The sequence below is a fragment of the Ursus americanus genome, chromosome 2, assembly GCF_024610735.1.
Source record: "Ursus americanus isolate L20-20 chromosome 2, mUrsAme1.1.p, whole genome shotgun sequence".
Lineage (NCBI taxonomy): Eukaryota > Metazoa > Chordata > Mammalia > Carnivora > Ursidae > Ursus > Ursus americanus.
In genome coordinates, this window is record NC_142128.1 from 88,728,018 (window position 1) to 88,798,759 (window position 70,742).

The following is a 70,742-nucleotide window of genomic DNA, read 5'->3' on the forward strand; positions in this document are numbered from 1 at the left end:
AACATTTGGGAGTTTCTGCGTAAATCCTCCCACCATGGTGGATTCCAGATTACCAGTGGTTTAACTACTGGCTCACACCGTTCATGAATGTTCTTAAATCAGCTCTTGGAAGCCCAGGACAAAGTAACTCCAGCATACCACCGTAATCCTGACTGAGGTTCCAGTTAGCTTTGTGGTCTTGGATAAATCACTTCCCTTCTCAGGATTTTAGTTTTATCATCAACAAGATGAAGTCACTAAAATAATCTCAAGGTCCCTTCCGGAGTTCACATTCCAGTAATGTAGCTAGCTGGTGTTCAGTGCAGGACTAGCATCATGTCATAAGCCAAAAGAGTTACATCAGATTTTCAGGAATATTATTGTGATATACTGGAACATATAATTTGATACCTGGGTCTGTGTCATAATCAGCCCTCTTCTGATTACAGCTGCTAATGTGTGTGTCCTTCTCTAGGACTTCTTCTCAGGAGGATTAAAAATGGCAGTACAGCCAATGGCTTACCAGTGGGGGTAAGAAACCATTACTGCGGTCTGAGAATTCTACACCCAGCTGCCGGGCCCTAGGAGTCAGCTGAGGGTCTGAGACAAAATCTTATAGTTGACGTACGTTACCTTCTCTGACCGTGAGACCCACCCAAGCTGGTCTTCCCTGGGCTAGTCGCAACATGAGAGGTTAACTTGCTCCTGCTTTTTGAAGTCAAGGACTGCGTCTTTCATAGTTATGTGTCTCAAGTCCTGGCACATAATAGGCCCTCGGTAAGTGTTTGCTGAAAGAAAGAATAAGTGATTTGGGCCTTTTTAGAGCGAATTCTGAATTCTATTTATTTCCCCCCCCCCGGCTTTATTGAGTTATAATTGAACTATAACATTATGCAAGCTTAAGGTGTCTAACACGATGATTTGCTGAATTTTAAAGCAGTGATTCAAAAGTGGGCATAAGCTTCTCTATGTTTGCCTGAAGAAATGTGTTTTTTAAATGCAAACAATGATTTTCTTTTTGTAATAGAAAACTTCTCAGTGCCTGCAGTTCAATATCAGGCATTAAATTTGCCTTCCATCTGCTGCCACAACCAGAACCCAGCAGAGAAAAACATGAATGAGAAAACCCCAAACCAGACAAACCAGGTGCCTGCTACGGACCAGTGAGGGCTCTGTCTGCCCCACCAGTGCAATGAGCTCACCTTTTTTGAAAGGAAAAGGATCCTACTTATTTATAGAGCATACGTATTTCTATATCATGTGCCACTTTCCAACATCTAATCCTCATGACTCTCAGAGGCTAAGTATTGTTATTCCTCTTTTATTTTATGTTTTTAAAAGATCGTATTTATTTATTTGAGAGAGAGAGAGGGAGAGAAAGCGATCATGGGGAGCAGGGGCAGGGGGAGAGGGAGAAGCAGACTGTCAGCTGAGCAGGGAGCCTGATATTGAAGCTCGATCCCAGAACCCTGAGACCAAGACCTGAGCCAAGGCAAACATTTAACTGACACCAGGCGCCCCTCTTATTGGTCTTTGAGAGGAGGAAACTGAGACTCAGAGGCTGTGCGTTAGAGCCAGCAGTGGCAGAGCCCTGAGCCCACACCCCGGAGGTGTTACGCTTCTCCCCAGGGCCAGGCTGCCTCGGGCTTTCTGCATTTCCTCTCTCTGCTGTCTCTATTCTTTGTTTGCTCTGGGATTTGGATGCAAGCGACAGGGGCTCAGCCCATGACCAGGCAAATAGAAGCACCAGCCTCCCTCGGGTTCTGAGCAAATGCGCGCCGTGAGGCCTGTCCCCGACTGAGGTAGTGGGGCTGGACTTCGCCCCAGTGAATCAGCTCCATGGAGGGTGTGCCGTTGCAACAGGCACCTGACGGGCTGGAGAGCTGAAGGCCAGGTGAGAGCTGGTAGATGTGGCAGCTGGACTTTGACATTCCCCAAGAGGAGAGAGACACGCTTGGGCCTGGAGAGTGCTGAAGGAAGCGGCGCTGGAGGAAGGGGGGAAGCCACGGAGCAGGTGTGTGGGGACGCTGGCTCCCTTGCTCTCTTTCTCTCTGCGGTGCTGTCCTGTCGGATTAGGAAAGGCAGTTCCGCCCTTGCTGGGGCCACCGAGGGTCACTTACGTGAATGCGAAAATGTGGCCTGTCCTTCTAGATGTGATACCTCCAGTTTGAGAATCTTGGGTGCTTTTCCTTTGGGGTCCTTCATGATAGCCTGAGGTCTAACCTATGGGAGCCGATATGTCAGCAACCGAATGATGTGATTTCAGCCAAGAGATCGGATATCGTGCCTTTGCGACCGAAGAAGGGCAGTCTAGTGAAAATATCTGGGGACAGGGCAAAAGAGGCTTTCTTCTTGTTGAGCTTACTTGTGTCCAAATGGTATTAGGTTCCATGGGCCTTCAGGAAAGACCCATGTGCCCTTTCACTGTGTTGGGGCATTTGGCTTTTGCTGGGATTTTCTGGGAAAGGCTTGCATTGCGCCTGGCTGTTTTCAAGGGAGGGGGCTGACACAGGAAGGAAGGTGTGAGTTTTTCTGAGCTGTAACCATTCTTGAGGTGGAAGGCACTTCTGTGCCTTGCTCTTCTCGTATGTTCTGCTTACAGCTCTTGGCTCATAGCTGTGGACCCTGGCTCCATGGTATTCAAGCACAGTGATATCTCGATTTCAACATATACCCTTTGACCTTTTGTTCTCATACAATTTTTTATGTGAGGCTGGGAGTTTCAGGAGTGGGAGCAAGTTAACTGTATTTGATTAGAATCTTTCAACCTAAAACAGTTCCCAAGAGAGAAAAAACATGGGGTCTGACTGAGCTAATATATCCTCCTGACGTAAGAGAATCCCCGTCACCAGTAAGGGCTGATGTGCTTTCCTTTTGGAGGCTGTGGAGGCAGGTGCCCCTCTGTGATACAGGGTAGAGGAACTTGGAAGACCATATGTCTTCAGAGCTATTTCTCATGTTGAAAAATAAGTGGGGAAAATTTAATTTGATGCCGGGAGACTTCCAGATTTAAAAATTTCCAGCCAGGAAGATTACGGAGACATGGCTGCCTAGTTGGTCACGAGAGCAATCCCAAACTTGAGTCCCTTGGAGGAAGGGTGGCCGTGGCCGCATTATAGAGCCTCCTTCTTCTAAGAGGTTAAGGATTCAGAAAAGATGTCTCTTGAGGCCAATGTAAGCTTCTTTTTGTTTAGGAAATGTCTCCATCCATTCATACTGCCCTAATCTGATCTCTGATGACATCAACTACTGTTAAAATGAACAACTACCATATACCAGGCAGTGTGTTGGGCACTTTCCAGAAGTTATCAGTGACTCTGACAGTAACCTTGCAAAGCTAGTCCTTATGGTCCCCATTCTATTTCTCAAGGAAATTGAGGCTTGAAAAAATTAACTAGCTACTAAGTGGCAGACTTAGGATTTAAACTCTGGCTTAGCTCTTAGCCCACCTATTTCTCTGATAGCAGAGGGCCTCCACAGTAACTGTTGAAGGAATAATTGCTGGTGGGATAAATGAACACACACGTATTTAATTGGGATACTTTGATAGTGTTTTGGAGCTTTATCTCTGCCTGTTCTCTGCCTCCCTTGCCTCCCACATCTATTGTTGCTCCAAATACGCTTTTTAATTTTTAATGCAACATCAACATAATTGTCTAGCCTGTTATTTATTTCATGTATCCGCTTGACAATTTCCCCCCCGGATATCTCTATATCAGTGTCTATGTGTTTTGTTTTAGATAAAAGATTTTGAGGACCGTAGGTGCTTTTTTTCACAAAACCTCATCAACCATCATGTTTGGAAAGAAGCCTAAAATGGTGATTTTTTTTGTCATCTGCAGGAAGAGAAAATACACAACTGACTAAAAACACGAGAGAAATTCTGAGGGTCGGGGATGGAATTTTGGGCTCCCCAGTGGCCACCTCAGCCACGGGGGAGGCCCACGGCACCAGCAAAGGGTCCAGACCGAGGGCTTCGGAGAGATGGGATTCATCGGCCCGTTCCTCACTCTTGGCACAATGGAGAGAGGTACCATCACTGGCAAGAAACCCATGGGAGCCCCCCGTCACAGCAGGACCCCAGGACAGACCACCAGCAGCCCCGTTATGCGTCCAGGCCTGGGGAAAGGCATCAGCCCGTGCCCGGGGTTGGCTATTATGAAGGTGGTTATCCCAGCCAGTTGTATTCAAGGTATGGTTCTAGAGCTTGGAATTCACCCAGCTCCTAAGTGCTTCTGATTGGATTGTTCCTTTCCTTCTTCCTTTTCTTTCTATTCCTGCTCTTTTTCTTCTATTTCCTTCTCTACCCTATTACACTGACTTCGCTAAACACTTTCCTCTCCCAAACTGAAGTTAGGTGACTGAGAATAGTATTTCCCTCCTCTTTGTCCCCTGTGGGTCTTCTTAAAGAGACCATGACTGTTGGGGGGGCAGAGGGTAGAAAGAATGGTGGATTCAAGACAGCAGATGAGCCCCTCTTACTCTGGGACTGCAAAAGGTAATATTTGTAGATTATGGAAAAGTTTGTCCTAGAAATTCCTATGTTGTGAGTGTTGACACCACCAGCACCAAGGGACCCAGTGTCTAGAACAGAACTTAGGGTGTGATAGACACACAGAACTAATATGTTTTGGATCAATACATGCGAACACTTTAGAAAATGAAATTAACCTCAGAGAAAGGTCTCAGCCTCCAAGTTCAGAATGAAGAGGGCTCAGTGAGATAATTCTAGGAGAATCTGGAATTCCTATTCCCGAATTCTAATTGATAGCAGAGGATTTAGTATTTTATGAAATTTGGAAGCCGTCTATGTTCCACTTTGGCTTTTCCAGGTGGGGTGATATTCACCTGCCTACAGATTTAGGGTTGAAATTATGACAGTTATTGTAAAGCATTTGTTCCTATGAAATACTAAAGAATTATTAATTGATAGAGACTAACAACATGACATTCCTTTCCACAATCTTTTTGTATTGTTGAATTCTCAAAGGAAGGGATGTTAAGGACAGAGACAATAAAGACAACCAAGATTTAAGAGAGTCCAACGTGACTTCTTCATCTCATTTCCCTCTGTACGTAATATGCATGGGAATTACAATGGCGTATTGGGTACCTACACGGTCATCTCAGGAAGGGTTATCTAAAATAATATCAGGGCAGAGCAGGGCGCCTGGGTGGCTCAGTCAGTTGAGCACCTGACTCTGGATTTGGTTCAGGTCATGATCTCGGTGTTGTGAGATCAAGTCCCGCATCGGGCTCTGTGCTCAGGGCAGAGTCTGCTTCTCCATCTCCCTCTGCTCTTCCCCCTGCTCACTCTCTTGCTGTCTCTCTCAAATAAATAAATAAATAAACAAATAAATAAATAAATAAATAAATAAATAAATAAAATCTTCAGAAAAATCAGGGCAGGGTTTTCTAAGATAACACCTTGTATTGTTGAATGTATTTGTGAAGTAGGAGGAATCACGGGGAAGGAGAATGGGACACTTGGCTATGGTTTTGCTATAAAAATCCCAGCCTTGTTCTGAAACAAAGGCCCTACTCCTGCTCTGACTCTGGATCTTCTGTTTATAGGATCTAGAATTAACTGTGGTTTTAAAGCAAGTTCTAGAGTGAGGTCACAGTTTTGTCCTGTGATGTTGTCAAGTCCTCCACTGGTTTCTCTCTTTACCACACTCGTCCTTGACCGGCTGGCCTTCTTTGCGGTATTTTAGGCCAGGCATGGAGGATCCGTACCGGAGCTATCATTCTTCAACCCTAAGGGAAGATTATGCTTATGGAAATTATTACTACCATGGACACCCGCAGCAGCTACAGGAAGAAAGAGGTATGGAATAATCTCCAAGGAGCCTTTCAGATAGCGCCGCTGATCGGGTAGACAGGACCTGCTCAGAGCCTCACCTTGGCCATCGCGCTCGGCCGAGGTAGAGCCCCTGTCCTCATCTACTTTCTTGGCCAGATGAGGCCACAGCAGGTCACAGCACAGACACTACTGCTAGACATCTTGAGGAGAAGAGACAGAAAGGAGTCACTTCTTTGTGCGTATTGGTGATAGTACTGAACCTACCATTATGTTACCAGGATTATGGATAGCTCGCACTTTGCCCACATTTCTTCTTCTACTCCTCCTTATAGCCAAGATTATACTCTCTGACCAAGTAACAGTGAAGTCAGTTCTTCCATAATTCCTCAGTTGCATATAACACCTAGTGCTCATTACATCACATGCCCTCCTTAATGCCCATCGCCCAATTGCCCCAGCCCCCACCCCCCCCCCTCTGAAACCCTCAGTTTGTTTCCCAGAGTCAAGAGTCTCTCATGGTTTGTCTCCCTCTCTGATTTCTTCCCATTCAGTTTTCCCTCTCTGTCCCTATGATCCTCTGCACTATTTCTTATGTTCCACATATAAGTGAAATCATATGATAATTGTCTTTCTTTGCTTGACTTATTTCACTTAGCATAATCTCCTCTAGTCCCGTCCATGTTGATGCAGATGGTGGGTAATCATCCCTTCTGACGGCTGAGTAATATTCCCTTGTATGTATGAACCGCATCTTCTTTATCCATTCATCTGTCAATGGACATCTTGGCTCCTTCCACAGTTTGGCTGTTGTGGACAATGCTGCTATGAACATTGGGGTGCAGGTGCCCCTTCATTTCACTACATCTGTATCTTTGGGGCACATACCCAGTACTGCAATTGCTGGGTCATAGGGTAGCTCTATTTTTAACTAGTGAAATCCGTTCTTAACAATGAAGTCATCCAGGGTGCGGCAGGGCTGTGATCAGTCTGACCATCATCGACCTTGAGGGTGGCAGATATGCACCAACAGGAATTTATACCCATCGCCAATAGTAAGGTTCTAGGGATGTGCTATCGGCAGCTTCTGACCTGCCAGCCAAGGGAAATCTGTCCTGAAAACACATACACACGACCCCGATGCTTATGCAGTTGTATTGAGCCATGCCAATTGGTTCAGGGAGGACTGAGAGGCGTCCTGTTGACCTCCATCTCGCGTCTCAGTTTTATCCAATTTGGCAAATGCATTTTCATACCTACGGTGCTCCAGTAACTCAGCCCCACAGCTCGCGGCTGTCTTCCTGAAATTTCAGGAGCAGGAAGTGACCTGTCTTCATTTTGTTTTCTCTGAGGGTGCAGTGCCAAGGCGAGAGAGCCCTTATATCTGGCAGGAAGATCACCGAGATCAGAAGTACCTCAGTGAGCAGCGTCACGACAACCAGAAGAGTCCGTAAGTGTGAAAGGAGAGGCCAGCTCCACGTGGTGCGGCCAAACTCAGACTATGTTAGGCAAGTGTCATGGCATCTGGGGCTTGTCTCTATCTCCAGAACCCTGTCTGCTTCTGTTCTGGCCACCGGGGCGTGGAGTAGCCCAGGGTGGCCCAGGCCACTTTTAATGGAGTCTTAACTTTGACAGGCGGCTCCCAAACGTGGGGTCCTCTGAGTCCTGGCAAGGTTACCTGAGGTCCATTCTACAGGAGGGCCTTCATTCTATGTTGGCCTCGGAGCAGAGGTGGCCTTGCCGAAGTTTTCATAATTGGGTCCTGGCTGAGGGACCCACTCCTGCGCCCCGAGAATGGGAGGTCCCCTGGGGTAAGGTGAGCAGAAAAGAGCCTTTTGCCCAGCACCTGCCCCCGTGCGCTTAGGCCTGGTGCCTTTGCCTTGTCTGACCAGCTGGCCAACCCAGCTGCTCTGATTTAAGTCCGTCAGGATGTCTGGCTGCAGGAAACAACCCTTCTCCATGGGGCCTAGGGTGACTTCTAGTGACCACACTGTGGAACCCAGGAGCTCCTGTTTCTCTCGTATTAATTGATCGGGGGAGCAAAGCGAGGTCAATGCTTTTCCCTGTGGCACTCATGCCAGCCTGACGCGGCCCACGCTTCGCAGCCCACCAGCCTCCGTGGAGAGCAGCCCAGTTTTGCTGGCTTACCCAGGACCCCCCTCACCTGCTGCTGTCATTTTGCTGCAGATCCAGGAGTCAGAACGCTTATAAAGACAGCGCTGCTTCGAACACTGGACAGGAGAGGCCTGGGGACCTAGTTCCGGACACTCTGCTACCCGGAGCCCAGAAGAATAAGGTAATCTAAAGTGACGTGGGGCCGTGGGCTGTGGCAGTCACAACCGACGCTGAAGCAGTGGCACGGCGGGGCTCTTGGGATGCGGGGTGTCCAGCGGCCAGCAGTCTGAGGGGTCCCAGTCTCCCCTCTCTGCAGAGCCTCCGCTCAGACCTCCACCTTTTCCTGCTTCCCTGTTCCAATCTTTCAGGTCTGGGGCTCCAATCTGGCCCTTTTGCATTTTTGTCAAAATGGCTGGATCAGGAAGTGTCACCCAAGTCACTCTGAGGTGCAGGGCAAGAGGAGAGGCTGTCACCAGTGCCCCAGGGGACGGGCAATTTGGTTTAGCCGGGAAGGGGGTTGTTGCTAGAATCTTTTAATTCAGGTCTGAAAAGCAGAGCTTGAAACCTCTCTTGACTCTCCCAACTCTCTCTTCTGAAATCTCACTGGGTACACCAGCGGGGCCACAAAATGGAGTTCTTAAATTTTTTAAAATAAACTTTCAATTTTAGAATAATTTTAGATTTATGGGAAAGTGGCAAAGATACTGCAGAGACAAGCTCTTGATTTCTGACAGTCTTATATTAATTTTGTTTCCATGATGCGATCTGTCTGCCCTTTTTTTTTTTTTTTGAAGATTTTATTTATTTATTTGAGACAGAGAGGGCAAGCAAGAGAGAGAGAGCACGAGCAGGGGGAGGGGCATTGTGACCTGAGCTGAAGGCAGATGCTTAACCAGGCTGAGCCACTCAGGTGCCCTGAGATCTGTCTGTTTTTTGAGAACACTTTCTTCTGTCTACCTAATGCTGAACGGGACAGGGCATACACTATGCAATCTATGCCCACAAGAACAGCAGCCACACACAAGAACAGCCCTTTACAGTGTGCAAAGGGCTTTCTCATGTATTGTATTATCTTCCTGGGATGTAAGTTCCATGGATTTCTCGTACACCTGTATCCCCAGGGAAGGCACAGTGCCTGGAGCATAGCAGGTGCTCATTCAATCGTTGGTGAATGAATGCATGAGGAAATACTCGAACTTTATAGGGCAGATATTATATTATAGATGAGGGAGTTGAGCTCAGACAGCCTAAGTCATTGTCTCAGGTCACAGCAGGTGTTGACAAAGCAGGGATTTGAAGATTTACTTATTTTATTTTTAAGCCATCTCTACACCCACTGTGAGGCTCAAACTCACAACCCCAAGATCGAAAGTCACATGCTCTACCAACCGAGCCAGCCAGGTGCCCCGACAAAGCTGGGATTTGAATTCAGGTCCCCTGGCCTCAGGGCCTACACCCTTTCCGATAGGCCATCGTTCATTTTTTCACAAACACCTGTCGATTAAATGAGCATTTCTTTTCCTTGCGATACATCCACATTCAATGTATTTATTTGAAAGTTTCGATTTTGTGGCTTTGAAGGAACACGTGGGAGGGCCATCTCTCTGAAAGTGCTTCTGATTCTTCCCATGTGTTTTCATTATCTGTAACTTGCAGCCGCCACTGGCCGCCGAGTCCAACCTTCTCCAGCAGCACGAGTCCGGTCTCAGCTCCAGCGCCTACGAGCTGAGCCAGTACATAGGCGATGCCTCCGAGATGTACGGGCCCAGGGCCCCCGCAGCTTGGAGTCCAGTTCCGGCCGGTGGGTACCGAAGTGATCTGAGGAATTGCTGAAGTCTGGTGAGGAGAGGGCTGGGTGGCCACCTCTTGGAAAGTCCCCGTTCCTCTGTCGTTCCAAGAGTGGATCACTGCCTGCCTCGTCTACCCCTGGCCCTCTCTGAGGTGGAGATGCCATCTTGGCTCCATTTCTCACCTTTTCTCTTGTCCTGGAGATGGCATCAGGGCTGAGTCTCGGAAGGGAACACTGCTTCTAGCCGTCAGGGTCAGGCTGGGAGAGGAGGCACCCAGAGATACTTTGATGTAGCAGGTGAAGAAAGTGGAGACCAGAGCCAGTTTGGTAAAGCAAAGGCAGGCCACGAAGCACAATTGTTCTGTTTGGATGGAGGAGACGGGTCATGAGTACTGGGGCCACGAGAGCCAGAGTCCCCAGCCTCTGGCCGTCTTGGGCAGTCTGGGCCTGGTGCTTTCCCATTTGGACCAAACCACCGAATCCCCACCTTATATTCTGACATATTCTGAGAGGCTTAATTCTGACTTGGAGCATACGCTTCTTCTAATTACACCACCTGCCCAGAGACTTATCTTGGCTCTGGTGGGATTTGGATAGAAACGTGTCTGCGGTGTTCTTCTGTGGCAAAGACAAGCAGTCGCAGGGATGCTAACGGGGGGCATCTGTGTCTGTTGGTCAGAGGATGTCTCGGCTGCTGGTCCCAAGGAGCCCATGAAGTTCTACATCCCTCATGTGCCTGTGAGTTTTGGGCCAGGAGGCCAGCTGGTGTGTGTGGGTCCCAGCTCTCCCAGGGATGGACAAACGGCTCTCGTGGAACTGCACAGCATGGAGGTAAACAAGATTCTGCGTCCCAGGAAGCTGGCACACTGCTTTCCATTTCCCTTTGCCTGAGCCCGGGCATCTCCGGGAATGGGGGGCTCGTAGGGGGACGGGGCCATGCACTCCATGGTTTGGGGCATGTCTTGGGAAGGAAAGGGTAGGGATCTTCTCTCAAAGAAGTGATGCTAGATTTATGTTTCTCCTGAAATGCCATTGGCTCCCTTTCAGCACCTGGAGAACTACTTTTGTCCTCGTGTGTCCTCCCCAAGACGCTGAGCCACATCCCAGGACCGCAGCCGTGGGTTCTGATATTGGGCTTGACTGACCAGGGCCTTGGGTGGACATGGTATTGCACGCCAAATCTGATTTTTCGTTCCAGGTTATTCTTAATTACTCCGAGGAACAAGAAGAGCTGAGGACTTTCTCAGGACCCCTGATCAGGTAGATTATCTTAAGAGCTGCCAAGGGAGGGCTTTTGAACCTACGAAATCTGCCTGCCCAGATCAGCATTTGGGGGATTTATTCTTGGCTTCGTTGAAACAAAATGTCTATCCCCCATGGAGCAGAATATTCTGTGCAACAAGATAGAGACAAATGTGGCCTGAGCCATTTTGACAAGCAATTTGATAGTTGAAGGGCAGAGAGAAAAATTAAGATTAAAAATCTGAAAACAATTTTGCAGGAGCTATATGGTAGGAGGTTTTAGCATTCTGAGTACTTAATCGGTACTGGTAGAAAAGTAGAGCACAGCCTGGGAAATCATAGACAAGTGGTTCAGAGTGGGAAAAAAATTCTTGCGTTTTTCTGGAGAGAGAAATAGCACGGTGAAAGTGGAGTTCCAGGACAGTGTGCAAGACTGCCCTCTGCAGGATTGAGCTAGAACTGCTTTTAAATTCCTAGTCCTGTTCTTTTTTTTTTTTTTTTTTCTTTTTCTTTTTTTTTTTTTTTAATTTTTATTTTTATTAATAATGATTTTTTATTATATTATGTTAGTCACCATACAGTACATCCCCGGTTTTCGATGTAAGGCTCGATGATTCATTAGTTGTGTATAACACCCAGTGCACCATGCAATATGTGCCCTCCTTACTACCCATCACCGGTCTATCCCATTCCCCCACCCCCCTCCCCTCTGTAGCCCTCAGTTCCTAGTCCTGTTCTGATAAATATTCAGGACCCTCTGCTGTGGAGTCCTGGCTGGAGTCAGAGGACCGGCGTCCTTGGCCCCTGCATCCTACTAAGGAGAGGTCCCATGGCGGACAGGTCAGTCAGTCCTCTCTGAGTTTTAGTTTGCTGTTAAGGAAATGACGTAACACCACTGTGTCTGCTTTAAGTGTAGGGAAGCACTGTGTATGTCATCACTACTGTATAAACTTATTCTTATCCTGAAGCTTTTACCTCCAAGAAAAGCCCACAGTATTTTTTTTAAAATAATATATTTATTGTTTGAGAGAGAGAGAGAGAGCAAGAGAGAAAGCACAGCCGGGTTGGGGTGGGGAAAGAGGCAGAGAGAGAAGCAGTCTGTCCATTGAGCAGGTAGCCCTATGTGGGGATTGATCCCAGGACCCTGGGATCATGACATGAACTGAAGGCAGACGCTTAACCGACTGAGCCACCCAGGCGCCCCAAGCCCATAGTATTTTGACAGTTCCTTCAATAAGAGTATTGAATCTATTTCTTACACGCAGGTATACAGATGTGGGGTAGAGTGCCGAGCTGGGAGTGAGGACACTGGGGGGCCGGTTCCAATTTGATTGATTTTATTGAATGACCGCCACCAAACAATATTACCCATTTATTGATTACTTAGTATATGCTACAAAATTTCCTAATTCCTTTTATTTGGAGGTAGTTTTTTTTTTCTTCTCATTATCCCTATTTTAGGGGAGAAAAGCAGAGGTTCAGACGGTATAAGAACCTCGTATAAGCTGAGAAGTGGCAGGCTGGATTTAAACCCAGGGTAGTCTGACTCCAAAGCCTGTGCTCTTGCCTGCTATCCTGTGCAGTCCCTGGGCCTCAGTTTCTACATCTGTAAAATAGAAAGGGGATACAAGAGAATCTCTGTGGTCCCTTCCTGTTCTACAAAGAAACTACAGACTGGGTAGCCCAGCCCTGGGTTATTAGGCTTCTCTCTCAGCCTCCCCCCCCGCCCCGCTAGTATCCTCAGAATGCAGAAGGAGCCCACGTTCCTGTGCAGAGAAAGCGTCTGCTGCTCACTTTTCGCTCCCTGAAATCTCTCCGTAGGGAAGACGTACACAAGGTGGATATCATGACATTTTGCCAGCAGAAAGCAGCTCAGAGCCTAAAATCTGAGACGCAGAGGAGCAGAGACTCAGCTCTACTGTGGCAATTGTTGGTTCTCCTTTGTCGGCAGAACGGGGTAAAGTATTATCGTTCTGACGGGTGGGCAGGTGCAGCTGGATTGAAATTGAAGTCTTTCTGGGATAGAGAAGATTCGGCTTATGGCATGATTGTAAAAGATAATGTGAAAGAAGAACGAATGGCCCTCAGAGAAAAAATGGCTCAGATGGCAACCCCGTTTGCTAATGATAATCTTTTCCCTGCCCTTCTCTACTGGCCTGGGGTTATCTTACAGTCCTTGGGTTACTGTACCAACCACATAATACCCCTGTAAGAGGGTGCATATTTCTGGTTATCTCCATGGCTCCCGACAGGCAGAAAATACCTGAGAGTGTATGAGAGGGAAGCTGAAGTTTGAAATACAACAATCCAGGGAAGGACGGTCTTGTGTTTGCAAGTCCGCCTCCTCATGGAGAGGGCAGGTGCTCTGGTGCTGGGGCTATGGGCACAAGGACGAGAGGATTCTTCCTCAGGATGACCATCCTTGCCTTGCAGTCCATGGTGGGGTCCGACATCGCGGAGCTGCTGATGCAAGACTGCAGGAAACTGGAGAAGTACAAGAGGCAGCCGCCTGTGGCCAACCTCATCAACCTGACCAATGAGGACTGGCCGGTGCTGAGCTCAGGGACCCCGAACCTGCTCACTGGGGAGATTCCCCCCAGTGTGGAGACACCTGCACAGATCGTAGAGAAATTCACTAAACTGCTCTACTACGGAAGGAAGAAGGCAAGTGTGGCCCCTGCATGCTTGTTTTTAAAAAGTAACCCCGCCCCCGCCCCCAGTCATATGAATAATATATATTCATTTTAGAGTGCTTAAGATGTTCAGAAAGGTACAAAGAAAAGAAATCATATAGTCTTGCCATTTAAAGATATAATCTGTTGGAGTGCCTGGGTGGCTCAGTTGGTTAAACATCTGACTTCAGCTCAGGTCATGATCTCAGGGTCCTGGGATCGAGCCCCGCATTGGGCTCCACACTCAGCCAGGAGTCTGTTTGTCCCTCTGCGCCTCCTCCCAGTCGTGTTCTCTCTGTCTCTCAAATAAATAAATAAAATCTTAAAAAAAATAACATCTGTTAACATCTTGATATATTTACTTCTAGCATTTTTCGATGCATATATATTAAAAATTAAATTACATATACAATTATTTCTATTTTTTCACTTAAGATTATATGGTGTAATGTCCCAGGGCATTAAAATGTACCGTTTAAAAAATGGACAATGTTCCACTGTATGAATGTATAATATTTTATTTATCTAATTCACTGTTTTTGAATATATAGGCTATCTACAATGTGGCCACCCATTATAAATTACACAATTTGAACATCTTGTTATAAAAATCTTTGGTTCATCTTCTTATTTTTATAGGATAGATTCCTAGAATGGAACTATGGGTTAAAGTATATGCACTTTTTTTTTTCTTATTTTTATTTATTTATTTATTTTTAAAGATTTTATTTATTTATTTGACAGAGAGAGAGACAGCCAGCGAGAGAGGGAACACAAGCAGGGGGAGTGGGAGAGGAAGAAACAGGCTCCCATCAGAGCATGGAGCCCAATGGGCCGAAAGCAGACACTTAACGACTGAGCCACCCAGATGCCCCTGAAGTATTTGCACTTTTAAAACATTCTTCACATATACACTAAATTAGTTTCCAGAAAGTTTGTTTGCAAATGTTATCCCCACCAGCTCTAACACTTGCCTACTAATATTGAATATTTTAATTCGATAGATGAAGTGATATCTTATTTATTTTATTTTTATTATTTATTTATTTTAAAGATTTTATTTATTTATTTGACAGAGAGAGAGACAGCCAGCGAGAGAGGGGACACAAGTAGGGGGAGTGGGAGAGGAAGAAGCAGGCTTCCCGCTGAGCGGGGAGCCCGATGCAGGGCTTGATCCCAGGTCCCTGGGATCACACCCTGAACCAAAGGCAGATGCCTAACAACTGAGTCACCCAAGCACCCCAATATCTTGTTTATTTTTTGATATGCAAATTAGACAATTTTGATCTTTACATTATTTATTCAAAAACTTTAATTGAGGTGTATTTGACAAAATTGTAGGATATTTAAAGCGTACAATGTGATGAATTGATATACAGATATCACAAATTCATTGTGAAAGGATCCTCCCCATGGAGTTTAATAATAACATTCATCACCTCACATACTTACCTATTTTTTTATGCCTCGTTGATTTTGAAGTTGAACTCACATTTTACAGAAGTCTGTTTGTTTCTTAAAGATTTATTTATTTATTTATTTATTTATTTATTTATTTATTTATTTATCAGAGAGAGAAAGAGAGAGAGGGGGAGAGGCAGCACGAATAGGGGGAGCAGCAGGCAGAGGCAGAAGCAGGTTCCCTGCTGAGCAGGGAGCGTAGTGCTGGACTCGACTCCAGGACCCTGGGATCATGACCTGAGCCAAAGATTGACGCTTAAATGACTGAGCCGCCCAGGCGCCCCTCACATTTTACAAAAGTCTTAAAGGAAATGTAAATATTGGTATATAATCATATATCAGTATGGTTCAAAACTCAAAAGATAAAGGGGATATAGTGGGGAAAATGATGCCCCCACCCTTTCGGTCACTGAATTGCTGTCTCTGAAATATCCAGAGATATTTTCTGCATATATAATTATTTTCTCCTTTTTATATAGCTTACTATTTACCGTTTCTTTTCTTTTCTTTCTTTCTTTCTTTCTTTCTTTCTTTTTTTTTTTTTTTTAAAGATTTTATTTATTTATTTGACAGTGAGAGACAACCAGCGAGAGAGGGAACACAAACAGGGGGAGTGGGAGAGGAAGAAGCAGGCTCATAGCAGAGGAGCCTGATGTGGGGCTCGATCCCAGAACACCAGGATCACGCCCTGAGCCGAAGGCAGACGCTTAACCGCTGTGCCACCCAGGCGCCCCTCTTTCTTTCTTTCTTTCTTTCTTTCTTTCTTTCTTTCTTTCTTTCTTTCTTTCTTTCTTTCTTTCTTTCTTTCTTTCTTCCTTCCTTCCTTCCTTCCTTCTTCCTTCCTTCCTTCCTTCCTTCCTTCCTTCCTTCCTTCCTTCCTTCCTTCCTTCCTTCCTTTCTTTCTTTCTTTCTTTCTTTCTTTCTTTCTTTCTTTCTTTCTTTCTTTCTTTCTTTCTTTCTAGATTTTAAAGTAATCTCTACACCCAATGTGGGGCTTGAACTCACGGCCCCAAGATCAAGAGTTGCGTGCTCTACAGCCAGGCACCCTCTCTATACCATTTCTTCACCTTTTCTTCATTTAACAAAATACCTTAGAAAACACTCTATATTGGGATTGACAATTGTTTTCTGTAAAAGGACAGACAGTAAATATATATATGTATATCCACATACATAAAATGGTATTGAGTTAAGTAATCTCTACACCCAGTGTGGGGCTCAAACTCACCACTCTGAGATTAAAAGTCAAATGCTCTTCAAACTGAGCCAGCCAGGCGCCCCAGACAGTAATGTATGAGGTTTTGCAGGCCAGTTGCAACTGCTCAATTCTGCTGTTGTCAAGTAAAAGCAGCCACAGACATATGTAAATGAGTGGGTATGGCTGTGTTTTATTTATGGACATAGAAATTGGAATTATATATAAATTTCATGTGTAATGAAGTATTATTCTTTTTAAAATTTTTCTCCCAATCATTTAAAAATGTGAAAAGTTATCCTTAGTTTGTGGGCTGTACTGAAATAGACAGTGGGCTGAATTTGGCCTTCCTGCTCCTTATAACATATAAATACCTTCTTCATTATTTTTTATGGCTGCACAGATTTGTAAAGATAAATTATAATGAACTAAACCCTGATAGATTGACATGTAGATGATTTATAGTCTTTTGCTATTACGAATAACGCTGTAGTGACAGCCAAAGTCATTTGCCATGTGAGAGAATATACTATGATTTCTAGAATAGTTCCTGGAAACAGAAGTGTTGAGTCAAAGGGTATATGGCTTGAAATTTTGAGAAGTAGCAACAAATTGCCGTTTCAGAGGTGCACCAAGTACTCTACCAGCAATACGTGAGAGTGATCATTTCTCCACTCTCATGAACTCAGTGCGTTTCCAAGCTTTTGATATGTACCAACCTGGGAGGTGAAAAAAAAAAGTAATTTAGTATAGTTTTCATTTCCTTTATTATAAGTGAAGTCTAATATCTTTTAATCTGTGAATTTTTTGTCATGGATTTTCTACATTTTTCTGGTGGATTTTTTATCTCTATTTATTGATTTGTAGTAGCTCTTTACTTTTTTGAACTTTCTGTGCAAAATTACTTTTTTGGGGTGATATTTTGAAAGACTTTCCTATTTCAAAATTGTTAGATAATCAAGTTCAAGTACTTTTGTGACTTCTCCTTTACATTTGAATTTTTAATCTCTGATTATTTGTATATGATGTTATATTTTATTTATTTTTAAAGGATTTTATTTATTTATTTGAGAGAGAGTGCACAAGCGGGGGAAGGGGCAGAGGGAGAGGGACAAGCATACTCCCCGGTGAGTGGAGAGCCCAATGCAGGGCTTGATCCCAGGACCCTGAGATCATGGTTTGAGTTGAAGTCAGGTGCTTAACCTACTGAGCCACCCAGGAGCCCCAGTGATGTTATATTTTAAATGAGTGCAAGGCATGATACTTAGTGAAAACCAGTGGGATCATACGCTAGCCATCCCCTGTTCACTATATAGTAGAGACCTGCAATTTCACCAGTTATTTATTTATTCACTAAATGTTTATTAAGCAACCACTACTTCTAAGCCATTGAACCCAGTGGGGGATACAGAGATAAATCAGTAATAATCTCTTTCCTTAAGAAAGATTAAGTAATGACCGTAACAATAACAATAACAAAAGCAAATATTTTAAAAATACTTTCTATGTACCAGGCACTTACTTAACATGTTACATGCCTTGTCTCATTTATCTTCATAGAAACCCTGTAGGTTAGGTCCTATTCTTGTTTTATGTACTTACAGATGAGGAAAGTTACTGAGTAATAAAGCCAGGGTTCAGATCTAGGCAGCCTGATGTCTGAGCTTGGGCTTCTAACCATCCACCACACCACCGGTCATACCTGCACCAAAGGTGAGCAGGGGATAGAAAGGGCACTCTGGCAGCTCAGAATGGCTCATAAGGAGCTGGAGACCAAAATATCCTTCATATCTTTATTAATATTTGACTGGTGTCTCATCTCTGGCACTGTGTGAGATTAATATCCTCAGTGTAATTTCTCAATTTCTTCACCTATTCTTAAATTATATTTTTGATGCAAATTTTTGAGCAAAATGGTGATTCCCAACCACTTATTAGTAATTCCCTTAAAAAAATACTATTGTGAACTAGTTTAACATATGAAAAGAGTAGCTCAATGTCATTTTTCTTTGTAGTGGATGTGAAGCTGATTTTCCTAGGGGCGGTGGTTTAAATGTTCTCTGTCTTCTAATAAGGGTGATCAGCTGGAGTTACCTCATTAGTGACTTCCTGTCCAAAAATCCCATGATTTTTGAGTACTAAGGAAATTATTAATACCAGGTCAAAACCTCAAATATAAATCAAGCTCTTACTAAATAATTCTGAAAATTGAATGAAAGATGAGTGTGTGTCTGTGTGTGTGTGTTAAAATTTTCATCTTCTGATCTCACCAAGTTAATGGTGTCATTCATTTGGCATATGAAGTTGCTAGTTAACAAACACTTGGTAGTTAACAAGCAATTAGCTACATAATATTAGGTGGGGCAGGTTAACAGCTATGTATCTTGGCTTAAACATAGTAGCAGCTTCTTTCTAGTCACATGGGAGTCCTGGGCAGGTGAACAGAACTCGGCACTGGGGAGGCTGTACCATCTGAGCATCTTCCTTCCCGCCAGCCCGATGGGGAAAGGGGCAGGGAAGATTGGGCAACGGGCCTCCAGGAGCCAGACACGTTACCGGCACACATCACTTCTACTCCCATTCCACAGCCTGGACTCAGCCACTTCTAGGGACAAGGGAGGTGGGGAAATGCAGTGCAGGAAGGGGAGCACGGGTTTTGGTGGGGAACTAGCCATCTCTGCCACAGTTGTAAAAAACAAACGGTTCCTTTAACGCGCCCCCAGGAGTATCATCTTGCTACCTGTATTTTGAAGCTCAGCCCTTGGGGTGAGGTGCTTACGTTCCTGAAAGCATTGTGTGATGTCTGCTATAGAGATAAGGCTAACTGGAAACTATGTTTGAGGGGCAGCTAATAGCATAATGGATTTGATCAAGTGAAGGCTGGAGAAGGGACATCTTGCAGAGAAAAACACACCAGTTAGAGCCCATTTCCCCACTGCTCCTCTGTCGCACTCGCAGATGATGTTCTGAATCTTCCTGGGAGCCCAGCCAGTATGGCTCAGGGGCGGCCTTACCGGAACACCGTCCCATGCTGTCGGTAGAGGAAGGGGAGGAGGGCCATGTTGAATACGATGTGCTTTTGTTTTCAGGAAGCCTTGGAGTGGGCCATGAAGAACCACCTGTGGGGCCACGCCTTGTTCCTCTCCAGCAAGATGGACCCGAGGACCTACAGCTGGGTTATGAGTGGGTGAGTGAGCTGGCACTGGTGAGTGAGGGGGCCGGCAAAGGAGACCAGTGAAGCCAAGAGGCCTCCCCCCACCAAGGGAGGAGATGGTGGGGAGAAGTGCAGGATACCCTGGGAAGCCCCCCACACCAATCATTCTTCCAATTTCCCTTTTCTGATCTACACGCAGGATATCACTTCTCCAGATTCTTATAACCTAGACCTGGACACATTCTTTCTACCCGCTTGATAAATAAACACTTTAATAATATTTCTCAGGGTCTGTTCCAAAAATTACGTAGGTTTCTACAATCTGTTCGTTCTCGTTGGGAGGAACTCTTCTAGAATGTTCCATCAGTGAAGGAATAGGTGACCACTCACAGTTAACTGACAGGGACTTACACCTGAGAGTTAGGAGTTGTCTACCACTTAGTCTTGCAGTGGGGAATGTGGGCACTGAGAGGAAGGTCAGGGTATGGGGGAGCAGGAGCTGTGCTAGGAACGGGCTTTATAGGACTGGGGACTGGATGCGGCGGTCTTCACCTAGGGCAGGGGGACACGACGAGACCCAAGGGATGTGTTTAGTCAGAGATCATGGCAGCACACCGATACCAGGAAGAATGACCAAACCAGGACGAGACAGGATGGGAGGCTGACTACATGGCCAGGAGTTTGGGATAAGGAGGAGCGAGTGGGGGAGCTGGGTGTCGGGGCGCTGGAGAAGGAAGGGTTTCTGAGGAAGCTCCTTGGGCTGCAGCCAGATCCCTGGGAGGCAGGGACAGACTTGTGGCGGGGGTGGGGAGGGCTGGGGGGCCCTCCCGGAAGAGGCAGACTGGATCCGACAGGGAGAAGGATGTTTCTCTCCCTGTGGTGGTGGAAGCTGTGACGCTGTGAACCTCTCAGCTGAACTCAAGTTTAAATTGGCCATAAACTGGCTGTTGGGCCATTGGCTGAGAAGATCGCACCTGCCTTCAAGGCTGTCACACTACCCTTCTCCATCCTTTCTACCCTAACCCTCAGTCTTCCCAGGGACAAGGAACGGCTCTGTGCACTTCATTATGCTCAGGGTGGTGGGGAGCACTGGAGTTTTACTAAGATAAGCACTCCGAGCTCACGAGGCAAGGGTGCTATTAAATAAAAGACCATGTTCTGAGGGATGATTCTCCTTTGGGCTTTGGAAATGAACATCCCACAACCCCACGGTAGAGCATACATCTCTGCTACAGGTTTTTGCCTTGGGCCATTGATTTTTGATGGGGCCCAGTGAATTGTGAAGAATATCTCTTACTGAGTATGCTTAAATCTCAAATCAGCGATAGAGCTTATTATATCCTTGTTAAGCATATCCCACAGTTCGTCATCAGCAGGATCATTTCTGGTCCCTGCTCTACGCCTCTTTGGTTACGGGAAATGGCTATTTAGTGCTTGTGAGTAAAAGCACTGCAGAGCGGGACTAGGCTGGAGCCAGAGAAGCCAGCCCTGAGAGCTGTGGGCGGGGCACGAGGGGCTGCTGGGCGGTGGTGGGGAGTCCAGGGGGACCACTGTGGAGGAGGGGCCCGTGGAGAGGAGGTTTGGGTTAACTGCTGGGGCTCTCCAGGGACCTGTGCAATGTTGGGGCATCATTTCCGTGACAAAGGAAGCCTAGAGAAATGGGTACTCAAGAGTTAGGGCATCAGTGCCGGAGTGCAGGAAGTGGGGTATGTGGTAGAAGGAAGAGCCTGCAAGCCCCCCAAAAGTGGGAGTAGAAGAGGCACAACTGAGAAACAAAGAGAAATTCGTGTTCGAAAAGAAGCTGCTAAAATCAAATAGGAATCTATGGGAGCTTCTGTGCCACTGGCAACGGGTAAAAGGCTCTCTTGGCTTGGTCCCCACTAACGGTCACCTCTCCCTGCAGCTTCACCAGCACACTGGCCGCCAACGACCCGCTGCAGACCCTCTTCCAGTTCATGTCGGGGAGGATCCCACAAGCAGCCACGGTACTCTTTGTAATGGGACCCCTTCATACCCCAGCATCCTAGGGGTTTAGGGGTGGGGACAGCTCGGGAATGAGGTGATGACTTTAAGGATTTTTATTTTTAGTTTTAGAGGGGGGAGGGACAGAGGGAGAGGGAGGAAGAGAGAGAAAGGGAGAGAGAAAATCTCAAGCAGAGTCCCTGCTGAGCACGGAGCCTGACTCAGGGCTTGATCTCATAACCCTGAGATCATGACCTGACTGAAATCAAGAGTCAGACTCTCAACCGACTGAGCCACCCAGGTGCCCCAAGAAGTGATGATTTTAAAGACTAAACAGAAATAATAGTCGTTAATCACCTACTGTGCACTTGGCCCTGTGCTGAGCACTTTGCTTCATATTATTTCATTTAATGCACAGAGGTAGGAATTATTGTCCCCGTTTTGAAGATGGGGACGCTAAGGTGCAAAGGTGTAAAATGACCTGAAATCACAGAGCCTGGAGAAGTGGAGCCAGGATTGGCTCAGGTCTGTCTGATCCGAAGACCTTGCCCGTTTCACGATAGCACAGCTGCCTGCATTGCGTGCGTGGAGAGAGCGCCCTGTTCCCAGGCTTCCTGCGGCGAGGCTCCCCTTCTTTTCCACCGCTGCACGCTGAGCCTGCAAAGCTGCACGTACTCGATCTTACACGTTGTATGGAGTTGGGTATAGCTCAGGAGAAGCCTGAGGCCAGCTTGATGTTTTTCCCATGAAAGCAGACTTGAGCTTTTTGCCCCAAAGTATCCTTTATCCTTGAAGTCAGGAACTTTATTAGGATCTATCTTGGTGTTGACTGTCTGGGTCAGTTTTTTTTTCTCGGTACACAGCATGCTCTTTTAATATCTGCATTCATATTTTGCAGGTCAGGAAAGTTTTCTTGAATTATATCCTTCAGTATTTGCTTTGTTCCATTATTTTGGTTTTCTTTCAGGAATTCCATGGATTTCTTGTGTATATATATATATATATATATATATATATATATATGCACATTTCATATGCACAATTTCATATGTATATGAACATATACTTATATACATGCAGATTATATGTATATCACTTTCTCTTTAACAAAAATATCCTTCCTTCCTTCCTCCCCTCCTTCTCTCTCTTTCTTCTTCCTCTCCCTCTCCTCCTCCTCCTCCTCCTCCCTCTCCCTCTCCTCCTCCTCCTCCTCCCTCTCCTCCTCCCTCTCCTCCTCCTCCTCCTCCTCCTCCTCCCTCTCCTCCTCCTCCTCCTCCTCCTCCTCCTCCTCCTCCCTCTCCCTCTCCTCCTCCTCCTCCTCCTCCTCCTCCTCCTCCTCCTCCTCCTCCCTCTCCTCCTCCTCCTCCTCCTCCTCCTCTCATTTCCATCCTGTGTGCCCCTTACTGTGTTTTCATCAGTGTCTTCATTTTTGGGCTCTTGCCATTTTTATCTTGATTTCTTTGATTTTTCTTCCACTTCTTCCCTGAACTTTGCAGGTCACATTTACCTCTTCCTCCTGTCAGCTGTCTCTTTCTTGAGCTCTTATAGCTTAGCTTTAGGCACTTCCTCCATAAGAAATTGTTTTATGATTTTACTTAAACTCATGAGGAAACGTTTGCTGATACTTCTTTGTTTCGTGGTAACATTTTTCCAGTGAGTGTTCTTTCTCCCTTCCGTTTATTTTTTCACGTCACTTCCCTCCTTTTGTCTTTATAGTGAGTGTGTACAGATTCTGTCCCTGGGCCAACTGTTTGGGGTAGGTCTGTGCTGGGGAGGAGCCAGGGCCACACTGCAGGCTACCTGGCTTTTCCCACAAGATCTGGAGTGTTCGGTGGGTGTCTGTGTAGCCATGGCTACTCCCCAGCCGGTGGAGACGGCTGTGGGATCTTCTCCTTCTGGAGTCCCCTTTCTGCTTCCTCCTGAACTCACCTCTGGTCAATCTCTACTACTTTTGGCAGCTTTTTCTCGTATTTCGAAGTTTGGGTTTTTGCTGACACCTGGGTTTTAACGAAAACGGACTTCACACTTCTGCTCTTTTGTTCTTCTTATTGCTTGGGGACAATTCCTAGAAAAGAAAAGCAAAATGATGACTTTCCTCAAGGCCACTGGCTATACGGGACCACCGTGTGCTCACGAGTCCGCTGAATGGCCGTGCCCTGCCGTGAAATTGCATCACATCATGTAGCAGGAAATGACGTGACCAGCGTGCGGCCCATTGGGTCTCCCTGCAATGGTAGAGTTAGCTAAATGCTCCCTGCTTTTTAGGTGAGAAAACTGAGAAGCCAGAGGTGATGTGCCCACGCAGTATTTGAGCCTAGTGTTTGAGCGTTTCCTCGCATCGTGGCATCCAGTAAGAGGCGAGTCTTTAGTTACTGGGAATGAGTGGAGAAAGCATGGCAACCAGAAAACCCAGACGTGGGCTTCCATCACAGCTTTAACCAGAGCCTGTGCCTTCTCGCTCTGTGAACTTGGCCTTCTTACTCAGTCCCAGAGTGGCAGGCTGTCCTCTTTGTGGGCATTTTGATGCCTCACCAATAGAGTTATTGTGAAAATTAAGGAGAAGAGAATATCTGAACACAAAAAACCCACCATACTTGACCCATTGAAGTTGGTTAGGTGTTCACTCTCGAGTGCTCTTGCTCTCCATAGATCTGCCTTCCAGTGAGTGTTTTCAAATCACCTGGGGAAGAGACAGAAGAATGACTTCTAAGTGTTCTTTTCAGCAAAAGGATTTTTCTTTTGCTTGTTCCTTTAGTTCCAGCAAGAAAGGGCCTGGCTGACGTGGGGATAATAATAGCGCCCAGTGCATGTGATTGCTCGCAGGAGAAATGCTTAGCACTGGGCACGTTCCTGGGCAGAACGCAGGGAGTGAGAACTGCTGTTCTGGTGATTTATTGTCCTCATCCCCCTCATTCACACTGCATCACCCAGATAAACAAAGAGCAACCAGAAAATGCAGTTGGATAAAGCATCTTTTGTTCCTTGGGATAATTACAAAGACCAAATAATTACAAATTGTTCTGACCTCTAGATCTTAGCTATTACTGTCCATCTCCTGCTCTACCCATTCTGTGTAACAAACTGGGAGATGGACTGGTCTGCAAATCCCCTCTTTCATTTTGCGGGGCTTCCGTCTTTGTGTGTGTGTGTGTGTGTGGATTTGTACTTATGTGTCATTTATAAAGAGCAAACAAACTAATTGCGAAGCATTGTGCTATGTGCTTTACCTGGCTATCTCATTATCAACACTAACCCTTTAAGTAGAAATGATGATCCCCATTTAAGAGATGAGGAAAAAAGGTTTTGAGAAACTTGCTCAAGGTCACAGAGCTAGTAAGAAGCAACCCGTGTGGCTCAGTCAGTTGAGAGGCCAAATCGATTTTGGCTCAGGTCATGATCTCAGGGCAGTGCGATGGAGCCCTGTGTGGGGCTCTGTGTTCAGCGGGGAGTCTGCTTGGAATTCTCTCTCTCTTCCTCTCTCCCTTTCCCTCTGCCCACTCCAGCGCCCCACCCCCTGCGCTCTTGTGCTCACTCTAAAATTAATAAATAAGTCTTGAAAAAAAAAAAAAGAGGAAGAACTCCAGTTGACTCCAGGGCCCAAGTTGTTTCTGTGATGTCATATGTTTCTTTATTGATATTTCCTGTCCTGAAATTCCCCTTCATTCAGGAGAAGGGAGGTCCAAGCCCCACCCTTTGTGTGGGGTATTTTCCCTCTTCCCCCACCCCCAGTAGGGCTCTCTGTGGGCACCCTGCTGCCCCCTTGTGGAGCTCTGCTGCTCCTGCGTTGTCACTGGAGGGGAGGGAGCACAGCCCTCCGCTGGAAGCAAGATGAATGGGGACTGGGTGCTGGGCAGGGCCACCTGGCCTGCTTTTCTCATCCTTTGAGTGGCGAAAGGAATTGAACTTCTAGGGTTGTTGTGAAAATCAACTAAGGTGATGTGTGTGAAAGGCCTTTGTAAAACCAGAAAACATAAGCCATGCGGTAAGGTATTAAGGGCCTAGGATTCCCCTGACTTCTGACTAATGTGGATTCTTCATATGAGTCAAGGATGTTCGGTCTTCCTTCTCCCACTGAAACATCAGGGTTTGTCTTGTTTTGTTTTTCTGGATGTTGTCCCTTGCTGTTGGGAATGGGGACACCGGGAAGAAATTTGAAAATCAGGAAGTGATCAATAGTGTCATTTTATTTACCTACTTCCTGATATTTCTATGACTGTATGTATGTGCATGTGTTTGTCTGCCTACCCATCCTTCGAGGAATCTTGCTTTTTAAAAGGAGATCTCGAAATCAACGAAGGACAGCTCCGCAGGCGGGTGTAAGCGTGCATTCCCTGAACTCCAGACTAGGAGATGGACAACTTTCTTCTACACTCTGGCTAGTGCTACATTAGTCAGTAAATCTCCCATTTGGTCTGCTGCCTTTCAGTGCTGTGCGGACAAGCAGTGGGGAGACTGGAGGCCTCACTTGGCTGTGATTCTGTCGAATCAGGGTGGGGACCCGGAGCTGCTTCAGCGAGCCATTATCACCATGGGGGACACCCTGGGTAAGCAGAAGGCAGACCCTCCAACCCCGCCCTCTTCTCCTCTAGGCCATCTCCAGGCCAGCTTTAAACATCTATCCGTGGGCTCTTAGGTGCTGTGCAGGGCCCGAGTCTGCACCGTAGGCTCTCCTCTGACCCAGGAGCCTCCATGTTTGGGGGACAGAAACTCCAGGGAAGGGAGTGTCATTCCTGCCTCTGTTTCCCAGAATTTCTGCTGCAAGCCAGTGCAGTCCAGGGCCCCAAGACTGGGGTCGTGCTACTGTAGGAAGCAACTCTCAGCAGTTGGCTTTCTATCCTTGGTCAGGTTCCCCTGAGGACGGAGTTAACCCTGGGGAACCTCTGCTCCTATTATGGTTAGTCGTACAGGGACCCAGCTCAGCCAGATAGCAGACTCCATCTTTGCCTGAACTACCCTGGGTCATTGTGTAGTCTGCACTTGTATTCTCTCAGGGAACGTGGCCTTATAAACACTTAGGGGCTGTTGGATGTTCCAGATCCGTGGTTCTCAAATTTGGTCAAGGAGCAGAACATCTAGAAATCATATCGTCTTTGTAAACTTTGTGACACAGCGCCCTGTTAGACTGAAAACAGCTGTGTGTAAGGTTTGCCAAGTCAGCTGGCAGGTGGCTCACACTCGGTCAGAGGGGGGAGTAGGTTTTGTTTAGTCCTTCCCGGGTGCCAGGCTCTGTGCTGGGTACTTTACCTACTTGAATTAATTCACTTTTGAGGTAATGGGAAATGTATGCGAGAACATTCTGGAAATGGGAACAGGTTGGCAATTATTGTGAATTTTATGAGCCCTGGGAGAAGTTTACTATTGTTTGATTTCAGTAGGAGAAGCATTAGTGCCCCAAGAAGCCTCATTTAAAAAGGGCTCCTCCCCCTGGCCCGCATCTTTGCTCAAGTGCGCGCATCTGCTCCCTTTCACCCTCAGGAAGGACTAACATGCCTAGCAAATTCCCAATCACAAATACGTGAGGGGAACAGGAATTAGAGGCCTATTCTGGCCTAAGAGAACTGAAATGGAATGATGTCTGAAGCTAAGAATGTGGGTGGGAGGGGGCGTGTGATTTGGGGCATGTGAATCCTGATGTGAGTCGTTCTCCCCCTTCACTCCCCTGAGGACTCTCCCCTCTGATCCCCGAATCCCCTGCCATCTCCCTCCCATCCCGCCCAGGGAGTGGGTCCCCACAAGGCATGCTCTGTGACTGGGGCTTGCTCTCCTCCTCCTGCAGCTGGGAAGGGGCTGGTGGAGGCCGCTCACTTCTGCTACCTCATGGCTCACGTGCCCTTCGGCCACTACACCGTAAAGACAGACCATCTGGCCTTGCTCGGCAGCAGCCACAGGTGCGTGGTCTTCTGGGGAAGGGAGAGAGAAGGACATTTTCTAGGGGATTGTTTTAGCCGGTGCTGGGTTTCACGGCTCCCTTTTTCACTTTTTTGTGTGAATTTTAGCAGCTGCTGCTCCCTTCCTCTGGGTCTTTTCTGCAGGGGGCAGGGCAGGGAGGTGTCGAGTGGGGACCGCATCCCGCCAACAGGGGGCCTCAGTCTCCAGTCCTGCTCCCCCAAACTGCGTGTGTGCCCCTGGGGTGTCTTGTGCCCCTGTGACCACTGGGTGGCACCCTGGCTCCATGAGCAGAGGTCACCTCTTCGGATTGGGTAAGACAGGGCGGCTTGCTGCTCGCTCCGTGTTAGGCAGCCCTGGGCCTGGCTCAGAGTCGGCCCTGGGCCGAACTGGAAATTGGAGGAAGTTTATGCTTACTCCTTACACCCCTACACTGACCTGGTGCACAAGCTCTAAAAGTCCCACCTGTTACTCTTCTTTGCTGGCCGTAACATTAGGATCCTTGTGATCCCGTAGACAATGAATAAATGGACAAAAAGTTCTGTTTGCTTCCTAGCAGTCCTCTGTGCTCTGGATCTTTCTTCTCTCCCCTCCCGGTCATAGTTAAGATTTCCAAGGCTTACACTGTGCCATTTTATTTGCACTATTTCCTTTAATCATAAGCTGTATTTTTAATCTTCACTTAATAGAGGAGGGAAACCAAGGCACAGAGAGGTTAAATAACTTACCTAAGATAGCACAGCTAGTGTGGGGTCACGCTGGACTTGGAACCCTGGCCGTCAGGCTTCGAAGCCCTGACTGATCACTGTTGGGCCAAGCGGCCTATCTCTGCAGAAACGTACAGTCTTGTGGCCGGCTCTCTCCAGGCGTGGTCTCTGAAGGTGTCTTGTTGGCTTGTCGTATCCCAATCTGTGCCCAATGCGGCAAGAAAAGCGTGGGGTTCATTCGTCTCTCTCCTATGTTTGTATCCCACGAGGGCATTTCTGGAGATAGCAGGGAGGGACCGTGAGCTCAGCTACCACGGCAAGCTGTCGGGGCACGTGGAGGGGTCTGCCAGCCCCTTGCATCCCATTCACTCAGCCTGCTTCCTCCTTGGCTGAATGAACACCCAGCACAGGGGCTGTCATTTGAATTTTGGCTCAGTTGTCCTCCCCTGTCTGGGCTATGCCTTCCTTTCTCGGTGCTCTTGGGGCCCCACGTCACTCCCTCTTCTCTTTTCTTCAGGCCAGGAGTGGCCTCACACAGGTGTGAGGGCCTTCAGGGCACTAAGGTTCACTCTCAGCATGTTTAAGGGACCACCCACTGCCCCGCTGAGGTGGGATGGGGAGCAGCTTGCCTTAGGGGACACTCCAGCAAAGAAGGGGGAGGACCCCCTTTTTCTGCAGTCTTTGCTCCCCAGCACCTTCTGTTCCATCCCCAACCTCAAGAAGGTGGAGCGAGAGGAGGCCAAACCTTTGCTCTGGAGGCCCAGAGCGGCTTCCCTGTCTTGGCCGTCCTGGGGATCAGCCCAGGGCAGAAGCTCTACCGCGAATGGGTGTAGCTGGGGTGACTACTAGGATTGAAACTCCTCCCCTCCCATCCCTCCTCAATTTCTTTCATTATTATTCCCTGGTTTTAGTCAAGAGTTTTTGAAATTTGCAACGACCGAGGCTATCCAGAGGACGGAAATCTTCGAGTACTGTCAGATGCTGGGCCGCCCCAAATCCTTCATCCCTTCTTTCCAGGTAACCGAACGCACGGAAGGCCGCTGTCTTCGCGGCCCATGCCCGCCGGCAGCTGGATTTGCAGCTTGGCTGTTTGGCACAGAGTCACTGTGAAGTCACTGACAGCACTTTTCCTCGTTAGCTTGAGCATGGGAAGAGTTAGGATATCTTCCGAGGTCTCCTAAAGGTCTGCATTTTAAGATACGAAAGCCAAACAAGGCAGCGGTCCCTCTGCCGGAGGCTCCTGCCTCCTGCCTGACAAATGGAAATCGGCTGGTGTCCTGGGACCCGACCTCACACCTGGTCTGCAGCAACTTCTGCTCCGCTCTCTGCAAACAGCTCTCCCTTCTCCTCTGCCCCTTGGCCATCCTGCAGGGGGTAGAGCCTGGGGGCCCAGCCCAGGGGCTGCCCAGTCTGCTCCCTCTGTCTGACCTGCTCCTCCCATCTCTTTTGGACCCCTCTGTCTTCGAGCTCTGGAAGTTCCTTCCGGCTCTGTCCCCGGTCCTCTCCCTTCCTTCTTCCTCTCGGGGCTTCTGCTGTGCGGGTGGCGTGCACGCGGGTTCTCCTCTCTTCTCTCAGCGCCTCTGCTGGATGCCGTGTTGTCACCTCAAATTCATCAAGACTCCTTCAGTGCCTGTCCCTGGGGTGCACCCAGCCACACACACACACACCCCACAGCACAAAGTGCAAAACCAAACCTTGAAAATGAGTGAATTAGTTATGATAAGGTAGTGACCCCATTAGTACCTTCTTTCGGTGTTTTACCAAAGCCGTGCCGGACCAGCTCCTTCGAGAACAGTCCTTTCATCTCTCTCTCCCTTCTTGGGTCATCTCACCTTTCAGTCACTTCTGGGCTGAGAGTAAGGGGGTTCACTAGTTTTAGTGAGTGCGCTCTAGGGGTGGGCATAGTGCTTTTGTGTTTTTAGAGTATTATTTCTCACCCCGCGAGGTGGACACGATTACCCTCCCTTCCCAAAAGAGGAAACTGACGCTCAGACGACTTCCATACTATTGACTCCCATCTCTTGCATACCATTTGTTCTAAGACCTTTACATGGATTATCTAATTTAGTCTTTACAACAGCCAGGGGGTAAATGGTATTATTATTCCCATATTGTAGTGAGGAAACTGAGGCACAGGGAGGTGGGGTAACCAGCCCAAGGTGGCACACCCAGTGTGGAGCTGGGATTTGACCTTGGACCTGTCTGATTCCCAGACCCTTGTGCTCCATCTTGCTCTGCCCCTCATGCGTCCGTGAATACCTACCTGCCTCTCTGAGTTAGAGTCATTTCTTCTTCCTTTCTATGTCCCCATGGTGCCTGGTCTGACACCCCACCTGCTCCAGGCTTTCCAGGTGGGTGGGCTTCCTGATAAGAAGTAAATAGTCCGATGCATTTCGATGGGGACTCAGTCTATGGAGACTGAGCTGATGGTGACTCCCATCCCTCTCGAAACGATGCAGGACCTGCAGGCTGGACTTGAAATTGTGCCCAGACCCAGATAGAATGCCCCGAATGGCACGAAGCCCTCCTTGATATTTGGATGCCAGAGTTAGCAGAAGCTGGCAGTCAGCTGACTTCCAGGAAGTCTTATCTACATTCCTCTCCTTCTATGCCTGCCTGGATGGACTCATCACTGGCCCTGTTCCTCTTCACAGGTGTATAAGCTCCTTTATGCTTCCCGTCTGGCAGATTACGGCCTTGCGTCCCAGGCCTTGCATTACTGCGAAGCCATTGGCACGGCCCTCCTTAGCCAGGAAGAGAGCAATCACCCTGTGCTATTAGTAGAACTCATCAAGGTGAGCTTCTCAAAGGGTTCTTTGCAGGTGTTTTATCTTCGGTGTTCAGAGAAAGCTATCGTAAAGCGGCTTAGACTCCACATCCCATCTCCTTTGAACATGCTGGAAAATTGGAGCCCATGGCTGTCTTTGACCATGTACGCATGCCCAGGTGTGATAAGCACAGTCCCGACACCACACAAAGAAGCAGGCAATGGGCAGAGGGTGGTGGGATCGGGAGACGAGAAACCAGGAATGTGCTCGGCCAGAAACTTCTTGCAACTGCTTTTCTGGGACAGTAAAACTGCACGTTATTCTAATTATCAATGCTGGACTTGGAAAATATATTTTAGTGATTAAAACAGGAAATGATCCTTATTAAAATGCTTTTAAATGCATGGAATATTTTATCACATGTGGGATACGTTTAAAAAAGAAAACAAAAACAAATCAACTTTTAGTTCCTGGGGAAGAAAACAGGGGAATAGTTGTTCCAATTAACTGAAGAAAAATCCATTAGCTGGAGAGTACAGCAGCCCACTGTCAATTTTTGCTTTGCTTTAGATGAGGCCCGAGTGTTGGATCCTGTAGCCAACGACCCATCTGTAGTGCCGAGCCCCCTGCCCATGAGGGGTCTGTCAATGGGCTGGCGGTTGTAGCGAGCTCAGGGACCTGGAATGGAGGAGCTGGGAGGTTTGGGGACTTCATAAGGGAGTAGAATCTTGCAAGACAAAGTAGTCCCTTGACCAGCAGTGAGGGCATCACTTGGAAGCTGATTAGAAATGCAGAATCTCAGGCCCCACCCAGAATTCTGGGATCAGAATTAGCATTTTAGCAACAGTCCAGGTGGTTCCCCAGAGCACGGAAGAAGTTCGGGAAGCCCTGCTAGAGCAGACAGCCTTGCAAGGATGCAGAGCTGGGTAACAGTTTCTTCTTATATCTCATGGAGTAGCTAACACCAAGATGGGTTAGTTGTTTATTTATGTTGCAATTTCGGGAAGGTACCTGCTGAATTTGCTACCTCTCAATTATTCTTTGTAATCTAATTTGCAAGGGAGTGAAGACTGTCTTTCCCCTCTTCCCTTGTTGCTTCGCTCCCCATTGTCTTTCTATTTCTCCTTTCCCCTCTCTTACGTTCACCCCTGACCTGGCTGGAAACCTGGCACAGCTAGCAGAGAGACTGAAGCTGTCAGATCCCTTGGTTGTAGAGAGACGCCGTGGAGACAGGGACCCGGAGCCAGCCTGGCTGGCTCCCCTTCGCCAGCGGCGCCAGGAGCTGGTGGTGAGTGGGGCTGGAGCCGGGCCAGGGGCTGAGACCTTTGTTTTGCTCTTTGCTCCCCTAGCACCGAGTAGGCAGGCACTGAATGTGGCAAATCCCTCACCCCATGGAGGGCCCTGAAGTCCCCTGGTACCCACGAGGCACATGTTGACCCGGGCAGGGGAGGTGCTCAGCCTCCCAGCTGCTGCCTCTCTCTCTCTCTCTCTCTCTCTCTCTCTCTCTCTCTCTCTCAGGTGGAAATGGTTTCCTGTGTCTGCCTGTGAGACCCTGGGGCCCTCTTGCCGATCCCCCTTGCCACCCTTCTCTGTGGTCCTAGAGGATACATTTTATGACCATTAAAGCTTTCATCTCTCTGTTAGGAACAATGGATCACAGTGGACCCGTGTCACTTTCATGTAATGTAGGGCAATTGCTTAAAAGATTTCCAGGCCTTTCCTTTTTGTTCTGACAAGTGCAGAAGCTGCTGGCAGTAATTGTAACATAATTGGAACGGGGCTGCCTCCATTCTCTTTCTTCTACTGTCTCTGAAGACAGGACAGGGTGGATTTTTTAAGACACACACGGCCCTGACTCCTGCCATGTACTGTGCACACAGGACACCGGGCCATGCGGTTTAGTCCCTTCCACTTGCGCCTTCCTCGGGGACATGATGGATGGTGCTGGTGTCCTTGTCCCTGCTGGCTCTGAGCAGGGCTGAGGCCTCCCTCCTGCCGGTGTGCCTCTCCCACAGCCCTCGGCATTCAGGCGAGGCTCCCCTACTTTGCCACTGCTTCTGAAGTTTCTTTTTGACTTAATTTTAATTTTTTTTTAAAGATTTTATTTATTTATTTGACAGAGATAGAGACAGCCAGTGAGAGAGGGAACACAAGCAGGGGGAGTGGGAGAGGAAGAAGCAGGCTTCCAGCAGAAGAGCCTGACGTGGGGCTCGATCCTAGAACTCCAGGATCATGCCCTGAGCTGAAGGCAGACTCTTAATGACTGAGCCACAGAGGCGCCCCTTAATTTTAATTTTTAAAAATTTTTATTTATTTATTTTTAAAGATTTAATTTATTTATTTGAGAGAGAGAGACAATGGGGGAGGGGCAGAAGCAGGGTCACCGCTGAGCAGAGAGCTGGACATAGGGCTCGATTGCAGCACCCCAGGATCATGACCTGGGCCGAAGGCAGAGGCTTAACTGACTGAGCCACCCAGCCACCCCTTGACTTAATTTTTAAGCCATTGTTCCCTGTTCTTGCTTTTCTTTGTGTGGCTTAAGAAGATTTTACTTTATTTTACTAGCACACGGTAGCAGGAGACACTGGGGACCTTCGTTCTGCTCACTCCGCTATTTCGGGAGCCAGAGGATCCGCAGGTACCCACGCTGATGACCTGACGCTCAGCCCCTGATCGTACGAGATGCAGAACTTAGGAAACACTCGTGCCCTACCTGCGGCGCTTCCTTCCTGTACCAATCCGACCCCCACAGCTCCGGCCGGCCACAGCCATCCCGACACTTCTCAGTTCCCGCTTATGAGAGTTTCCGTCCCACAGTCAGGTTTTAATACTCTTTGTATTGGGCTGTGACCCCCTGGTTTCGCCGGCCTTAGCAGCTTCTCCCCAGCTCAGTGGGTTTCCTGAGGCCAGGTGGATTGTCCATACTTCATGTAGGTGTTAGGGACACAGGAAGATTTTTTTCAGCTATCAATGTTGATTTTTGAGCATTTATTTGCTATACACATGTGACACCTGGTTCAGAATGTTTTCAACACATCCCTCCCTTCCCCTCAGGCTGCCTCTGGGCGCTGGGTTGGACAGAAAGTATTACACCCAGCTGGCTCTGTGCCCTTTCCTCCAGCTACCCCCATGGTGGGGTCAGGACAGGGCTTCATCTCTCTACTTCTAGCCATTTCCCACCCTTTAGCACTTCCTTCATGGACGAGCAAGGGGAAGGCAAGGCAGGCAGGCCTCGGTTTCTGTGTCTGGGCTTTGCCGCTGTGTCACGGAACCTGTGAAGGTCAAGGACGGGAGGGGAGCCAGGCTGGGTGTTTCTGAATGCCAGTTCAGCTAGGAACTGTCTCTTGTCACCCAATTGAGCATGTGGGTCAGCAGCCCCAGCAGCCCCAGGACCTTGGGCCCGTCACGGCACATGTCCACACCGCCGTCCAGCTCGTTGGCAGAAAGGCAGAGCCAGAAGGAATACCGCCAAACTCGCTTCCAGGGCCGATGCTCTGAGTCTTTAAAAGCAAAGCCATGGTGTCTGTGGTCTGATTCGGGTTTGAACTGGAAACTGTCTACGTTTCAAACACCCAAGTCCATGAGGAAATCCTTAAAGGAGAAAGTTTATCCAAAAGTAAAAATGTATGGCATTAAACAAGGTGGTAATTCCTACCCTCCCGATGCACTAATGCACTCGTTCAAGGCTAGGAGATCGTACGCGGGAGTGAGGGCAATCATTTTGTCAACTCTAAGTCATAAGCAGTGAGACGTGTTACAATCACTGCTGGGTTGTACTTGTCATTACATTAATGGCAGCCACATCAAGTGGCCTGTCTTTGTGACTTCTTTCCAAGGAGGATGTGGGCAGCAATGGTCCTGGTGTGATGGGTCCATTCTAATGCTGTATTTCAGGTCTCAGCTCTTCCTCTTTGCCCTATGTCCTTAGAAAGCACTTTCTACCATGATCTTTCGGGACGTCAAAGCGACTCAGGAGCCCTTGCGGACCGCTCAGCCTTGTGGCCAACCCTGGAGCAGACGGCCCTGGCCCAGCCCAGCCCACAACAGCCCTTTCCCCACCAGCCCAGCTCCCACCCAGAAGGAGGAAGTGTGGGGCAGATGGGGGTCCCAGTGCCTCTTTACTCAGTTTCTGGAGCTGGTGGCAGCCTGGCAGTGACAGGGACTCCTGGAGGAGGAGCTTGGGAGGAAACCCAGAAGATACACCCTCCCCTTGGTAAGACTGGGGTGAGGAGTTTTGAAGGGGAGGAAGCAGAAGAGGGAGGTGGAGGGACCAGTAGAAGAGGGTGGGTCAGAGCCGATAAAACCCTGAACGGCAGGTGTGTGCCTGACTGTGGGCCTACTATGTGGCAGTACTTTGCATGCATCTGAGGGACACTGCTCCCTTCCTTTGCAGTCTGCCTCTCCGCGGGGACAAGCATAACAAGGCCAGTAGCCATTCCTCCCGCCCTCCTCTTGGATGCATAGTTTCTAGGAGAGAGGCTGCAGGGTGGAGGAAAGAGGGAAATGCCATCCTGCCCCCAAGAGCTCACTGTTAGGGGTTGCAGGCAGAGGCCCACTCTTCTGTCCCACTCCCCAGAGTGGTGATGGGACACAGAAGGGCTGAGCATGGTGAGCAGTGCTGAGCAACACCACGCTGGCCACCAAACAGGACGGTTAGATCTTCGACTTCTGGGATAACGGCCTGCCCAAGGCAGGAGGCTCAAGCGGAGGGGAGGGTCGGGAGGATCCCCGTGATCCAGCTCCACGTGGCCCGGTTTCCACGATTCCTAAGGAACGGCTTGGTTCAGAGGCCAGGTGACCAGCATGTCTCGGGGCAGCTGGAAATGAGAGGGTTTTGTGTGTGGTCTTCGCATTTCCGTGACCCACGTGGGGTCATGGGCTTGGCCCTGCAGCCGCTTGGCAGTTAGAAAAGCTGACGGTGTCCCATTCCTCCTTCCAGTTAGATGGGAAAAGCACAAGTTCAAATCACAATGTTTGTCTGTGTTTCGTGCCACAGGAGAGAACACAGATTCTCAAGGAAGTTTCCAGCATCCTGATGGTCAAAAGGTTGTTTCTCAGCCCCAGGTGAGAGGACAACCCCAGCAGATGCTGACGCCTACCCAAGGCTTCAGGTTTTTTCCAACGGCCCAGATTTCTTAGTCATGTGCAAAGTCCTTCCTCTGCCTGGCACCTGCTCTCCCTTCCACACTGCACCTTGTTTCTTCTTGTTTCTTTCCACACCAAATCCTAGTGGGATTTGGGAACCCCTAGTGGGAACATGAGAAGGGGCGCCATGTTCTTGTTTATGTTCAGTCCACCAGCCAGTGTCCATGGAGGAGGGGTGGTGGGGCTGAGTTTCGTTTTGGCCTCAGAGATCTCTCACGCCCTCTGCTCACTGTTGTTCCAAACGCTCTCCACGCCCTGTCCTGTCATGGGGGACTTTTTTTTTTTTTTTAAGATTTTATTTATTTATTTGAGAGAGAGAGTGGGAGAGAGAGAATGAGCAGGGAGGAGAGGGAGAAGCAGGCTCTCCACTGAGCAGGGAGCCTGACTGGGGCTCAATCCCAGCACCCTGGGATCATAACCCGAGCCGAAGGCAGACACCTAACCAACTGAGCCACCCAGGGGCCCCTCATGGGAGACTCTTGATGCCTTTATTGTAATTTTTACCTCACCTTTTTTCCAAGAAGGATCTAAGGCAGCTGTGTATTTTCTCCTCAGTTAGGCTGGAAGGTCTTAGAAGGGGTCCTGGCTAACTGATCATGTTAGCTAGCTGTCCAATGAATGCACCCTTCCCCCAACAATCGGTATTTGAGGTGTTCTTCAGCTTTGGCCGGCTGGAGGGTTTCACTGTATAAATTTCATCAGATAAATAGTGGTTACATCGTATAAATGTCTCAAGTAGTAACGGGGCTGCAGGACTTAAAAAACTTTTATGCTTTCCTTATTTTTTTCTGACTGAAAAAGTAGTACATTATTGTTACAGAAAACTGTATCATAAATTATCAATGAAATATCACTCATGTTTCTAAAGGTGTATATAAAACTTTATTTTCTATTGTTATTAATACCATAAAATGAGGTTTTCCATGTCATTCATAAATTATTTTTATTTTTATCTATTTACTTATTTTATTGTTATTTTATTTATTTTTAAACTTTATTTTATTATTTGAGAGAGAGAGAGAGAGAGTGAGCCTGAAGGGGGGAGGGGCAGAGGGAGAAGAGGAAGCAGACTCCCTGCTGAGCAAGGAGCCGGATGTGGTGCTTCATCACAGGACCCCAGGATCATGACCTGAGCCGAAGGCAAACACTTAACTGAAGGAGCCATCCAGGCGCCCCTATTTTATTATTTTAAAAAGATTTATTTGATAGAGCTCGTGAGTGAGTGTGCAGGGTGGGGGAGGGGCAGAGAGCCACTTAAGCAGACTCCGTAAATGGTGCTCGATCTCACCCTGAGATCACCAGCTGAATGGAAACCAAGAGTCAGATGCTTAACCGACTGTGCCACCCAGGTGCCCCCAGTAATGATTTTTAATATTGGTATGATAAAGTCCATTGCGTGAAAGCACCATCATCTGTTCTTTCGTTCACTCATTCACAAATCCCAAGTTCCCCTGTGACTGCTGGGGACACACAGGGAACCTACTCTCATGTGCTTCTGTTTGGTGGAGGTGACTTAAATAAGCAACTGTGTGCATGAGGGATTTTACTTTAGATGGGGTGGCCAGGGAGGTCTCCTCTGGGGAGGTCTTGAGCAGAGGTCAGAATGGGGGGGCAGACAAGGTGAGTTAAGTGTCTGGGGAACAAGTGTTCAAGGTGGAGGAAATAGCAAGAACACAGGCTCTGAAATGGGACTGACTTGGTGCCATGAAGAAAGAGCAAGGGACCCACTGTGTGTAGAAAGTGGGGAGCAGTGGGCTGAGAAGCAAGGCCAGAGTGATAGAGGCTGGATCACACAGGACTTTGGGGGCCACAGGGAGGAGCTCCAGGTTTCCCACATAGCTAAACATTTCAAGTGTCTCTCCTCCTCTCTCTGTGAATCCCCTTCCCTTCCCCTCACGTATCAAACACAGTGCTGCACATTCTAGTGACGGACATGCAAGACTTGTCTATTTCTTGAATTACTCAACCAGGAGAAATTGCTAGAAGGAGAGTCAGACTGCTGAGGTTTGAATCCTTGCTCTGCCATTTACTAGCCATGTGGCCTTAGACAGCTTGCCTAATCCTTCTGTGTCTTGGTTTTCTCATATGTAAAATGGGATGATAATAACCCACCTCACAGGACAGTTGTAAGGATTAAACAAATCACTATATTTAAGTGCTTAGAACAGTGTTTACTACCTAGTAAATTCTATACTCAGAATAAAAATTGAAGCTTTTTCTAGGTTTGCCAAAGTATTTTCCAAAGGTTGTACCATTTATGCTTTTTTGGAGTATAAAATGTGAATATAACACAAAAGGACAAATGTTGTGTGATTCTGCTTTTAGGAGGTATCTAGAAGAGGCAAATTTATGGGCAAAAAGAGTAGAGGCGACTAGGGGCTTGGGGGGAGGGGAAAACGGGGAGTTAGTGTTTGATGGGCACATAGTTTCTGTTGAGGTTAATTAAATGTTCTGGAAAAGGAGTATTAGTGGTGGTTATACAACATTGTGAATATACTGATGCCACTGAATCGTACACTTAAAAATGGTTAAATCTGTGAATTTTATGCCATGTGTATTTTCCCACGCACACAAATATAAAGGCACATGGTGGATTTTGCTTTTCTCTGCTGCATTTTTCGCAGTTGACCTTGAGCAAGTCTGCTAGGAATGAGCTCTCGGATGAGTGAGGGTCAATCTCTGTCCTTTCGGGTGTGTGGGTACTCGTGAGTGCCCTCTTCCTTTCCACCGGTGACCTTCCACATCCTCTGTTCCAGGCCGTGGGATACTTCTGGAACTCTGTTCTGGGGGCGGGGGGGGGGGGGAGCATGGCGGCCGAAAGCCCATAGGATTAGGGGATAATACGAGGACGGAGATTGGGCTCTGGGCTTGTTCTGTGGCCTCAGCAAATCATTTCTCCTAGCTAAGCCCGAGTTCCTCATCACTAAAATGTGAGCCTGTAAGTCTATCCCACTGATTTACTGAGTGGGGCTGGGGAGGGGGAACACGCGATTTGCCCTCATCACCTGTCAAGTGCTATAAAAACATTTGTTCTTATTTTCTTGAATTCCAGGTGCCAGTGATTCCCAGATCACGAAATAATTCTCAGAGTTCCACTGTTTCAGTCAAGGAGGATGAGGAGGAGTCCTCCGATGAGGCAGATAAAAAATCTTCCCAAAGCCCGGCACAGAAGGAAAAGCCAGGAGACGGGAAAGAGAACACGAGGGTAGAGGGTTTTGTTCTGTGGCCACTGTCTCCTTCCCAAATGGTGTGGGCGGCAGGGTTGGGAGCCTGGGCTTTGGCTGGGCCTCTGACTCCCCACCATAATGCTGGGGTGGGCCTGTTTCCTAGTCAGCGGGAGACGCACATCCGTAGGCCCTAAACCTCCTGCTTTCCCTTCCAGAGCTCAGGGTTTGGCTGGTTCAGCTGGTTTCGCTCGAAGCCCACCAACAGCGCCTCTGCGTCTGGAGAAGACTCATCGGACAGTCCCGACTCTGAGGTAAGTGTGAGGGCCGAGGGCAAGGACCCTTCCCCTCCTGTGGGCCCGTCGCAGGAAGTTTCCTCAGAACCTCGGAGGCCCGGAGCTGGCATCTGGCAATTGGCAAAGGCCAACTGGGTCTTAAAAATTAGGATGGAGAATATCAACTTCAGGGCACCAGTGGTGGTTTGATTCTTGAGCAGGGGAGCGGCCAGAGGGTTTTGGGGTGGCAAGTGGAGTTTTGGGCTGAGTCCCTGGCAGCCGGTCACAGGTTGAGGCCACTGTTGTGGGCATGAATTTGTTAACAACCAGTACCCCCAACACTGCCTGTCTTTCCCCATGATACAGGAGACCTCCAGAGCCTCTTCTCCCCCTGAGGCTGGCCCTGGCTTCACACCGACTTCTCTCCCAGAGCCCCAGTCTCTGCCAGGTGCCAGCACCTTGTCCGGGGCCACAGGTACCGCCAACCTCATGTCCTCTGGGTCTGTGGGCTCTCTGTGCTCCTCGGGCCTGGAGGGTACCTTCTGAGAGTGGGGCCTCTTCAGCTCGGAGCAGTGGAAACAGCTCTGACTCATTGCTTTCTAGGCGAGGGCGAAGTCCGAGGATCGGTGTCTGGTGGGGGAGCAGCTGAGGGCGCTGGGAGTGGAGGCCTGTCTGGGCCTGAGGTGAGCAGCGCACGGGCTGGAGCTTAGGGCCCCCAGATGCCTGCGTGCGTGAGGACTGAACATTGAGTGTGGGCTGGAGGTGCCACCGGTGAGGGCAGAAAGCTTCTGTAGTAGTCCGTTAGGGCCACCATGATGAAATGTCACAGACTCCAGCTTAAACACAGTGATTTCCTCACAGCTCTGGAGGCCGGAAGTCTGAGGCAGCGTGTTGGCAGGATTGGCTTCTCCTGAGGCCTCTTTCCTTGGCTCATAGATGGCCATGGTTTTCACGTGGTCTTCCCTCTGTGTGCATCTGTGTCCAAATTTCCCCTTCTTATAAGGACACCCGTCATATTGACTTAGGGCCCCCCCCATGACCTCATCTTACCTTAATCACCTCGTTATTTTTCTTATTTTTATTTTTTTAAGATTTTCTTTTTAAGTAATCTTTACACCCAACATGGAGCTTGAACTTACAATCCCGAGATCAAGAGTCACATACTCTACTGATCGAGCCAGCCAGACACCCCCTTAATCACTTCTTTAAAGACCCTACCTCCAAATACATTCTGAGGTACTGGGGGTGAGAATTTCCACATAGGAAGTTTCGAGGGGACACGATGCAGCCCATAACGACTTCCTTAGGTGAAGTCTAGAGAACGGCCTCTTTCCCTCTCCTGGAGTTCGCCAGCGACTCTGGCAAGGACTGTAAAAAGTTCTTGATGAATCGTCCACACGGTACGGATTTCATGCCGATTGCTAGGAAAACATTTTTATTTTCTTGCGGCTGGGTTAGTGCACTCTTGTAGTATTTTAGGCCTTTCAGAGAATATATGATATTACTTTTTATGATGCTATCAGGATAATTGACTGTGGCTTTTTCATCTCATGCTCCGGGTACAGCAGCCCCTGAGCCTCTGCGTTGGCCTCCCCAGACCCGGGGTTGGCCGTGCCCACTTGAATCATGTTTGTGTGCTGAATTCTCTGAGGTCTATCAAGGGATCTGCATCCCTTGATCAAAGTTGACACTCAGGGACACCTTTGATGTTCTGGAATCAGAAGCGGCAACCGAGAGGATTTTCTATTATTTTCCATCACAGGCTGTTTCCTCTGAGCTTTACTTCAACCCTGGTGTTCTGCTTCCCCCAACCCCCTTGAAAGGAAGTGTTCCTCTCTACAACCCATCTCAGGTCCACCAGGTAAGGGAGCCCTGAGGAAGAGGGGTTAGGAGCACAAATTTTGGATGATGGCAATCCAAGTTTATTATCCTAGTCTGCCGCTTACTGTGTGTGGGTTCTTGTGCAATGACTTACCTCCTATAAGACTCAGTTTCTGCATCTGTAAAATGGGGTTAGTAGTAGCCACCTCGCAGGGTAGCTGTGAGGATTAAATGGGAGCATGTGTGTGAACGGCCTCACACACGGAAAATGCTCAGTCAATGTCACTATTATTCATCACTCTTGACTTTTCACAGGTCTTGAGACTTTGAGAGACACATAGGTGTTGGTACCAGTGGTGTGGAAATACCATCACTCCATCCTGGGGGTGAGGGGATCACTGCAAACTTCAAGAGAAGCTGAACTCCCTGCCCTTCAGTGACTTGGGGTAGATTGGTTGCTCTAATGTACCCATTTGGCCTCACCTCTTAATAAAATTGAATTTCTCTTGCCATATTTAAGAAGTGCAGGTGTTGGGTGAAAGTAAATAATTAGAAGATCCCCAGGGGAAGCCAAATGCAGCTTGAGTGTTCTAGACTCAGGATACCCTAGCTCAGCCCAAACAGCCAGCCCTGGATGGAGTCCTGCCTGGGGCTATAATCTCATGCAACCTTTGTTCTCTTCCAGCTCTCCTTGGCTACTAGCCTGAACCGACCGAATCGCCTCGCTCAGCGCCGCTATCCAACCCAGAAATTATGAGAATAGCCACCCGTCCCAGGCTGGTCTCCTTCCTTGATTTCCAGCCCCTCTGCCATACTGGGGCCCCCAACAGGGTTGTGCTGGCCTATTGCTTCCACTGGGAAGCAACAGGCTCTTCCAGGACACAGCTCAGTCCAGTCTCTGAACAGTAGCTTCAGAACGATGGCTAGTACCACGTCGGATGGAAAAGCTGGGAAGGACAGCAGACTGGAGGTGAGCGGGGTGCCATGGCGGGAGCATTCAAGATGGTGCCTTCAGATCCTCAGGAGAGTCAAGCCAAAGAACCCCTCGGCTGGAATCAAGGCAAATCTGGTGGGCTCTGTGGCAGGAAATTATTTGAGGGAGGTGCCCAGAGCGATATTCGTGACTAACGTTGACGCATTCCTCAGTCTTAGTTATAGACCAGTTCCCGGCTCTAGTTAGAGAAGTTTATATACTGAAACTTGATTATTGCTTCCCAGCAGAACTCCCTCCTCAGTGACATTTCAGCAGTTTCCCTCTTGGTCCTAGTTTTGTGCACATTTTTATGTGCTTCAGATTAATTATATTTCTCTCACTTTCTTAGCTGGTCCTATTTTTTCACATTCTGGCATCTGGCTATCAAGTTAGATTGCTGTAGGCATCATATTGTCATGGTAACTACTGAACCTAATGATGCAGATGGATGGAACATCGGTGTAATAAATGATGGGAAATGTTTCCCAAAAATCCACCCCTTCCATAAGAGAGGCGAATGAGTGCCCGATAGTGTTAATACCGCCCTTCCTACCTCAGGCCTTTGCAAATGGACGTTGGGAGGGTCCCTGGAGCCAGAGGGAGGAGGGGACATCTTGGAAATTTCCAGTTCTCTTTTCAAACCCAAAATAGGGATGACTCTTGCTGTTTGTCAGATTTGCTGAAAATTGCTCCTCACAAAGAAGGTTTTTCTATGTGTAATTGTACATACAGGTTTTGTACTCTAAGGTACTACAGTCTGATGTTGATGGCGATTAAACCAGATAATTTTATAGCAAATGCTTGTCTCTGGCTGATTTTTTGCAGAGGGAGAGGGCACACTGAGCGCTCTCTACACTGAAGTGCTTCTAATAATGGTTTCATTGTGTGATAAGGTGCGTAGAGCTGGAAAGAGCCCTTTGTTAACGAAGAATCTGGGGACTGATCCTCTTCACTTCCAAGCCTGCTCTAATGTTATTTTTTCAATTTAGAAAATATGGACAAAAGCGCCTCTGATGCAAATCAGTCACTCCATTAACTAAATATTGCACTTTCTGTTCTCTACAAAGTTTATTCATCTCTCAGATTAAATTAGGAAATGTATGCGTAAGTGTTTTTGGACTGAGAGGGCCCTCGGTGAATGCCGTCGTTGCCTTACTTCCCCTAGAAGACCGGGCTCCTTGGGTTCGGTGCGCTGACACCCAGTGGCGGTACTACGGAAGCCGTGTGCGAGTTTCGGAGGAACGGAACGGTTTTGACTTGGATCTCAGTGCATCCACAATTCCCCCTCTTCAGGCTCTCTGCTCACGGGGGAGTCGGCTTCTCCCTCTCCCTCTCTCTCTGTGCTCTCACTCTCTCTCAAATAAATACATAAAATCTTTTAAGAAAAGAATTAGTAAATGATCCAATAAGTACAACCCAGACTGTCTCATTGCCTACCACATTGAACTCTGGATCTTTCGTTCGTGATATAATCATTTAAAACTACTTCTTGGGGCCCCTGGTGGCTCAGTCTGTTGAGCATCTGACTCTGGGTTTTGGCTCACATCCGTGAGCTCAGGGGGGACCCCTGTATCAGGCTCCTCGCTCAGCAGGGAGTCTGCTGGAGATTCTCTCCCTTTGCCCCTCCCCCTGCTTGCCTGTGCATGTAAATGCTCTCTTAAATAAATAAATAAATCTTAAAGAAAGACCCCTACTATTCAATAGATGTCCTTATTACTAAGCTAGTTTCTCTTCCTGTGTCCTCTCTGCCACCAATGCTAGGGCATGTGGCTTAGTGCCCCGGGGAACCATGACAGGAGGGAAGGCCTAAGACACTCTTTAGAGGAGGAGAGGGAGGCCCGAAGAGGAAGGCAAAGATGTCAGATGTCTGTGTATTCACTTCCTCTTCCCACTGGGATAATTCCTGGAAAATCAGTGACCGAAGCATCAGCAGAGCCAGCACTGAGCTCAGTTACCTCTTAGGCGAAGGGACACACAGCAGGGCACATCTCTGAGGGCAAGTCGGGGGCTTTCGGCACTAGAAAGGGAGGTCATGATATTTATGCTAATTCACGATTGACAGCTTGTGCTCTGCCAGGTCAGAGTGCATCCACGGATCTGTATGTGGTTGGTTGAAATGAGTCCTCGTGTTCATCGGGCAGGAAAGGGCTCTCAGCTGCTGGCAAGGTCTGATGACCCAGGTCACTCAGAGTTCTTGGTTGTTTATCAGCTTTTTTTCATGGTGGTGATGGTGGTGAGTTTGCTAAAGGTCCTGATCCTTCCACAGCTTCAGCTGGTTAAAACCAATTGTGGCGAAAGCAAGTGCAGCTGTGAGTGGGGAGCATTGGTTTCCTTCTTTAGGAAGCGGAAGCTTGGGGAGCAGAGCAGGCTATGAGCAGAACTGCTGGAGATGGGGAGCCTGAGAGCACGGGGCTTGGGGCCCTTTCCTCATCCGTAGCTCAGGAAAGGCTGCCAGCCTGGAGGAGAAGCTGGCTCGGGCCTGGCAACCTGCCCTATGTGCGTGGCTGGAGAGTCGTAGCAGCTTGGCCTCAGGGCTGGCCATGGCCTGAGGCCGAGCTGCTAGCTGCCTGCAGCCTGGTGTATGTGGATGCCTGCAGGGGATGATGGCAAAGCGTCCCTCCAGGCCACAAGGGACCGGTTGTGCGCCAGCAGCCAGCAGGGCAGGGCTGGGCCAGGCCCCTGCACCGCAGCCGCCTGTAGGCCTGCTTCCCCATCACCAGGAGCCATTTTGGGGAGCGAGAACAAGCAGAATGCTCTATGGGAGGGCTTTACCAAGAGACCCTGCTTGAAAGAGAAGAGCCTGCAACATTATCAATGGGCAAGTTCGTTTTCGCCCCTAGTCTTCAATGGGGCATGAGCTTGGAGGAAGAATACAGGGAACAAAGAAGTTACATTTTCCTTAAACTGAGTGGTGATGTGCAAACGAGATCCTGCAATATACATATAATATTTATATGAAAACATTTGAACTTAATGTTCAGTAATTTGGAAGAGAGCAAACCGTTAAATTCCATTACGTGTCTTTATCACACATCACCATTCCAGGCTTCTGCCTAATCCCCTTAGGCGGCTATAAAACTGCGCACGGGCCTGGCTTCCTTAGTCACCTGTGTGCCCTCCCCTTTCAGCCTTAACTCAAGCTTTACGTTGCAAAGGATCAAAGCCTCTGCGAGCTTTTCTTCCCCCCCCAGAAATTTTTTTTTTCTTTTTTCCCTTTCTCTTTGCTCTCTTCCTTTGGGCAACCAAGACGAAGAGCGGGAGCTTGCATCACCTCTTCACTAAAATCGGAATATTTTCCTCCCAAGAGGAAATATGCAAAACAGTCTTCTGCTTGAAAAGAACGATAGGTGTGTAATTTGGGTCCCTGCACTCAAGAGTTTCTCTGGGAGCCCCTCCCCAGCCCCCCGGAGAGTGGAATGGAAGGACCTTTCTCCCCTTTCTCCCCTTCTGTGTGCCATCTGAAGCTGGAAATGGCACATGCCACGATCTGCACACCGCAGGCTGCGGTTCCACGTGGCCCCAGTGCTGCCGGCTCACTACTGCGCTTGAGACTGGCCCCATCCTGCCAGCGTCCTCCAGAAACAGTTTCTCAGTGAGATGTGAAGTTACTCTGAATGAGGATTAACAGCACATTAAAATGTTTTATTACACTTCACCAAGTAGAAGAGTCTGCTTTCCATACTTTCTTCCTTGCTGCGCGAATCTCCAGGTACCAGCTCTTCACGGGAACTAGGTCAACAGCAGCAGGGCTGGGCTGACCGCACAAACTGCTTGTTGCTTGACCGTGAGGTGCTTCCCTGGTCTGTATCCACCTTAGAGCCGATTAAGTATCCAATTTTTAATGAATCTCAAGAGATGGGGATTCCACGGCTGCCCTCGAGGCAGCCCAGACTTTCACACCCTCCCACATTAGGAAGCGGTTCCTAATACTTTATACCCAAATCACTCGTGCGGCTCTTTAAGACTCTCAGCTGGTCCTCAGCGGAGATGGGGAACAGCTGCTCACCACCACCTGTGCCCAGAGCTCTTTCACATTCTGGAAGGCCATTCAATCCTGTCTCAGCTTATGAAATGAAGATTCACCAAATGGGGCTTTCTTGACTGGAATTGGGGATAAAACCACCTAAAGGCTTGGAGTTTTCTGGGAGCTTCAGCGGCCAGACATCCTGAATTCAGTAATAGTAATAATACTTAGTGTTTACTTTGTGTCAGGTACTGTGGAATGCGTCCTGTGAGGTGTCTGGTACTATCGTGACATATTATAGATGGGGAATCTGGAAACTCCAGAGAGATTGAGCAATTTGTCCAAAGGCACACAGCCAGGAAGGAGGGAGCGGGGGTCAGAATCCACGTAGTCTGAATCAAGTGCCCAGAACCTGGGCATTTAGCCACATTGTCCCTGGACATAGATACCTTTATTCCATTATTCGTCAAATATTAATTGAATGATATTTCAGACACTGTATGGCTTTCCCAACAAGATAGGTTGTTTTTTTTTTTTAAAGATTTTTATTTATTTATTAGAACGGGCTGGGGGAGCAGCAAAGGGAGAGGGAGAAGCAGGCTCCCCATTGAGCAGGGAACCCAACGCGATCCCAGGACCCCGGGGCCATGCCCTGAGCCGAAGACAGATGCTTCACTGACTGAGCCACCCAGGTGTCCCTCAGTGAGATAGTTTTGACACTTAAACTACTCATAGTCTACTGAAGGAGACAGGGGACATAGAAATTACTACATAATGTAAGAACTTTTATATTTAAAAACATGTTCAAAGAACTTAGCACCTTGATATCCCTTAATAATAGAGGGGTTTCATCTATCTAACTTGGGGGCTAATATGTAATATGTTCACATTGTACCACCTCTCATAGGCTGAGCTCAAAGTTCAGTTCACTGCTCGTGTGTCCATAGCAAATCTGCCAGCAAACGGTTGAAGTGGCGCTAAGACTTCGTGGGTGTGCCGAGGTCTGCAGGAACAAGAGTCATAGTGCGCTGGCAACCCAAGTACGAGGGAGCAATGACATCTGAAAGAGAGAGAATCCGACTTCGACTTGCCAGATGGCCACACTGAATCCCCTTGGCTTCTCCCTGCCCTTTGCAGGATTCTGACTCTCGCAGTGGAACTCTCTGAAGGGCAGGGTCCCGGGTGGGACACGTGTGTGATTGTGTGTGTGTGTGTGTGTGGACATATGGGTCCACCATCCCGGGAAGATGCCTTCTCAATGTATCTCTTCACCTAGGCTCCACCCCTGCCTTTGCTTTCCTCTTCTTCACAATTCTTGTTTGTTCCCAAGAGAGGATCATTCAGAAGCTTCTTCATTAAGTATCATCCAAGTGGCTGATACTATGTAGATACCCATGGAGTCCCACTGACTCGAACAGGATGTAACAGGTCCTACATTAATAAATCCAGACATTTGGCTAGAACACTTTAGCTCATTTCTTATGTTCCTGAAAACTGGGTTCTTAGAAATCAAACGTCTTGACTTTAAAAACTTGTCTCTGAGTTCTAGGAGCCCATTTGGGAATGTAAAAGATGATCACTGACTATTTTTTGATTTACTTTTTCACTGTTCTTGTGCTTTACAATCATGATTTGGGATTACAAGGAGACCTCATTGTCTTGGAGCAGAAATAGTTTGAGTTTTGGGCTTCAAGATTTCATTGCTGTTTTTTTTTTTTATATTTAAAAAAATACCCATGAATTAAAGAAGAAAGTGGGGCCTCCCACTCATGACTTTTTAATGTAATTTTTCAGCTTCTTCTCTTTGCAGACGGCAACAACCCTTCAGCCCACAGATGCTGTTAGCCGTTCCGATAATGCACGTCAGTTAATATCTTGAGTCAGGATCCGGGTGCACGTGCTTTGTGTAATAGGTATATTGCCAACAAGTTGCAGATACACTGGCATTTGCTAAATCAGTTTTTAAATGCACTAGAGTAGTTTGCAATTTAAAGGTAGTTGATGTCAAGCCCCCTAAAATAAAGAACTATTTGCAAAGGAAACAACCACTTTCAATTATACTCTGTTGAGGCTGATTTTGTAGTCTCGGGGAAGGCATTGTAGCAAAAGTAAGAAGACTCTATATGGAAAACCCAAAAGACTCCACCCCCAAATTACTAGAACTCATAGAACAATTCAGTAATGTGGCAGGATACAAAATCAATGCTCAGAAATCAGTTGCATTTCTATACACGAACAATGGGACTGGAGAAAGAGAAATTAGGGAATCCACCCCATTTACAATAGCACCAAAAACCATACGATATCTCAGAATTAACTTAACCAGAGAGGTAAATGATCTATGTTCTAGAAAATACAGAACACCGATGAAAGACATTGAAGAAGACGCAAAAAGATGGAAAAACATTCCGTGCTCATGGATCGGAAGAATAAACGTAGTTAAAATGTCTATGCTACCCAGAGCAATCTACGCTTTCAACGCCATCCCGATCAAAATACCAATGACATTTTTCAAAGAGCTGGAACAAATAAGCCTAAAATTTGTGTGGAACCAGAAAAGACCCTGAATCGCCAAGGAAATGTTGCAAAGGAAAAACAAAGCTGGGGGCATCATGTTGCCTGATTTCAAGCTATACTACAAAGCTGTGATCACAAAGACAGCATGGTACTGGCACAAAAACAGACACATAGACCAATGGAACAGAATAGAGAACCCAGAAATGGACCCTTGGCTCTCTGGGCAACTAATCTTTGACAAAGCAGGAAAAAACATCCAGTGGAAAAAAGTCAGTCTCTTCAATAAATGGTGCTGGGAAAATTGGACAGCTTCATGCAAAGAATGAAACTTGACCACTCTCTCACACCATACACAAAAATAAACTCCAAATGGATGAAAGACCTCGATGTGAGACAGGAATCCATCAAAATCATAGAGGAGAACATAGGCTGTAACCTCTTTGACATCGGCCACAGCAACTTCTTTCTTGACACATCTCCAAAGGCAGAGAAACAAAAGAAAAAATGAACTTGTGGGATTTCATCAAGATAAAAATTTCTGCACAGCAAAGGAAACAGTCATCAAAACAAAGAAGCAACCCACGGAATGGGAGAAGATATTTGCAAATGAAACTACAGATAAAAGGCTGGTATCCAAGATCTATAAAGAACTCAAACTCAATACACGTGAAACAAATAAATCAAAAAATGGGCAGAAGATATGAACAGACACTTTTCCAATGAAGACATACAAATGGCTAACAGACACATGAAAAAATGTTCAAAATCATTAGCCATCAGGGAAATTCAAATCAAAACCACATTGAAGTACCACCTTACGCCAGTTAGCATGACAAAAATTGACAAGGCAGGGAACAACAAATGTTGGAGGGGATGTGAAGAAAGGGGAACCCTTTGGTGGGAATGTTGGTGGGAATGCAAGTTGGTACAGCCACTTTGGAAAACAGTGTGGATGTCCCTCAAAAAGTTAAAAATAGTGCTACCCTATGATCCAGCAATTGCACTACTGGGTATTTATCCCAAAGATACAGACATAGTGAAGAGAAGGGCCATATGCACCCCAATGTTCATAGCAGCATTGTCCACAATAGCTAAATTGTGGAAGGAGCCGAGATGCCCTTCAACAGATGACTGGATAAAGATGTGGTCCATATATACAATGGAATATTACTCAGCCATCAGAAAGAACGATTACCCAACATTCGCAGCAACATGGATGGGACTGGAGGAGATGATGCTAAGTGAAATAAGTCAAGCAGAGAAAGACAATTATCATATGGTTTCACTCATTTATGGAACATAAGAAATAGCAGGAAGATCGGTAGGAGTAGGAAGGGAAGAATGAAGGGGGGTAAAAAGAAGGGGGACTGAACCACGGGAGTCTATGGACTCTGGGAAACAAACTGAGGGCTTCAGAGGGGAAGGGGATAGGGGGATGGGTTAGCCTGGTGAAGGGTATTAAGGAGGGCACGTATTTCATGGAGCACTGGGTGTTATACGCAAACAATGTATCATGGAACACTACATCAAAAATAATGATGTGCTGTATGGTGACTAACATAACGTAATAAAAAATTAAAAAAAATAAAGACGACTTTCAGTTCTAGGCTTGCATCCCGCTAGGAAACCTGGTGACTTGAAGTAAGTTAATTGAATTTCTCCATGTCCCCAAACTCCTTAGTCAAAACCTCCGATCCGCCATTCAGCAAACATTTATTTAGGACCTCCCATGGGATAGATAAATGAAAGTTAAGTACTAGCTCTCAGAGCACACAGATGAGTTGAGAGGCTGTCACCAAGCATGTCCTAGCGTAGTTGTTGCCCCAGGAGCTGTTTATGTGTTGCACCCTGGTTCTGCCTCCTAGGAAGGAGGTGATGGGGAAGGTTCTGGAAGAGATAATTTTATCCATGAAAAGACCACAGCCCAGAGAGGTTGATCAATTTTCCTAAATCCCTTTAATTAAAGCTCTGATTCCCAGGCTGATGAGCTTTTCCTTTGAATATGAAAACTTAAAATGTAAAGCTTTTTTAAATGACTGCATTGGGGGTGTGTTTGTAGTAACAAAAACAACAGTAATAATAATATTTCATGTTAGACATTGATATAAGAGTGTAAGTTTACATGTGCTTTTCATTAAATTCTCATCATACAATGAAGTGAGTATTTTGTAGAAACGAAGCACAGAGTTCCAATAGCTTGTATAACATCGCACAGCCAATGAGGGGACTGGGCAAGCATTGTGCTTGGTGCCTCTTCTTCAATCCTTAAAATAACACAAAGAGGTGGATGTATTAGCTTCCCTTCCCAGAAGAGGAAATAAGGGCACAGAGGGTCTAGTAACTTCCTCAAGATCACACAGTACATGGAGGAGCAGGGATTTGAACCTGTGCCGTCTGGCTCCAGAGCCAAGGTCCTTACATCGTGTTCATTTAGTTTAAGGTGGTCGTGCCTGTTTTGCAAACCTCAGCAGGACCCCTGAACCTTGTTCCCAGTCTCAGCCACAGTGAATCTCTGTTCCTCCATTTCTTATCTGCAACTGAGGGATATTACTCATTATCTTGTATGTTTATGCACATGTCTATTTTCTCCATTAAGCTTGTGACTTCTCAGGGACAAGGTGATGTAACTTACTCATCTTTCGATTCCCAGCACCTTGCATAACGCCTATGCCTAATAAGGGCTCAAAATTCAAAATAGACCTGAATGAATAATTTCCTATCATGAGAACCTCAAAACTGTTTGTAAGAAAATGCCCCCAAATGACTTCTGGCCTAGAGGCTGCTGTGTGGGTTCATCTTATTAGAATTTGATCCCTCTCTGCATCTTTAGAAGCTAAGATAGGTCCTGCTATATAGTAAATGTAAAAAAAAAAACCAAAACAACCAAAAAAACCCCCCAAAAACAAATGAGAGGACATTGCAGCTTTGGAGAAACTGTCCGTAGGAGAGATGATAGATGTTTGGAAGAGGGAGCCCGGTGCCCCTTGCAGAGACCCCTGGGCAGGCAGCCTTTATGGTAGCTGATGGAAGCAAGGTGCCCCTGCTTGAGGTCAAGGCAAGTGATGTCCTGCTTAACTACTCCTCATTCGACCCTCAGGGGTGCATAATTTTGGCAGAAACATCTCTTGGTTTTAAAATGTACTTCACCCCTTTACAACCTGTGTAATTGCTGTTGGAACGCTTTGCCCCGGTAGTGTCTTAATTAGGTCAGATTTTAAACCAAGGGCTTTAACTTAATCCTTCTGCATCTGCAATTCTAAGGTCTCCTACTCTTGGCACTGCCAGGAAACATTCACATTTTCTAGATGTGGGACACACTGACCCAGACCCTGTTTTTGTGCTCTTACAGGGGGTGGGGGTGCGGACAGGGTCCAAGAGAGCTAGGTGAAAGGAGATGTATGTGCCAACAGAATCATCGAAATTCTTCTAAAAAGAAAATCCCATTTCTAAGTTACCCCGCTCTAAGCACTGCTTGGATGTTGCTTGGATAATTGTAGGATCCAAGGCTCTTCGCGTTTAGTTAAATTATATACTTTTGCACTCTGTGCATTAAAAAAAAGCCACCTTTTTATTATCTGCCTTTTATCAAGCAGAACATGCCCCTAGAGTTACAACCTTCCTCTCCCCACCATGCCACCCAATAATGAGAAGTAAGCCATTTGCCAAGAAAACAAACACAATATAAAAATTACACAAATACATAATCCCTAACCCAGAAGGAAAAGAGCAGCTGCCAGCTGGCTGTTTAATATTTATCCAGAAGAGAAGGTCCCCCAACAGGCTGTAATTCCTCTGCGGGGTGGGGGAGGCCGAAGAGAGGTCAGTGATGAAAATCACCTGCACCGGGCTGGTCTAAATAGGGACACGGTGGAAATCAATTCAGCGAGCTCGGTGTTGCTGTCCCCTGTTCCGGGTGCAGTCGGGAGGCACCTGAGGAGGCCATCAATCTGCCATGTGAAAGGGGAGACATGGAGGGAGAAAGGGGGTAATTGGAATTGAGCTTCACTTGAGACTTTTCCTCCAGCGGGAAGTGTAGCTAGAGAAATACGGAGCAGAGCCATCCCCAAGGTAAGGTAAATTGGGGCTTGTGCCCTGGCCTTGGGGAGCAAGCAGTGTCGGGAGAAATGAAAGTCTGCTCTGGCTTTAACATTTCAGATAAGCCTCTTTGCTAACTCCCGGTCCGATCCTGGGTTGGGATAAAATTTTACTCCTCCTGCCTGAGAAATGCGCTTTTCGTGGCCTCAGTTGACTCGGGGCCAGCGTTGATTTATATATAACGTGCGTCTAATTCCTTAATCAAATGCTCTCTGAGTGAATAGAAATTCCGTTATTAGAAATTGTGCAATGCATGGAAGCTAGTCAATCTTCCGTTTTATTGATAAATCGGAATTTTAAAACAACTATGCCAGTCGATACGACAGTTCTTTCTAAGAAAGAGGCCGTTAACAGAACCGCGTAAATCAGAAGTGTCCTGAAACTGTGGTTGGGGAGACATGAGATGGCAAAATGTCTACCAATAAAGTGGAGTATTACAGCAAATTACCCAGTTTATACATGCAGGCAAAGCTTCGTTTCTCATGCCATGTTTGAGAGCCAATAAAGCTTGCAAATGTGATGGGAGCCACTATTTCTGCCTCTGTGCAGCTGTTTATCAGCAGCTTTTTAACACATTTTCACATATTAATGAGGTGGCATAGCAGTTCCAGAATTAGAACAGTGGGATGTATCATTGTCTGCCTTATCTGAAGATATGCCTGCTGTCAGCGTCGTTACCAGGGCGTGCACAATGGAAATGGAATTTTGGTGGGCGCCGCACGTGCACGCGGCCCCTCCTTCCCCGTTCCCGCAGCCCCTCAGCTCTGACTCTGCCTGGAGAGACGCTGGCGCGCCGACGGGCGGTGGGGCTGCCTTATGCAACTTGGTCTCCCTTGTTCCGTGATGGCTGTATCAGGAGGTCTCGAAAACTCTTCTTTGCTTCCCCATTTCCTAAAATAGACCCTGGCGTCTAGGAGGTGCTCGGTAAATGTTGAATGGAGGAATGAACGAGTGGGTTGGTAGATGGATGAAAGCGTTTGTTCCCCAACTGTACTTCAAAAAAGAAAAGGAAAGGAAAAAAAAAGTGTCCCCTCCGTGACCACTGTCTGCAGGCACAGTCTACCTGTCACTGTGGCTTCACGAAGCAGCCTAGGGAGATGGCACAGCTTTCCTCGAATTTGCGCACAAATGGCAAAGTGGCAAATGAGATCTCTGCGAGCTGCAGAGACGGAAGGGGCGTTCAACGCCGAGATTCCCAAACGCGGGTCTGCAGCTGTGGCCAGAACACGGCAAAGTTTTCTCCAGCCTCCGATGTAAGGAGAAAAACAAGCACAATGGGGTGTGTTTTCATAGAGCTACGTGAATTTTGTTAGATTTCTGAGATTAGGTTCTTCTACGTTACTTGACATTGAAATGCCATTTCTTTTATAAAATTATGGTAATAGACAATAGCACTTAAAAGATGCCTTTACTTGCCCAAAAAGTTTCCGAGTCCCTCACTTTTTTTGGTTGGGGGAGGGGAAGTTTAATTGTTCTGTGAAATCCCAAAGTCTGGAACCATTGGTTGAACTCCTCTCTGTCCCTTTGAAAAAAAATTCACTGAAATCACCTAGCGGCCTTGAGTGAGACTAACATATTAGTTCATTTCAGCAAATGGTAAGACAAGTCAAGTCCTACGGTACCTCTCCGTCTTGTCTCTTCGGAACAGGGATCCAGGCTGGGTCACATGAGTCTTGTAGTAATGCCATCACTAAGCTACAGGAGATTTCTTAAATCCGGGTCAGTCACTGTAACGGAGGAGCGAACAGGCCGGTATACTGATGTCTAATGCATTCTTTTCAGGTGTGGCTGCGGCTTTGTCTTTCGGTGGGCTGTATCTGTGCCCGCACTGTGCCAGTGCAGAGCTCCTCCCTGAGCTATGAGGATTCTAGTTGGTGCGAACTGTGGGAAAAGAAGGCTACGCATAGACACACCTTCACCGTCAACGTCCCCTTCCTCTGAATTCCCGCAGCTCTTAGCATCTACGCGGCACAGCCTAGCCCTGGGTTTTTAGACTGTCGTCTGTTCTGTGTTTTTCATTCTTATCTCTCCTTAAGAATAGGAACACATGACTCGAGTCCTGTTATTAATCGAGAAATTTTTTTTTCTTTTTTGAAAACACGATCTCTTCTGGAGGCTGTTGGCCACTCATGGTTCTCCACATGACAGGGAGATGTGAGTTTCTGTTGACCTGGTTTCCAGCCCTTGCTCTGTGACTGATGGATGACACTGGACGAGTGAGGGCTGAGTCTCACAGACCCCAGATCCCTGTCGCTAAAAGGGAATGACAGGACTGACCTGCCTCGCCGAGAGAAGTGTCATATGCATTAACGGCCTAATGACGCTAATGCTCTCTGAGAATATAAATGTGAAACATTATCATTATGGTTAATGCTAGTCTTCAGTTTTTAAATTTTTTTCCTCAAAGGGGAGAGGCAGAAAGATTATTTAAAGAAATAGTGAATAGAAGCCTACAGTTTGCGCTTAATTCATGACTGACTTTGATCAGAATGGCATAAGCAGTGGGAATGCGGTCTTGCCGTCCTGGAGGTAATTATTTCTACTTCGGGGCATGAAGTCTTCTCTTTCTCCTCCTCCCATCAGGGAAAAGAGAAAGAGAGAAAAAGCTAGGCAAGCTAATGCTCTTATAAAATAAGACGATTTCTCGATGTCAGGTCTGGAAATTGTGTTTGCTGAAGCTTCTGCTACAAAAGAGGACCAGCTGAGTCGACAGGGACTGGCGCAAAGCTGGCCTCCGCCTCTACCATCTTGCCACGGAAGAAGCCAGAAGCAGGAGAGGCTACAATGATTTTGTTTTTTTTAAAGGCCCTTTAGTTTCTTAGAATTTTAAGTGTAAAAGGAGATCCAGTAATCCCTGTCCAGTGTCCTTTCTACTTGTGACAGACATTTGTGGTTCCCTGGTTATATGAGTTTCCTCTCGGTGCTGTAAGAAATGACCACAAACTTGGTGGCTCAAACCAGCAACAGACTGATCTACAGTTCTGGAAGCCGGCAGCCTGGTGAGTCTTAGGGGGCTAAAATCATGGTGTTAGCAGGGCTGGTTCCTTCTAGAGGCTCTAGGGAGGCTCTGTGCCTGGCTTCTTCCAGCTTCTGGGGGCTGCCTGCATTCCTTGGCTTGTGGCCACATCACTGCAGCCTCACTTCCATTATTACGTGGCCTTCCCCTCTTCTCTAGCAGGTCTCTCTCTCTGTGTGTCTCCTCCTTGTAAGGAGTCTCTGATTACATTGGGCTCACCTGGATAATTTAGAGTAGTCTCCTATCTCAAGATCCAGGCAAGTGTAAGGGTCCTAAGGTAGTGTGTTTGGTTTGTAACAGTTGAGAAGCCAGCACACTAGGGGTGAAGCAAGGGGAGAGGGCAGTAGGAGAAGAGCCCAGAGAAGGCGGCAAGGGCAGGTCATATAGGATGTCTTTGACTTCTACTCCAAATGAGAGAGAAACTCCTGATGGGTTTTGAGCACGGGAGTGACACACATGATCTGACCTACATTTTCTAAGGATTACTCTGGTTGCTGGGTGGAGACTAGATTCTGGGTTGGAGACAGGATGCTCTAGCCACCATCCAGGTAAGAAATCATGGTGATAGGACCAAGGTGGTAGCTGTGGAGATGGTGGTGGGAAGTGGTAGAATTCTGGATAGATTTTCAGGGTCAAACTATTAGAATTTGCTGATGGGGTGGCTATGGGATGTGAGAGAAACAAAGGAGTAAAACCTAGGTTTTTGGGTCTAGCAGGAGGAAGATGGGGAAGACCACAGGAAGAATGGATGTGGGGAAAAGATCAAGAGTTTGGTTTGGACATATTAGGGCGGAGATGTGTATGGGGATTACAGGGAGTGATGTGCCAAGTCCACGCAGCTGGATTTGCTAGTCCCGAGTTCAAGAGAGAAGTAGGTGAAAGTCTTCAGAGAATAAATACTCAACCTAGAATGTCTGCTTATTTGTCAAAGGACACAGACCATGTCCTTTAATATGACATTTAAGGTTTTCTATGACATGGTTTCAGCTTCATCTCTCATTGAGCTCCTCCTACAACCAATGCTTCAATCACTGATATTCTCCAAACCCTATGCCTTCTGTGCTTCGTAGTCCCCGTTCATGTTGTTCCCTTGACCTGGAATGTGCCCCCCTCCCTTGCCTACAAAATCCTGCTAATCCAGGTTGCTTTTTCTGATTGCTTTAGTTGAAATCCATCATGCCCCCCTCTATGTTCTCGGGTAGACTGTGTGTTCTCCGCCTCCTTACACCTGACTCCTTGCATTTAAGTCTACATCCCCTCTAGATTATAAGTTCCTTGGTGGTAGAGAAGGACCACGGTTCATTGATCCTTATGTCACTAAGATGTCTCCAAGATGGAGGTAGACATGGCAGGTTTCAAAATTCTGAAAACCAGAATTCTCAATCAGTCCCTCTTCACCACTACTGGTTTTGAGGCAGATCCGCGTGGAGGACATGGCCAGACAGTAGGACACTATTGATAACTACAGGTGTTGGCCAAAACCTCCGTGAGGAACTCATGGCCCTGGTGAGCTGGCTTCACCGTATATGAGTCACGGTGTCTTCTTTGCCTCCTGAAGAGCTCAAAAACTGGACTAAAAACTAGCTTCCTAGGTTCCTTTCTCCGAGGCCCGCCTCCAAGTCTTTACCACTCTCTGTGAAGGTAGAGGCCCAGGACAGCTGAATCTAACAGAGAGAAGGTCTAGGGAAATATGGCCTAGAGCAGAGCTGGCCTAAGTCATGCCCCTGAGAGACTTGGGAGAGGGGAGTTGGCAGGAAGCTGGAGGCTTAAGTCATCACATTTAACCAGATATGAGGACACAATATGGAAATAAAATCAGGGACTAAGTAAGGAGGAGAGAGAGCAGGTCAGGGATGCAAGAGCATCTAACTTCCTGTTCATTGCGCAGGATATCCCACTCTACATTATGATACAGCAGTGTCCGAAGCCATGTCCCACATGCAGGGACAGAGGTGCAGTGGGGAGAGCCCTGAGTCCCACCACCAGGGCGAGCCTGCCCTTGCATCTAACCCTGATTTTTCTCCCTGCAGGTGCTGAATGAGGTTTCATTGGCTCTGCTGAATTGGATAAATCCTTAGGAACACACACGTTACTCTGTGTCCATAACAGCAAGTGAGAGAAAAATCTAAGAGGCTTCCCCTTCAATCCTAACATAAGATACAGTGTAATGGAGCAGGTAGGAGTGAAAGGTCTGGAACTCTGTGATCTTGGGTAAGTTAACCCTCTGGGCCCTCAGTTTCCTTATCCATAAATGGGAGTAATGATATTTCTCACGTCATAGAAATTTTTTTTTTTTTGCATAAAATGAATACTCCTAAATACTTAAAAGAGTGCTGGGCACATAGCGGATGTTGGATACATTCTAGCTATTTTACAAAAGTGAGTTAGTTATAGACTGGCAGAGAGGAGCTGTGTCAGAGGACATCTCTAGGTCTTTGTTCGAAGGTTTGAAATTTCCAAGGAAGAAAGATGTAGACTTTATCATATTGTCAGTGTCTTTTACCTGACTATTTCTCACTGCCATGGCACCCATTTCTTGGCAGCATGAGTGACCCTTCTCATCCAGAGGGACCATCTTATTGGAGCTGGTTATGGGGCTGTTATTTGGGCAGCTGCTTTTGGCACGATCCCAAGTGAAATGTTTGAGCTGGCTCTTTCCTCAGGCTCAGGAGTCACCTGGCTAATGTGAACTTTGATGGTCCTGGGATGCTCAGCTGGAATCTCTGGCTCGTGTCACACCGAGCAGGTGGCCGAGGAGCAAGGGCGCAGTGGTTGGCAGCAGTGGTTGTTGGAAGGTGAGCAAGGCCTGGGAACATTCCCGTCAGTTTGTATGTGTGGCCTCTCCAGATGGGTAAAAGGGTTTTACAAGGAATCTTTGAAGCAGTATTTTCTTCCCTGCTTTTCTGGCTTTCATTGTTTAGGGTTCCATTTTTGTCGGGGTGGTCTGAGGGTCTTTCGCCTTGCAGCCTCTGCTCTTCATCCTGTTAACACTTGTCTAACCAGTTAGAACTCTGACCTGGGAGCCCTACGTGCCTTTCTGATGGCGTCCTTTGGATTCCTTTATCTGCCTTTTTAAACCAAATACCTCCCTCCCCATTTCTGAGAAGATCGTTCATTGTACGAGGCACCTGGAAGGGGCAGAGGGACTCTTAGGTAAATACAGATTTTTGTTTTGATACCTGATTAATTCAACCTCCCCCTCCCCATATTCCAGTGTCAATAATTCCCACCACTTTCTGAATTCCAAGAGGGGATTTACTTTTGGAATCAGAAAAAAAAAAAATCAATGCTTTAAGGCTTCTCTTTTTTGAACCCGATTTAGGTGGATCAATTATGATCTTTCGCTTCCATATGTTTTATATGAGAATATTCATTCAACAAATATTGACTAAGTATGTGTTGGGGACGAGGCTGGTTCGAACATTGAAGGGGAATATAAGATCTATATTTCCATCTCTATACCTACGCATATAACATAGATCATAATCTAATAGGGAAGACACAATACATGCAGAAGTGGGAGACCAGAGTGAAGACGACGCTGAGAAACTGTGCCCTAGGACCTCAGGACTTGTGCTCAGTTCGTAATAAAGAACATCTCTGCCTTCTCCTGGGGTGGAAAGAGTTCTGATGTCATTGATGTGTGAAGACTCATTTCTCCTTCCTAGTTCACTCATTCAGAGTGGGTAGCCTGGGTTTAAACTCTTCCCGGGGCACCATTCCTCATGGCCCACGAGCCCTTTGGGGTATACTCGGTGGCTGCCTGTGGGGTCCCATGCCTTCTTCCCAGACAGGCAGCTCCGTAGGAGGCAGATCGAGACTCTACCCCTGCTCCTTCTGTTGTGTGCCTCTGGGTGAGTTACTTCACTTTTGTGAACCCCAGTTTCATCGCATGCAAAGCAGAGATCGTAGCACTTTCCTCATGATATGAAAATCAAAATGAGACATCTGTATCCTACATGGTACATAGAAAATGAGCAGTTAATGTAAATTCTCTCTGTTCTTATATCAAGATTTTCTTTTTTTCTCTTTCTTCTTCTTTTTTTGTTCTCTTTTAGTTGGGGTGAATGTCAATTAGTTTTTCTAGGTTCCAGGCACATCTGAGATTAATATCAGCCAGAACTTGAGCGTTGTTGCCAAACTGTAAGCTCCTTATGCTGACACGTGGACCACAGGAAGGGACCTTTCTCAGTGCCAGGTGAGGCTAATTGCCATCTGATCTGAAGCCAGAGCTGCTTTCCTTTGTTTAATAATTTATATCGTCTCTGAGAACACTGAGCTCAAGTTTAAAATTACAGAAGGGGATGATTTATCTAAATGCCAACAAAGCTAAACTGCAGTAAAATCACCCAAACCCCCTCCGTGGGCTGCCACTCACTCACCACCCAAAACGCCGGGCGGCATTTGAGCGAGTGCCCACGCCAGGCAGCAAGAGAGTCGAGCTCCTGAGATGTTCGGTCTCGGTCAAGGCTCGCGCTGTGGGAGTCACGAGCTCGTGCTGCCGCAGACGCCTGGAGCGGCTCATGGGAACGAGCGCACGACAGCACCGTGCCCCGTGACCCTAGTTCCTGCGCTGTCGTTTCCATTTGTTCTCGCCTCAGGCATTTACTGAGTACCTACTACGTGGCGAGTCCTCTGCTGGGCATCCTCCTGAGCCTGGAGATGGGCACTCTCGAGCTGCTCACAGTCAGGGTGCAGAGAATCTACAGGAATGGCCGATGATCCCTTTCTTCCCCTCCGCATCCATGCCCCCAGGTAGCAACAGAACGACCACCCCCTCCAGTGTTTCTCCTCCTTTGCGGCATTTTGGAAGAGTGGGAGTTGAGGAGGGTGAGGGAATCAGCCTGGAAGAACATGAATAAGCATAAAGCAATTGCAACGCGCCAGGTACAGTACTAGGCACTACCTACGTATATATTTCAGTGTCCCTTCCTCATCAGACTGAGAAACCCAGTTTCACTCCACAAACGTGCCTTAGTTAATAAAGGGCTGCTGCTATTGGATAGTGCTTTGACCTTTGTGGAAAACTCGGTACGACTGACCTTGACCGCTCAGGGGCTTGACCTCTCCATGTTAGTTAAGACTGCGACAGCGGTCCCTGGGGCATCACCACTTAGAGCACAGGGAAAATGAGCTCGTCTTTGCACTTTCGGTTCCCTCTCTGTGGAAGGCTGTTTCCCAACATCCTCATAGCTGGTATCCTTCCTTCCTGGGCTGACTGCAGGAACCCCCCCCGCCCCCGGCAGTTACACTGAGTACCCCGCTCCCTGACGTTCTTGCTGTTTAGTTTTTCTCCAGAGCACAGATCTGCATCTACGATGACGTATTTTACCTTCCTCATGAGAGGCAAGCTTCACGAGGCCTAGGAGTCATGGGATGTCTGCCCCCTGCTGAATTCTCAGGACCTAGGACCACACCTGGCCCAGAGCACGCTATCAATAATTATCTACTGAACGGATTAACCTTGATGCCATCAAGAAGCACTGACTGTGCCGCCTGCGGGTGGAGCGAGAACTTTCCGACCGCGCAGGATTACAGACTGGACCATTCACTCCCCGACGCATTCATTCCCGAGGTATTTATTGTGCCGAGCACGGTGCTGGGCTTTGGGGCAGCAGAGAGCTCACATTTAAGGGAGCGTACTGTGCACCAGCTGCCGTCGAAAGCACGTTCACGTACGCAGTATTAACTCTTCGAACTCTTTCACAAAATGAGGGATTGCTCTTTGGCCCGTTTTGCAGACGAGGACACAGAGGCACGGAGAGACCACACGCCTACTTAGAGTAGAGCGTGGGAAGTGTCCTGAGGTGTGAGTGGGGCGTGTGAGGCAGCTCACATTTTAAGTGGGTATCCCCAGAGTGGGGAGGGGCAGCTTCGAGAGACCTGGCGCCAGCCTTGCTCTGCTGCCTATCTCCACTGACCTCAGGCTCTTTTGGTTGCTGGACACCTTGACCCTCCCGCACTCCCATTCCTGCTGCTGTGAACCTGGTCTCCCCTGAGCTCGGCCAGTGCTCTCATTCGGAGCCTCGTGACTCCCGGCCATTTGAATCCGGAGTCTGAGGTCCCTCCAGTCTCCTAAAGCAGGCACGATGGCTCAGCCCAGATATTCCAATTCCCCACTCTGTGCTCTCCAAAGCCGTGGCCTTAGACACCTCATATCGAGTCCTGGTATCCTCTGTGAGAGGGGAGAGACCGTGAACAGCCCCACATTCCATGTCTGCTTGCTTTGCAGGGGCCCGCGAAGGTCTGCATGCACTGAAGGGGTCTGTTGGGAGTTTCCAAAATGAGAAAGTTTAACACCTTCAACCTCCTCACCTTGTCTGCTTTTCCCTCACTCCCTTCTGGGTCTTGGGCGACCACCCTTTGTGCTTCAAAACTCTAGGAGGTCACTTGTCTTCCTCACCTAATGATGTGTTACAGAAAACAAGCTTCCATTGCTTGCAAAAGTGTGACAGGAACATGAATATTAATAACTCCCATGGGTTTCCTGCAAACATCCATCCCCACGGCTTAGAAGGCTTGTTCTGACTTGCCTGGCATGGGGGTAACTGCTCAGCAGAACAATGATAAAGCAGTCATGAACCCAGCTTAGGTGGAGCTCTTTCTGGGGCTTTGAACTCCAGTGCTCCTGCGGGGCCAAGGGGCGGATTCCGGCATGAAGATGTTCGGCTTCCCTCAGGGCCAGGACCCGGCAGATGGGCCAGGACCCAGTGGAGCTGGAGCAGGGGTTTTTTCTTTATCAGAAAGAAAGTTCTCCTTGTTGACAGCATCTTGGAAAGCAGGTGCATTTGATCTCAGCCAGGTCAGGCGGGAGCGATGCTAAAATCGGGAGCTGGAGAGCTGGTCGGGCACAGATTCATAGAACTGCAGAGCTCAGAGACCATCATTTTGGGCAAACTGAGGCCACACAAGCAAGAAGAAAATCAGCAGCAGGGCCAGGAGTAGAGGATCTGGAGGTGACCATTTCCCTTGGAGAATCCTAGGACAAGAGACATCAGGACAGTGTCACCTTTGTCATCTCCTCAGGGTTTCCATTGAAATATTTACATGTCTTCCCAGTAAAAGTCCTTTTCTCTTGGAAATATCCAAATACATGGCATTTTCTGCTCCCTGGGTCTCTGGATCCCTCTTGAGGATCTCCTAGGGTTGACCTGGGCTGTGACAGAGCTCATAGGATTCCCGTCTCAGGCAGTCTTGTTCTAGTAAAAAGTGGTCCCAGAATCTGAAAGGAATTCCTGACAGGACTGTAGAATAGCTACAGTACTAGGAGATTGGGGTCCCCGGGGTTGAGAAACATGATGGCTCCGTTTCTCGAGTTCCTTTGCTCCGGGAACCCCATGTGATCTTTGGGGACTGAGCTCCTGGTTTGATGGCTGTTCGAGAACACTACAGCCTGGGTCCCCTAGCTGAAAAGCCACTGTTAGAATGTATTTGAATGTGTATTGTGTGTGCCTTTTTAAAAAAATTTAGGACTTAAAAATCATATCTCTAGCTTACAAAAATAAAAAAATCTTTTGGATTTTCTCGAGAAAACTATCTTCTTATGTAATTTCAATGTGATCAAGGCAGCATCTGTTTTGCTGAACTTTAGGTCACTCATCAAATCTATGGTATTAATGAAAATGCTCATTTTCTTGGGCAGAAGCATGCAAAATCTCTCCGCTGTACAATTAATAGTGATGGGGAAATCTGCCATTTCTTCTAGCTGTCAGATTTTCTTGTAGTTGGAATTCCAACGTCTTGTCTCAGATGTGAACATGCAGATGAAAAGTCATCGAAACGGTCCTGGCTTTCTCCCTAAAAGAATTCACTGCAGGAGGCCATTCCCCAGCAGAGTTCTGACCCAGTTTGCATTGGGTCACTGCCATCTCTGCCTACCCATGTTTACTTGGGACGCAGCTAGTGTCATCGTGGAAGGACTGAGAGAGTTGGAACCAAAAGATCTATAGTGTGAACCCTGGCCCTGAGATTTGCTATCTCTGTGGTTCTCTTTTCCGAGCTTCAGTTCTCCCACCTGTAAAATGATAATGTAGCGACAATGGCTCTTTGCACCTATAGAATTGTTCCGGGGATAACAGGAAACCTTTGCGTGGCTGAAGGGTTGTTGTTTTGTTGCATATTGTGTAGAAATAGAGTTAGCCGAAATTTTTCTCAGGATATCCAAGAATATTTTTTGAACCACCCATAAAATGGTTACAGAGTATATGCAATTAAAGCTGATTGTATGGGAAGGGTGCTTTTCCAGTCAAAAGGGGAAAAAAATTGCCACAGTGATTATAGCAGATAACATTGGCTCTGTTCTCTCATCACTCCTTTCTTCTTCGTGAAAGAACCCTGATTTTGTTTACACATACTCCCTCCTTCATCATAACCACATGTTTCTAAGGAGGTGGGATTTAACAAGAAGCGAATCTTGCTTGGTCTCAGCCAGTGGTTCCTAAACTTTAATGTGTACCAGAATCTCCTGGAGGGCTTATTAAAATACCAGTTGCTGGGCTCTATCCCCAGAGTTTCTGTTTTCATAGGTCTGGATGGGGTCAGAGAATTTGTATCCCATGATGCTGATACTGCCGGTCTGAAGACCATGCTCTGGGCGCTACTGTCTAAGCCAGTCATGGTGGTCCCGTTCTCCCTGCCAGTCACTGCTCAGATATAGATGTGACACAGTGCTAACCAATGAGATGTGAGTAGTCTGCTGGGGCTTCTGGGAGAGGTGTCCCCACTCTTCCGGTGTAACCCAGGGAACAGATGGCTTCCTTTGCAACCCTAAGAACAAAGGGAGCACCCCAAGAATGACTAAACAAGAACGATAAAGAGCATCCGGGTCCTTAATAATGTCATTGGGTTGTCAAAATCAGTGGAGCTGTACATCTCTTATTTCCTGAGACACTTTGAGTTGGAATTCTCTGTTACTTTCAGTCAACGGGAACTTAGTGGATAAAGTGATGATGTCACGGTTTCTTTCCCCTCATGGGGACAGTGAGGTAGGTTATGTGACAGGAGTGATGAACCTTATTCAAGGTGATGGGAGATGCCTGGTGCTAGAAATTGTAGTCAGCCAGAAGCCATGTATCTATGTCAAAGTCTAATGGGAGGAGAGTCGGGAAGGGAACGATTTTAAGGAGGGGTGGAGACTGTGAGAGCAAAGAGCTCACAGGCTGGGAGATGTGACCATACTGGAAAAAGTTGGGAGCACAGGGTGGGTGGAGGGTATGCTGGGTGCCTTAAGAACAGCAAGCTCTTGAGGACTTGGTGGTCTGAGCAGGCCATGATGGGTGGGAAGGGGAGCCCAAGGCTGGAAAGGACAGCTAAAGAAAGTGGGATAGGTGGGTCAGAACTGGAAAACAGAAAATAAAAACATGGCGGGGGGACTTCAGAGCTTGTGTACTGAATGAGATATTATGTCCCCAAAGGATACATTCTTTTCTGCTGTTTGACACTGGTAACATTTTTGTCCATTAAAAGACAGTGTGGGGTCCTGAAGTGGCCTTTATCCAGTGGTATATATGCCATCCAAGGCAGCCAGTGATTTCACAATAATTATTAAGAATTCTCCTTTCCTCAAACTCTAGGACTTGTTGTAAGTGTGTTCTTCCATCACCAGAAGGCTTGATCTGACCCTTTTGGTATTTGTGTCATTTCTTCCCTCTTACGCTTCTCGGTGTATTCAGTGGGCCAATACCTACCAACCCTACCTGGAAGCGTTACTCATCATGGGTCTGCCCCGCCCCTCTGCCCACTGCCAGGCCCGGGGCGGGGGGTCCCTGTTCTCAGCATTGGTGATGAAGCAACGAAAAGACAAGAGCCTTGTTCTCGAGATGCTCAGGCTGGAGTGGCCCCGTCCGACAGAAATACAACACAACCACAAATGTAATTCTAGGATTCCTAGTAATGACATTAAAAAAAGTAAAATGGAAAAGGGATATTAATTTCAATAATATATTTTATTTATTCCAGTAGTTCTCAGCCAGGGAAGATTTTTTCCCCCCAGGGGGCATTTACGAATATCTAGTAATGTCACTGGACAACGTTATTGGGCAATTTTTGGTTGGCGCACCTGGGAGGGTGCTGTTGGCCTCTCGTGGGTGGAAGCCCGGGTGCAGCTAAGGCCCCTAGGAGGCACAGGGCAGCCCCCACAACAAAGAGTGATGTGACCCCAAATGTCATAGTGCCGAGGTCGAGAAACCCTGCTCTAACCCGATATATCCAAAATGTTTAGCATTTTGACATGTCATCAAATCTAAAAAAAATCTTGTATCTGATATTTTGCATATTTTAAGGTTCTAAGTTCTAAAATCTGGTGTGCCTTTTATGCTTATAACACATCTCCATTCAGGGCAGTCATGTTTCTTTCTTTCTTTTTTAAGATTTTATTTATTTATTTGAGAGATAGAAAAAGCAAGAGTAGGGAGGAGGGGCAGCGGGAGAGGGAGAGGCAGACTCCCCCCTGAGCAGGGAGCCCCAATGTAGCACTGGATCCCAGGACCTGGGATCATGATCTGAGCTGAAGGCAGACCCTTCACCGACTGAGCCCCCCAGGAGCCCTGGGCAGTCAGATTTCAATTGCTATCTGCCACAGGTGCCCAGCAGCCACAGCCCAGGCGTAGGGAGTGTCTAGTAAAATCCAGGTGGCTCTCCATGACTTCTGTTTTGTGGGCACAGCAAATCCGGTGAGACGCAATGTCCTCTGGGTGAGACGCAAGGTCCTACCACGGGGGGCAGATCCCCGCAGTGAGGAATGAGGATAAAAGCATTGCACGCGGTCTCCAGGATTATTAAACTAGGTAGGCCTGCAGGTGTATTTGCCCCCACATCTACCCGACTCCTTGCGTTACTTCCCTGCAAAATGCCATCACGAGGTGGTAGTTTCTTGCTCTCTGGAGGCAGAGGTCAGCCTACCCCCCTGGGAGGTCCGTGAGCGCGTTTGCTTCCATGCAGCTTTGGGGGTTAGTATTGATCACTAAGGCCTTCGTGGAGTTAAAACAAACAAGCAAGCAACACCCTTTGCCACCTCCCAGTAGTCTAGAATTTTATCCATGGGAAAGATGAGAAATAAAGGTTTTCCGGTGAACAGAAGGTGACTGTTAGTAAGCAGAGCTTTAGAAGTCTCAGCCGACCTTGGCGCCGCATACGGCCCGCGTAATCCCCGATCGGACGGCTTCGCGGCGTCTCATGAGTCTGCAGCAGCAGCACGGATAATTCTGTACTTAGTGAGTAATTAAATGTGACAAGGAAGCAGGCGAATGGTTTAGCGGCACACCCGGGGTCCCTCGGAGGGGGCCTTGCCTGTCTCTGCCCGTGACGGAAGGCACAGAGAAGTTTGCAGAGCCCTTTAGCCGGGAGCTGTGGTGCCCAGGCCCCGAGAGATTTCCGCGTGATCCCTGGGCCAGGACAGCGAGCCAGTTGGTGTGGGGACAGGACCTCAGGGAAGGACACCTGGAGAAGCCAGGCCCCGTCTACGAAGCAACAGGGCCACCTCTGTGGTGCTGCTGATCTTTCCTGGGCTACGGGGAACGTCCTCGGCTTTTCCCAGCAGGCTGCTCATCTGTCCTCAATAGGACAGGAGCCTGTTCTGTTTACTTAAGTCAGAGTGAAGAATGCCACCCATTGTTCCAGAACCCTCTGAAACCTGAGCACATCTGACAAGCCAGGCTTTGTCTCAAAGGAAGGAAGACAAAAAGAGCTTTTTCTCTTTTTTATAGTATGGATAGGATGCCTATTTTCATAGAATTGCAGGCTTGGAGAGGGACTCACATAGTTCACCTTTCCAGAAAGCTCTTCACTCAGCTTCCCCACACACCTGAAAATCTACCCTATTTTTCCAAGTCTGCCAGGGAAGGAGTTTGTGAAAATCTTTTTGGGAACAAATTCAATTTCTCATTAGCTCTCAATGAAGATATATCGAGCACAGACTTTGTGCAGGAAATTAGAAGCCAAGAGATTAAAAGAAAGGGAAGACACAGTTTCTACTTTTAAGGAGCTCATGGGAGAGACATAAAAAGATGGGTGACAAGTGCCAAATGAATGGTACAGCCATTAAGGCCTGTAGGGCTTGAGAAGAGGACGCTGATTTGGTCCTGCTGTGGGGAGGGACTTCCTGTAGCAGGTGAAATTCGAGTTGGTCTTCTAGGGTTGGGCAGAGGGCAAGGGTTGGTGTGAGGGAATCTCATCACATGCTCTCCCTTCCCCTGTCCCCCACTTTTAAGTCGAGTTTCTATAATGTTTCAGCAGCAAAGCCAGGCCCCACAGTTATGCTATGGATCAGGCTCTGTCCCAGCCTCAAGAACTCACAACAGACTGACACAAATTCCCAGAAACTTGAGCTTGCATAGAGATGGGACTCAGGCTCCCGTGCTCACTCGTTCAGATATTTGCTGAGCACCTGCCCTGTGCCTGGTCTTGTGCTTGATGCAAAGGATACGGTGGGAAACAAGCCAGACACAAGCCCTGCTTTATAAAGCTCATGGTGTAGGGGACGGGAGATCAATAATTACAAGTGTGCTAAGAGTTATGAAAAGGGGAGGCAACAGGTCCTACAGGTTATACAGGGCAAGCTATTCAACCTGGTCTGGGAGGAAAGGCTTCCCTTGGGAGTCCTGTGTAAGCCGGCAGGTGAAGGCAGAGAGGGGAACAAGGTGGGAAGAATGTGCCCCTCTGAGGGAGGAGACTGCACAGGGGACCAAAGTGGAGAGAATGTGCAGCTTTTGAAAAACCCAAAGTTGTCCAGGATGTCCAAGAGTTTGGGCTTACCCTTTTGGGGCTGGCAAGGGACCATGTGTTCCCTTGGCACAAGGTCAAAACAAATCAAAGCTAAAATAGACATCCTGTCTTGTGTCTCAGCACTAGGTGTCGGAGAGGAGGCTCCCTCCTCGCAGAGCTGCGGAGGGCCAGTGAAGACCGTGTGCGTCTGGTCTAGGAGGGTCCCTGCCCTGGTCCCCGCACCTGTTGCCTCCTCTCCTTCCCCATCAGCCTCTTAGCACAGGACTCACGGATGCCCTCCTCCTGTCAGCTCTGCTTCACTGGTCCCTGGGCTAATTTTGACCAGGAAGGAAGTGCCAGGAAACTGAGTTTCTCGAGTGCCTGGCATGCAGGGCACTCGACGAGTGTGTGTCTCTGCTGTGTCAGGACCAGCACCTGGCATTCAATTCTTTCTTGTGGTGGCCTGAGCCCTGAGTAGCCGAGGAGGCTCCAGGTGGCAGTCTTCTGAAATGCACTGAGTTCGCTCATAATTGGGCTTCTGCCTCAGTTTCCCTGCCTAATATTCCAGTTACTTGCCAAGGTTGGAGATTCACCCAGAAACTCCAGTCCCCAAGGTTTAGTGAGGACCTGCTGAGTGCAGACACACCGTCAGGATGTTGAGGATGGCGTACAGAATAAAAAAACATACCAGACAACCTCACCCATGATCACATATACCAAGTGTTCATAATAATTTTTTTTGAAGATTTTATTTATTCATTTGACACAGAGAGAGAGATAGCCAGCGAGAGAGGGAGCACAAGCAGGGGGAGTGGGAGAGGAAGAAGCAGGCTCCCAGCGGAGGAGCCCGACGTGGGGCTTGATCCCAGAATGCTGGGATCACGCCCTGAGCCAAAGGCAGATGCTTAAAGACTGAGCCACCCAGGCGCCCCAGTGTTTGTAATAATTTAATGTGCTGGACTATCATTAGAATTTTGAAAATGTGAAAATCATTTTTTCCATTACTTCAAAGGACAAGGTGATTCTTAAGATAAATACGACTTTTAAGTAATTTCACTCTTTTTTTTAAAAAAATCTGGTCTGTGTAGGTGCCAACAATTGCTTCTTTTGTCTTTCAGTTGACAGATAGCAGTTCCAACGTTCATTATATTTTTGCTGATGGAATCCACATGAGGCGGACAGCGGCACTGGTCAGGGGATGGAGTAGAATCCAGCATTCTGATTGGGACACTCAAAGCTTTCACCGTCCATTCCCAACCTCCTTCCACAGACCCTCTCCATGTTCTCCCCCCTCCAGCCTTGCTCAAACCACCCCCTGCCTGGAATGCCCTTCCCCTTGTCTTCTCTTCCATGAAGCACTCTTCTCTCCCGTTTCCACTGGCTGTCCCTCTTTTCCTTTGTCTCTGACTTCTTCCTCTACCCCTGGTTTCCATATTCTTTCTCATCTTTCACTTGGCCCTCTGTGCGGATGCATGTTAGCATTGATTCTCGAGGCTAGTCTAGAAAGCTGATAAAATATCTTCCTGACTGTACAATTCAAACTGTTCATTTTTAAATTTAGGGACTATGGAAGGTTGAGAAACACAAGGGTCCCCACTGCCTGTGGAGGAGTGGTCAAGAGCATGGGCTTCAAACTTCAGCTTTGTGATGCTGGGCCAGTTACTTAGCCTCTCTGAGCCTTAGTAGTCTCAGCTATGAATAGAAAGCGTAAACCTCAGGTTGTGGGCTTGCTGTGAGCATCTCATGAATATTACATAGCAAATGCTTAGCATAGTTTCTCACAAGTAATAAGCACTCAATACTTGGGAACTATTGTTATGATAACCATGGTAACAGTTTCAAACTCTTATTTATAATGTTTCTTCTATTAAAAATACTTTGCAGATTCCAACCAACAATCTTGCAAGTAAAATTTGGATCCATTCCGTTATCAAGCTGTGGACTGTCCCCTCCCCCAGAATGGAGAAGGGACTCGCCTTCTATCCCAGAAGCATCCATGGTGTCAGCAGGAATTGGAAAAAACATACTTGACTTTCTTGTCTGTGCCTGACAATCAAGTCAGGCGGCTGAACAGTCATTTTGGTGTGAAACCAGCAGAAGGTGGGTATGGAGGGTTCAGTTACTTGATTCAGTAGCAGGTGCTGTTTATAGCACTCATGTTCTTTCCTGGAATCTTCTCGTATTTGTGACATGGGCCATGTGCTAGGAAGACTGCAGGCATGTGCTGTTTTCTCACCATGGGATGCACCGATGGCAGACATGGCCTTTGGTTTAGACAACACGATGGAACCACGGGCTCCTCCTCATCCCACCCACCCTTCCGCCCTGGGCCGCTAAGGCTGT

At 47.6% G+C, this 70,742-nt stretch overlaps 2 protein-coding genes across 2 annotated transcripts; both read left to right on the forward strand.

The window, feature by feature from the left end:
• Positions 1-391: 391 nt before the first annotated feature.
• On the forward strand, positions 392-28,865 carry SEC16B (SEC16 homolog B, endoplasmic reticulum export factor). The gene is given in 16 exon segments (XM_087858641.1): positions 392-756; positions 1,007-1,993; positions 3,822-4,171; positions 5,694-5,806; positions 7,139-7,229; positions 7,967-8,075; positions 9,551-9,695; positions 10,363-10,514; positions 10,882-10,943; positions 12,747-12,882; positions 13,359-13,593; positions 19,347-19,440; positions 21,311-21,392; positions 25,796-25,913; positions 27,146-27,257; positions 27,259-28,865. Coding segments are annotated over 14 exon segments (1,845 nt in total). The 5' UTR covers positions 392-756; positions 1,007-1,993; positions 3,822-3,875; the 3' UTR covers positions 27,359-28,865.
• Positions 28,866-30,271: 1,406 nt separating this feature from the next.
• On the forward strand, positions 30,272-42,906 carry LOC148110677 (protein transport protein Sec16B-like). Its single transcript, XM_087866085.1, has 12 exons — positions 30,272-30,313; positions 30,712-30,757; positions 31,909-32,018; positions 33,296-33,368; positions 34,659-34,943; positions 35,727-35,794; positions 38,928-39,080; positions 39,258-39,353; positions 39,681-39,789; positions 39,918-39,997; positions 41,077-41,175; positions 41,821-42,906. The coding sequence occupies exons 1-12, from the start codon at positions 30,272-30,274 to the stop codon at positions 41,890-41,892; spliced, it is 1,233 nt and encodes a 410-aa protein (XP_087722211.1). The 3' UTR covers positions 41,893-42,906.
• The last annotated feature ends 27,836 nt before the right edge of the window (positions 42,907-70,742 follow it).

Excerpts from the sequence above, each read along its gene's own strand:
- LOC148110677 (XM_087866085.1), top strand. The coding sequence starts at position 30,272 with ATGGTGCCTGGTCTGACACCCCACCTGCTCCAGGCTTTCCAG. Across the intron at positions 35,795-38,927 it reads AGGTTGTTTCTCAGCCCCAG|GTGCCAGTGATTCCCAGATC; the intron begins GTGAGAGGACAA and ends CTTGAATTCCAG. Across the intron at positions 39,790-39,917 it reads CACCTTGTCCGGGGCCACAG|GCGAGGGCGAAGTCCGAGGA; the intron begins GTACCGCCAACC and ends ATTGCTTTCTAG.